A 65869-nucleotide genomic window follows, 5' to 3' on the forward strand; every position below is an offset into this window, starting at 1 on the left:
AGTATGAAATATACAACCACATGTTCAAATTATTCAAATTTCCTATTTTTAATTTTGGGGTGAAATATGAAATATACAACCACGTGTTTAAATTCTTAAAATGTATTTTTTTGTATGTACTTTTTTCCCCTTTAATTTTGATGCAGAGTATTAAATATACAAGCATGGTCAAATTCTTCACATTTCTTACTTTTTTTTATTTATTTTATTTTGGAGTGAGATATGAAATATATAAACACGTTCAGATTCTTCAAATAAATTTTTTTCTATTAATTTTGGGGCAAAATATGAAATATACAAACACGTTCAAATTCTACAAATTTCTGCATTTTTCTTTCATTTTTTTTCTTTGTGCTGCTAAATATGAAATGCATAAGCATGTTCAAATGCTTAATTTTATTTATTTATTTAAAATTTTTGGGTAAAATATACAAGCACATTTTTCCTTTTAATTTTGGGGCAAATTATGAAAGCATCTTTATTTCTTAATTTTTCTTAATATTATTCCTTTCATTTTAAAAAAATGAAATATACAAGGCAAGCACACATTCTTGAAAGGTTTCTTGAGATTGTCCATAAAGTTGTTTGCTAAATTGAACATAAATAGTTGAGCTTTTATCATTTAGATACAAATAGCTTAATGTCGCTGTTTAAATATTTCTCGTAAACAGTTTTTGGCTTCATGTGTTATGTGGGTTGGTCGCAGGATGCTTTGAGCTGTGTGTGTTTCACAGAGAGATGTCGGACGACACGGGAAGCTGCTGAGCTGGTTTCCATTTGGCGCTTCGTCTTCCTCCGTCTGCTCTGATGTACGGCTGGTTCCTCAAATCTACACACACACACAGTCAGAAACCCCCCTGATGAAGATATCTGAAGATATCTTTTGAGCTTTTCAAAAACTTGAAAGAAAGGGAAACATCAGCGGTCTACACGGAGGAACTGAGGGAGGCACTTGCAGGAAGCTGAGTGTTACAGAAGAGCATGAGTAGATGAAGAGCGATACCTTCAGAGACAGAAGAGAGGAAATGAGAGAGTTATAAAGCAGAAGTCCCATCACAGAAACCCGAATCACAGAGCAGACGAGACGAGCGTTTCCCAGAACGAGCCGTAAACGGCACCGCCTGCAGAGCTGAGAACCGTCAGAGGAAAGAAGAAATAAGACAGGCAGACTAAATACACAATATAGAATATAGAATATTAGAATGAAAAAAAGAGTGAATGAAATAACAGACAAAATGATTGAAGAAAGAAACAGAATAGGCAAAGAATCCCAGTTTGCACTAGGAGGAGTGAAGAACACTAGGAGCGTTCGGGCCTAATTAATAATACAACCCCAAACAATGGTAAAATCACATGCTTATTATAAAATTGAAAGTTAGGCATTGGTTTTGTGTCCTGTAAGTCTATCTCAGCCTGACCTGTGATGATGTCCTCGATGGCTCCGTCTTTGCCCTCTCTCACGAGCGGCATCATCTGCCTGCGCTTCAGCTCTGCAATCAGATCCACCTGAGGGAAGCGTGGCATCGCCGGCATCTGAACACATCAACAAACCCGTGAGACCTTGATACTTCACTTCCTGTTCTCCGGTATTTCTGTCTCTGTCTGTCGCACATTACCCTATTAGTCACTGCAGTGCTCACGGGAGAGACAGAGATGTGTAAATCTGTGCCGAAATCAGTCTCAGAGATGTTCTTCTTGTGCTGTTTGTTCTCCTGTTCGGCCAGCTACAGAGAAAGAGACACTCATCCATCAGTCAACATGCTGGAGGAACGACTGGAAAACAATATCTGTACAAAGCAGCATGCCAAGTTCTATAAACTAGATCAGGAGAAAAGGATTGGCGTTAAAAATAGTATGCTAGAGGTACCTTTATGTGGATTGTTGAAGTAACTTCTATAAGATACTTTAGTATGTTTATATATGAAGAGTTAATTTGCAAAAACAGATAACTCTTTTTAACCATTTTCAAAAATCATGTTTTTTTTTTCAGTTTGTATTCCAGTTAATCTCAAACAAACTGCAGTTGGGTAATTTGATTAGGTAAAAAATAACTACAAAATACTAGCTAACAGAATAAAACAATAAAAGCATGATAACATAATAAAAACATGATTTTTGAAAATAAATAAAAAAATGGAGTTATCTGTTTTTGCAAATAAACTTCATATTCTTATAGTATTTATTAAGATTTTGAATAAATTTTATAATTCTTTTAATTTTTTTCATTTTAAATTTCGAAGTTGCCGTTTTATCTGTTTTTTTGTCATTTTTCTTATTTTATAATTTATTTGTAATTTAAAAAAAAAAATCAGTTTATTGTAGTTTTAGTAACTTTAATTAAAACTTATTTACTGTATTTCAGTTAGTTACCAAAAGCAGCATTTGTAATTCTCTAATTTTGTTCATTTAATATTTATATTTTATTTTGATGTTTTAGCCATTTTCTTATGCATTCTTTATTTTTAGTATTTAAATGTATAATTTGTTTTGATTTTTTACTTTAGTTTAGTCATTTTAGTACTTTATTTCAGTTAGTTGCCAAGGCAAAATTTCTAATTTTCAAGTTTTTAAATCTAATATTTATAATTTTTTCATTTCAGCTTTATTGTGATTACTGGAAACTATTTTAATAGGTTTTGTTTTAGTGAACAATAACAACCATAACTTATGTTGGGCTAAATATACACAGATTATTACATATACAGATTTTAAAATTAAGACTATTATTTTGTATATTGTTAAAACCAGTAATTTTAAACCAGAACCAGTATAATTAAAATAAAACTCAATCTGAATGCATTAGCTATATGGTGTCATATGGAGGTTTTGAAATTTATCAGATCATTTCATGTAGGGTTAATGCACTGTAAAAATAAATAAATAAATTGTAAATAAAACCATAATTATGGAGTAAATTTTATAATATCATTTCCACTTAAAATTTTAATTCAGTGTGCTACTTTCCATTTCTTTGTAATAATTTGTGTGAAACTGAAAAGTGAAAAATAATTCCTACACCAATTTTTTTTCTGTGTGTGATTTTAAGCTCTAATTACCAGTATGATATATGCTGATGTGATATGAGCACTAGGTAATAATTTCATCACCTTATATGCTTTAATAAACCTGGCAAAAACAGGGAAGAACACAGAAGGAGGTGTGGATTTGGGATCCTCCCCGAAATACTCCACCACTGAGTGATAGACCTCCTGCAAAGACACACAGACCAGTCATGTAGAAGCTATTATTCACTGCTGTTCAGAAATAACTTCATGCAGAACTGAACTCATCTCCACCTCTGCAGTTTTGCTGTCTTTGACCACAGAGTCCAGCAGACCGCCGTTATTGGACATGAAGTTTGTGAGGACGGCGCTGTCTTTCTGCTGGAGATATTCCTTACGAACCACCTCCATTCCCTTCTCCAGAGATCGAACATCTGCAAGGATGCTGTCCAGATAGACTGAGAGAAACATGCAGGTCGGTGTATAAATATGCATCTTTCGTTCAGCAGATGCTTTCAGCAATTTGGGATTTGAACTTACAACCTTTAGGTTACCAGCCCGGATTTTTTAGCTTCAAAGTTGGCTTAAAATATTTTATAAATCATTAAAAAACATAAATATTAAAAACAAATGAAATTGAATTAAATATTTTATATTAAAATATATTTAAAAATATATTTGCATTTCTAAGAGCCCAGCTACAATATTTTATTTTATTTTAATTAAAATAAGTTACAATGAAAATATATTACACTATAAAAAATATATTAGATTCAAATATTTTATAAATAATTAAAAAATATACAAACTTAGATTTGTGGTAGTGGTGAGTTGATGTGAATGTGTTCATGTGTAACGCTCACCCAGTGCAGCTTTATCCAGACAGTGTAGTTCAGTGTGAAAGTTGTGCAGTTGAGGATATTTTTCTAGTATGATGCTGACGATGAAATGCAGGAGTGTCAGTTTTCGATCTGTGGATTTCAAGTCCAGAAGCTGAGTGCGAAAATGTGAGAGATGCACGATAAATTGACAAAGTTTCTGCCAGTGCATAAATGAAAATATTTCATGTGCATTTCATGTGTAAGTCAAAAATGCTATTTAATTTAATTGAATAAGCTTACAGGACATATATGTCCAAAAAATACAATTAAACAAAAGCAAATGAGACATGCATTTATTTTACCCTACATATATATATATATATATATAAAAAATACTATTTCAGTGTCACAGTGTTTTTTTCTGAGGGTTTTCTGAGTGAAAACTGTTTTATAGCAAATCCCACTACATTTTATTTTCAGTGTATAAACACAATGTGAATCATCTATTGAAAAGATAGATATTGGAAGTGACACTGATCAACTAAAACTGTAAATCTGCTTTATATGCCAAAATCTCATTTTTGTAAAGATGTTTTGTCTCACCAGGTCCAGACTTTGGAGTCGAAATCCATATGCGGATCCTCTCTTGCCACTGTTCATGTAATTCCCAAACGCAAGAATGATCTAGAAAAAGAAAATCAGCTTTCACTGCAGAAGTCATTTTATGCAGATAGAAATAGATTCTCTTTACCTCTAAAATCTTCTTGAGTTTGCTGGAGGATTTGATTGACATGGATGCAGCGATGATGGCATTTAATTGCTGTAAAATAAGACCAGGATTTTTTTGTAAAATGTGGATTTTATGTTAAATTCAAGTATGCATCCTCCTAATATCACAGTCCCTTTCAAGGAAAGTCTGTTCACCAAGTCCTATCTAAATGAATGCTGAAATCTCACAATTAAATGATATATTTCAAATCAGCAACAAAATCCGAAATGAACTGTCCCATGAATGTTGTTCCTTATGCTTAAATAGCATTAAAAAAAGCTTATTTTTTCAGGCTAGACCGCTGATTGGTAAAGTGACGCAATGACTTTACCAATCAGCGATTGGCTGTTTTATTCGGAAGGTGTGAGTTGCAGTTTCTCCCATTCATAAGTAATAGGAGTGAACTTTGCTGATATATTTACTGACAGGCTTTAACAGCAGGATGCTCTCGCTGAAGTTGCCCATGAAGGTCAGTGTGCTGATTCTCTGCGACAGACGTGGGATTTTGCTGAAGGCCACCATGAATCGGTCCTCCTCCGACAGCTCCAGCAGGGTGCGTCCTTCACGCTCGTACTTCTCAATCAACCTCAGCTCATAATCAGTCGGGATGAAACGCTCCAGCAGCTCCAGAAAATCTGAGTTTAGCAAATCAAGATTATACCTGCACACAGAGAGTTTTGGGATTATTTTTATACATGCAAATTTTGGTTGTATCAAAATTGTGTCTGTTGTACACACGATTGGATCGCAGTGCAGATCTGCGCGGTGCTCATGCCTCCTTTGCGCAGCGTGATGGCGAGGTTTTTGGCCCTGTTGGGCTCCAGTAGTGTGATTTTACTGGATGCTTTATGAGCCACTTTCACCTTCAGAGTGCCGACATCAACAGCAACAGACTGAGCTTTAGTTTTAAACAACTCTTCAAAGACGTCCATATTCAACTCCTTCAGACAGAGCAAAGACAGCTTTAGTTTCTCAAATAAACTCTGATGATAAATGTTGAGCTAATTCTTACCACTTAAGACTATTCCTAAAACATTTAGCATTTGTTTTACATTAAATTTGCATGTATAAATATTTAAAACAAGAATTATGTATTTTTTAAATACTGTATATATAAATATTTTATAAATTATTAACAAATATATTTAAAGAAAAAAAGGCAAAAAATACATGAATATTAAAAACAAAATTAAATTTCATTTGAAAATGTTTATAACAACTGTATTTTCAGGAGACCCTATTTCATGCATTTCCAAAAACTACCCCTAGGTAGGTTAGCTTTTTTATTATTATTATTAAAGTACAATTTATAAATATTAAAACATGCGTTTCATGCATTTAAATCAAAATAAAAAAGTATAAATATTAAAATTAATAATAATTAAATAAAAATAAATAATATTAAACAATTTATATAAAAAATATTTTATAAATAATTAAACAATATATTTCAAGAAGAAAACTCTTCAGGTGCCTCTATTGCATACATTTCAATAAGTCGATTTAAAACACACACAGAACTGACCCCAAGCACACGTTCATCATCCAGCTCTCTGAAGACGGTGCCAGCCACCTGTTCCTCCATTAGAGCCTGCCAGTTAAGCAGTGGCATGCGATACTTGGTCTTGATTGGCTTCTTACATTTTACACCTTATACACACACACACACAGGGAAGAAACACAAGCAAATCTTAATGTGCACAGCTTCACTTTTCATTCAAAATCATTCCAACATCTTATAGTTTTGTTGTACAGTACATGACTGTCATCATTTCTCTCACCTGTCTTTACAGTTCCTGTCCTTCCAGGCACGGGTGAAGGGGGTGGAGCTACACACATAGGGGGCGGAGGAGGAGGTGGTGGAGGGGCGGGCACAGGAGGAGGGGGCGGAGACTGCATCACAGGTGAGGCCTTTATTTCTGTTGTACTATTATCTTAGGGTTAAAAGGCAAGATAGTTTTTTTTTTAATTAGAAAGATAGTATTCATGGAAATAAAATATTCGTATTAGCATATTGTCACGAGTTTGTTCCGTTTTGCCCTTTTTTGGTCATGTTTCCTGTTCCCTGATTAGATTATTCTGTTCCATCTGTGTTTATTAATTATCTCATTAGTTCCCTTTGTTTCCGTTCCTTTATAAGTCGTGTGTCCTGTGTTTTGGTCTGCTGTTAATTGTCTTCTATGTTGGAAATGAAAGATTTGTGTTTTGAAGAATTCCTCGTTTCCCTCGCTCCTTCATTCCCCGCGGAAACCTGACACATATATTACATTGCTAGAAGTTTTCAAAATAAATAAGATTTTATAATAATCTATACAATTGTACAAAGAAGTGGTTGTTCACTTGTTTTGCTTCAGGACCCATATTATATTATATTATAACTTTATAAAAATTAATTAGGTTAACTTTTGTCTAATTGTAGTTTAGTATAACTGAACAACTATTATAGTTTTTGTTAATATTTTGAATTAGCTTTTATTTTTACATTTTCTCTTTTCATTTTTATTTTAGTTTAAAAATGTTTTTAGTAAAAAAAAGTTTTTAGTTAGCTTTATATAGCTTAGCTATATAATTAGAATTATATAGAAATTGATATAAGTGGTGATGTAACTGTAACACTGGTTATATGTATTTTTGTATCTTCACCTGTTGTGTTAGCGGCTGGCATAATGTGTAATTCCAGAGAGCCGGATTCGGATCTGTCCATGCGGATCAGACCTCGATCCACCAGAACCTGGACCATCTTCTCCAGCTCGGTCAGAGCTTTAGCGGAGCGCTGTCTGTCTCTCTCTCGCTCCTGCTCCTTCTCAATGTGTGTCTCTCTCTCTTTCTCCTTCTGCTGCAGCTGAGAGAGCTGAGTCTGTGTCTCCTTCACACTGTCCTGAAAACACACACATCAAAGCTTCACAGCCTGGAAACAGGAGTAAAAGTAAGTGTGTGCTAGTGTGTAGGTGTGTTTTAGCAAAGCGTGTTACCTTCAGAAGTTCCACCTCTTTCTTACTCTGAATGAGTTGTCTCTCGAGTTCAGACGTCTTCTCCATAGCTTCACTCTCACACTGCTGCAGTCTAGTGTTTAACTGATATACACAACATGCACTGAGTGCTTTAATATGATTTAGTGTGTATATTTATTTATTTACTTACATAAATATGATGTGCATTATGTGGCATTAAACCAAAATAGAATTACACAATGGTAATTCAAAGTGCTTTACATGAAATAAAGTAAAATAGTCATAAATAATAATATTGATCACAACAATAAAAATAAGGAATTAAAAAAATTGAATAATAATAATAATAAAAACAAGAAATTTAAAAACAAATATTCTCAAGCTTTGTTCAAACTCTTCCGCACTAAGTGAAAGAAAATACCTTCCAAGACACCTAACTATTCCACTACTTCACCCCCTACTTACTTTGACCATCATATCTGACCTATTCGCTCAAACTCAGGCCGTGCCCCGGTCTGTAATGGTAGCAGTTTAGAGTTGGTCGAGCGATTCACAACTAGAACCTCCCTTCTAGCGTCTCACATTCTCTCGGTATTTCCTATACCTATTTTTTTTACCTCTACGACTCTTAGTGCCTTAGAGAATGCATTTTGCACATTTCTTCTGCTGGTGTCCATCGCTCTCAGCAGATATACATGTCAGAACTATATTAGGGCAGATTTCTACCAGTATAGGTTGCAGTAATTGTGTGTGTGTTTTGGGTATGTGTACCTGTGTGTTTTGTTCTTGTAGCTCCTCTAGATGTTCCATTATTGTGTTTTTGGCCTCGGCATCCTCTAGCATCGCTCCAACATCAAACACATTATCCAGATACGCTTGAATCTGCACCTGAAGCCTCTCACTCTCAGTGACAGTTAACTTCTACACACACACACACAAAACAATACAGACTGCATTTTAGGCTACATTTATTTGATCACAGTAAGATTGTGAAACATTCTTAAAATTGAAATAAACTGTTCTCTATGTGAATATATTACAGAATGTTTTTATTTGTGTGATCAAAGCTGAATTCTCAGCATCATTACGCCAGTCTTCAGAGTCACATGATCCTTCAGAAATAAAAAAAAAGCGCAAAACATTAAACGGTAGTTGCTCACCTCCAGATAGCTGTCTAGTCCCATTTGTGTAAACTCATACTGTAAATACACTCGGAAGTTCATGTTCTCCACTGAGTGCACTACAATGTTGATAAACTGCAAACAAGCCACCTAAAGGTGACAAGGGGGAAATACATTGATCAGTTTTCCTCACACTGATGATCCTTCATTAAAAGATCAATAACAACAGGACAAACCTTAATCTATGTCTGGAATTCCAATGCATTATGTATATTATACACACATGTGGTGTGATTATAAATACATATATACTTTCTGGTTGTCCTAAAGTGGAAAAGTTCTCAAGAATGACTGATAAATTAAGTCAATGTACAAATGGGCCATAAATATAGATGTCTGTCATGCTCCTTTATCCTTTTTGTAGAGCTAAATACTGTAAAATTAGTGTAAGATATGATATAATTAATAGATATGAAGCATTTTATATGTCCTCACCATGAAATCAATGTTGTTGTCATCATTTCTGAAATACTCCATGAGCTTCTCGAATCTGTTTTTCTCTCCACACACCTGTATGAACACACAGAGACATTCACAGGTTCCTCAGAGACCATTGCTTACTGTATTTGAGTTACTGTACGCTGATTTGGATTAAAGTGTCTGTTAGCAAGTACTTGACCATAAAGTAAGAACATTTTACTACATTACGAGACCTTCAGTGATATTTGATGTCACAGGATCATTTATCATCTGAAAATATGTTATTGGATTAATATTCCATCCATTATCTGTATCTAATTATTAGTTCTTGCTACAGGAAGGGCGTGTTACATTTTAATGCAAAGTATGTGGATTCGCAGAAAAAATGGATGGGAAATACCTAAGCAGACAAGGTCTGTATTTGTTTCGGTTTTTGCTCTGGTTTGCATAGTCCTTTCTGCTGTCACTGAAATGCATCTGAATCATCTCCCACACACATGTCTTTGTCACAAACACACAGACGTTTTGAATGCGTGAGGTTGCGAGCTGATCATGTGTCCTGTGTGTGTGTCTTTATAAAGGGAATGATCTAGTTTTGCTCTCAGTGCAGACGGGTGTAACGGCTGATATCAGTATGAGCTTCAGGTTACTTGAGGTTAACAGCAGATCAGACACTTGTATCTCATCAAGTGTCTGTGTTCATTCAGCGTCTGAGAGAATAACTACAGAGTTTGGGTTAGGTCTTTTATCCTTGAAATTAAACTACTAGACATTTTCTGATGAAAGGAAAATATTTTTCACATATTGTATTATAATATATAGAATTACTTATATGTGGTCCTAAAAAGTATTTGGACTGTTAAGTCACACTTGTGTGACAATGTATAATAATAAAATATATATTTTTAAAGAATTAAGAAATATATTTGGATATATTATGTCTGATTATATTTTGTCTTGGTAACATATCTGATTATATTTTACTAAAACAAACTTTTTTTCTTTATAATTTTTTTTTATAATACATATGTATAATAAAAATAATATTTGTATTATGATTAATTGTGATTAATCGCATCCAAAATAAAAGTTTCTATTTACATAGTATATGTGTTTATACTGTGTATTTTTATTATGTATATATAAATACACACACATACAGTATATATTTTGAAAATATTTACATGTATTTACATGTCTATATTTATATTCATATAATTTATATTATAAATACATATATTTAATATATAAACATAACATATTTTTTTCTGAAATATATACATGCATGCGGGTGTATTTATATGTACATAATGAATATTCACAGCACACATACATATATTATGAAAACAAAAATTTTATTTTGGATGCGATTAATCGTGATTAATCGTTTGACAGTATTTATTTGTATTATAATACATATTTTTATTATTGATTGTTATTATTATATTTATTATTATGTGTTTTGGTAGATTACATTTGATAAAATGTTAATAAAATAAACTTTATTATTTAAAAATAATTATTTATAATTTTATTTTATTATACTATCATTTGGTATATTTGATCATATTTTATTAAACAACTTTTTTTACTTTTATTATTTTTATGACATTTAATATTATAATATGTTTGACTTTTTCATATTATATTATGATTTGGTATATTTGATTGTATTTTATTAAGACAAACTTATAGTATTTTATAATAATACATATTTAATATAACAATATTTGTATTTTTATTCTTTTTAGAACATTTTTGATTTCACTATGTTTTGGTATATTTGATTTTTTTTGTTGTTGTTTTTTATTAAGACATATTTCTTGTTGTATTGTGCACAATAAGACCAAGGAGACACATTGAAGGTGGACAGATGATGATAAAAAGAGTGAGATGGATGAACAGAGAAAGAAGGCTAGTCTTTTCGTACCTCTTTGAAATGATTAAAGGCTGCAATAATCATTTCGTGACCTCCTCGAACCAAACAGACAGCAGCAAGGAGCTCCAGAACCAGAGCTTTAGTCCTAAACATGAACACACTGTATGTAAGTAGTGTAGAAAAAAACATTCAAAACACACATGCATTGTCTTCTCACCTGGCATTCTTGTTGTTGAGACTCAGGGTGATTTCATTGACACAGTTGGGATGAGCCATCACCTGATTGAATCCTAACTAACACACACACACACACACAGACACATTAGTCAAGAGAAGGGATGAGACGAGACGAAATGAGAGGAGAAAGAGATGAGAAGTACCTGGTAGTTCATGATGGCACGGAGGCACATGATGCAGAGGTGCAGGTGGTTCTTCTGGCTGAGCAGACGCGAATATCGCAGAGCTTTCCTGAGCAAAAGAAAAAATATGTATAAATATTTGTATTAAAATATTATTATTTTTAAAAATATAATATATATAGTTTTTATTATTAGTTTTTTATTATATTATTTGGGATTATATTTTATAAAAATATTTTAACATCTTTTTAGTATTTTTATTTACTACATATTTAATAGCATAATATTTCTCTTTTAGTATATATTTTTTTCTTTTTATTGTTATATTTGATTATATTATGTAAAGATCGATCATGTGAAACCAGCTCACACATGTTCATTGTGATTAATTGTAATGATTTGGTTTAAATAGGAAAAAAGTAAATATTTCATAGATAAACTAATTACAGTTTTTCTCGATTGCTTAAACACATTTCTTGAAATTATGCCTCTTTTTTTTGCGACACGAATCCATAACTTCTAACTAAATTCCCCAAACTTCCTATATTCAGGTCAAAATGAAGCTCTCCACTCAAAACAACTCAATCTTGCTGAAAAAACAAACTTTGCTCTCAGACATGACACACAAACAGTCAAAAACACACACACTATAACACAGTTTTACACACTGATGAGATAAATTCAAAAAAATACTACAAAAACTGGTAATAAGTGTGGTACTCCCCAAATGTTTTATTCCTCAATTTAATGTAGTGTAGAGTACAGTACAAAACAGCAAACAACAAGGAATATTATTATTCTGCCCCAGTATCCCGTCTTTGCTCTGGGACAGGCCAAAGAACCTCTTCAGCATCATGGGCTATACTGGCCCTGGCCAGACAGCGGGGGTAAAATCCTCTCGCATGCCTGATGTCCTTGTGTCATTGTTCACAAACAAGATACTTGGTAATGTTGTCGATATAACACTGCTCTCTGTTAGTATTGCCTGATGTAAACAGTCTGGATGACAGTTACTGTACTGAAATGCAGAAGGCTGCACTTCTTATGTATGTCATATATCCTTTCAAAAGTACAAATGTACACATTACTGTATGTGGGATATTGATTGAAAAAGACTGGATATGATTCACAGTTACACTTTTACTAGTGGTCTGACCAAAAAAAAAAACACAACACATTACAACATCATTGTGAATAGAATAGAAAAAGAAATATGTGCACAAACACGAAAATAAAAATGAGAAAGTCCACTATCAGAATTTGTAAGTCTTGTGTTGTCCTCTTTCTATATATGCTTTCCAATTGAAGGTTCATGAGCAGCTTTGAGTGAACAATATTGAATGCTAGTGCTTTCTAAATGACGACATGGTGTAAGCACTGAGAACTGTAAGGATTTGTGTGTAGAGTTTTGCAGTAACAGTTCACCAAATCTGACTCATGTGTCAAAGCAGGGGAATAGCGTTTATTGTTCAGCACAATGGGGGTGCTTTTTGAAAAACGGCATTATGGTTTTGAAATTTTAGTTCAAAAGCCTGGTTACACTCTCAGAAATAAAGGTACAATAGCTGTCACTGGGGCGGTACCTTTTCAAAAGGTACATGTCGGTACCTAAATTGTCCATTTTGGTACCTTAAAGGTACATATTAGTGCATAAAGTGTACAAATTAGAACCCAATAGGTACAAGAGTGTAACGTTTGAAAAGGCCCCAGTGACAGCTTTTGTACCTTTATTTCTGAGAGTGTATAGTGTTTTAAAAACTGTAATTAAAAGCAGAACTACATGTAATCTGCAACATCTGGAAATCTCAAAATCATTAATAGTAAAAGTACTGTATGTGACAGAGACACACAAACAAACTCTAGGTAACAGGAATGCAGCTGATCCTGATAGAAGTGATTGGATGGGTGTGTGTGTGTTTTGATCTCAAAATACATTGCAGACATATTTGTGTGTTTTGCATGTGTGCATGTTGTTGTGAGTGATTGTGTCTGTCTATGCATGTTTCTTTTTGTAGATTTTATTGTCTGTGTGTGTGAAGCTGGACATAGTAATGTAGAAGTTATGTTCTATATACAATTATTTGTGAATGAGATGAAAACGTTTTCTTCTTCAGTTCAGGACCAAAGAACTTCACAACAAATGACATACAGATATAAAAATTGCTTAAATAAGAAACAAGATGTATAATTCTGAATTTCAGAGTGGTTTATACTCCATAACTGACCTTGTGGTGATGGAGCGTCCTGAGCGTGGGGAATTGTGGGTAGGGGAGTTTGTCGCACTGGTGGTCAAATCTTCCACAGATTTCTCTTCAAAGCTTCCATTATCAGAGCTGTCCATATCATGTCTGTAAAACACAGTAAGCATCTGTCTTATGATTCCATGATAATTAAACAGCACAACTGTTTTCAACACTGATACAAATAAGAAATGAGCTGTAAATCAGCATATAAGAATGATTTCTGAAGGATCACGTGACACTGAAGATAAGTAATGATGCTGAAAATCACAGGAATAAATGACATTTTAAAATATATTCAAATAGACAACAGGTTTTTTTCAATTGTAATAATATTTCAGAATGTTACTGTTTTATTGTATTTTTAAACAAATAAATACAGCCTTGGAGATCAAATTCTATTAAAATCATGAAAAAGTTGTTTGACTGCCATACAGTGTTGCTTTGTTGTTTCTTTCTTCGTTTTTTTGCTGATGAATATAATATTAGTGTTACTTACTGGCATCAGAGGCCTGGTTTCAGACATGGGATGGTCAGAGCATGTTCTCTTCCCAGACGCCTTGTCACATTAAGAATTTTGGTTCCTCTGTTGTGTCTTGGACAATGTGTGTGTGTGTGTGTGTGTGTATGTGTGTGTGTGTGTACATACGTGACTGCACATTGAGCAAAAGAGAGGTAGTCCACTAGCACGTCTAAACCCTTGTTTTCTTCATTTAGAAACTCCTCAGCCCACCTGAACAGACAGAGAGAACAATACAATGAAGAACAAAAGGAGCACAATTGAGAGAAGTTATGAGTGACAAAGTAATTACAGTCCAGTGTCGACACAGATGTTCCCAGACTTCCAGGTTTCAGAAACCTGCATTTAAAGGAATATTTCACCCAAAAAAGAAATATATCTGAAAATGTACTCACTCTCAGGCCACCCAAGATGTAGATGTGTTTGTTTCTTCATGGGAACAGATTTGGAGAAATTAAATTTACATCACCTGCTCACCAATATATCCTCTGTAGTGAATGGGTGCCGTCAGAATGAGTGTCCATAATCCATAATAATACTTACTGCAGTGAAAAATGCATCCTTTCCCATCAAAATCCACCAACATGTTTGTTTTATACTGTTTTCACTGGTAAATGATGCTCTGTGATTTGTGCATTCGGTAATCTGTGCATATTTCTCTTCTGATTCAGGCAAGGCTGTTTTAGGCAGACAAAATGGATAGAGAAAGCAATATTATGGATAGACGACTCGTATTTTAGCCAGAAACAGTGGTTTGAAGTTAAAAGCTTCTTAATGATAGATTTGAGGCATGTGGATTATTTGGGGAATTTTATCAGCTGTTTGGACTCTCATTCTGACGGCACCCATTCACTGCAGATGATCCATTGGTGAGCAAGTGATGGAGTGCTACATTTCTCCAAATCTGATGAAGAAACAGACTCATATACAACTTGGCTGGCCTGAGGGTAAGTACATTTTCAGCAAATTATGATTTTTGGGAGAACTATTCCTTTAATGTGATAAACTTTAAGTTTAAAAAAAAGTGTCTATTCATTTATTATGTAATCAGGCCAGTAACATGCATTGTCAATAACATTGCATGTCATGTGATGGCTCTTACCCGATGTGATTGGTGCGCAAAGAGATCTCCAACTCTCTCAGAACTTGAGTGGATTCTTGAACTCGTCTTTTAAACTACAAATCACACACATATAATTTTATTAATTAAAATCATTTACATATTTCAGTTTAATAATAACTGGACAAGCTCTGTATCTCAGTCTCAGATTTAAACACACACACATATACAGGCTCAAACATATAAAGTATATGTACCTTTCTGCCTCCTCCCTGTTCTAATACACTCTTAAGTTTCTGAATGTACGCTGAAGGAGGATTCTTCACCTGGAACCGCTCCTGATGAGAGAAAACAGAAGGAATAATGATCTTGGCTTTAAAGAGGATTTATTCTGCAATTTTTACTTTCTTTCCTGAAGTCCACATATACAGTTTGTCACATTTCTTGCATCGTGAGCAGTTTAAATAATTTTTTTCATAAACATTTTCCACCCTCATGATCTTTAATGTTGCTGTACCTTTAAGACTTTGATGTGTAAATGATCCCTGGTATGATTGCTAACCACTTGCTCAATATTTATTTATTTATTTCTGTGGTCATATTGTAATAACATCATTTCAATTAAATAAATGCTCTGGGTGAACTGGAGAGAAAGTTTTAAAAAAGCAAGGACAATTTGGGATTTCATTACTTGACCCATTTAAAGGGGTGTTATGTGGTTTGTGTAGTAAACGGTAACAGCTTTACAAATGAAAAAGTGAATGTTTTATGTGTTTGCTCTGAACTCACCTGGTCACAAACTAACTCCCATTTCTTCTCGTTGTCATACTGACAGAGCAGCTTCACTTTATCAGGTGGAAGATTCATGGAATTCTACAATCACAGAGCAAGAGACAAATCATAAACCTTTCTGTAAGTCTGAATTCATTTATAGTTAATCTTCAGAGCCATTAGTTCTATTCCTCTACTCTTAAAAATTATTTTTACAGCACTTTGGGGTTCAGCAAACATCTTTGTTGCGAACCATTATTCATGGTTGAATTTTTTAGAGAGTAAAAAATGAAACACTGCCTTTCAAATGTTTGGGGTCAGCAATATTTTTTCATGTATATATCAAATATACAATAATATATATCAATGATATATATGAAATATGCAATAAAAACAATAATATTGTGTAATATTATGACTATTAAATATGAACATATATTTAAAATAGCTGTTTTCTATGTGAATATAATGTAAATTATTCCTGTGATCAAAGCTGAATTTTCAGCATAATTATTCCAGTCTTCAGTGACACATGATCCTTCAGGAATTATTCTAATATGCTGATTTGATGCTCAAAAACATTTATCACAGTTGAAAACGATTGTTCTGTTTAATGTTTTTGTTAAAACTGACACATTCTTTGACAAAAATACAGTTCAAAAGTCGAAAATTTGAAATATAAATATTTTGTAAATATGTATCTGCTGTCACTTTTGATCAGTTTAACGTGTCTAAGAAAAGTATGCATTTCTTTTAACACAAAAAAACAACAACGCCCTGCCAACCACTCATAGCACTTAAACATCTCAGTGGCAAGATTTGCACAGGCCACATTTTCTTCTGATCTAGTTATAATATGTTCCCAGACTATTGCAGTGTTTAAATGCAGCGTTATTGTGGCACCAGTCACACGTTACACTTGTTTGCAGATGGTCACATATCAACTGATGAGTAAGCGGCTGCATCTTGTGAGCCGGTTTACGAGCAGTGGACAGATCACATGTATAATGAGGTATGCTGACTGTAAGAATGCCCTTTCTGAACCGGCGGGTTAGTGCTGTGTGAATGTCCTGTTGCTATGACGATCTCCTTAATTATTTATGAACAGCATGAGTGTTTGCATTTGTGTTACACACACACACACACACACACTGTTATGGCCCTACAGAATTACCTCATCAGTGACTCATCTGAGCATCGGATGAAACTGAACACACAGTGTGTGCACGCTGCATGTAAATCCCATAAAACATTATGACAATCATCTTCAAGGTCATCTTCCATTCTCTTATGCTTGCCAAGGCTGCATTCACTTGATCAAAAATACGGTAAACACAGTAATATTGTGAAATAAGCTTTCGATTTAAAAAATATATTTATAGCTTACACTAGTCCTATATCATCGGCTGGAACGCCACTCTCGTGAACATGTACGACAGATAGCGGAAGCTGGAGATTACGTTTATAAAGTTTTAAATAAGGATATTTTTCTTACACAAATACATCGATTCACTTCAGAAGGCCTTTATTAACCCCCCAGAGCTGTGTGGAGTATTTTTTGTGATGGATGGATGCACTTTTTTGGCCTAGCGTTAAGCTCCTGTGAGAAGTGACGAATGCAGAGAGTGCAAAACAAAACACCGGTCACGAATTCAAAGTACAAAATGAGGATTTCAATATAAGCCAAGAGGAGTCTGGTGTTCCTTTGCTGTAAACAAAACTTTTAAATATGGATTTTTTTAGAAGGATTTTATGAACTCCTTTTAAGTGCATTATTATTTTGGGCTTCAAAATCTCAACCCCCTTTCACTGCCATTATAAAGCTTGGAAGAGCCAGGATATTTTTTTAGGGTGAGTAAAAAATATTTTTGAGGGTGAGTAAAAGAAAGGCTTTCCTGTAGCTCAAATAGTAGAGCATGGCGCTAGCAATGCCAAGGTCATGGGTTTGATTCCCAGGGAAAGCAAGAGCTGATAAAATGTAAAAACTGTAACTTGAATGCAATGTAAGTCGCTTTGGATAAAAGCGTCTGCTAAATGCATAAATGTAAATCATGGGGTAATTTTCATTTTTGTGTGAACTTTCCCTTTAAGTTTAATACTTAGGAATAGTGGTTTGTTCAAATCTCTGACTATGAGCAACATAAAGCAGACACCGCTGATTAAATCATTATTTTCGTCCCCTGTGATTATTTTTCCTCATGGTGGATGTCCCTGGGAGGGTTTGATCAGATGTTACTATTCCCTTGGAGGCAGTTTGGTAAATTTCATCCTCATATTTCCAAATACCCTATTGTTTTTGTTTTTCTTGAACTTAAAAAGGGGTTTTCTTTTTACATACAGCTGGTGAGGTCCTTAGACAGAACGAAACAGAATGTTTTGCTGTGAAAGATGACGGGAATTCTGAGTAGTGTTTTGTGTCTGATTCCTTGGCTGTATCTTTCAGCTGATAGTTCAGGAATGTTATCATTTGTTTTGGGAACATTGCAAAAGATCTCAATGAACTCTATACTAATATTTAGCCTTTCTTTGACCAAAGACTCAAGAACTGTATAATAATAAGCCAAAGCGAATACACTTAACAGTCTAAATATCTAAACCTATACACGTCAGACCTATGAAATCATGTTTTCTGTGAAAAGTGAAAGGAAACCGTTTGTACCTCTTGTATGAAAATAATCGGAAGTAGACGAAACATCAGATGCGACAGGCATTTATAATGTTACAAAAGATCTCTATTTCAAATAAAAGCTGTTCTTCTGGACTCTCTATTCATCAAAGAATCTTGAATCCTCAGTTTCCACAAAAATATGAAGCAGCACAACTGTTTTCAACATTGACAATAAATGTTTCTTGAGCAGCAAATCAGCATATTAGAATGATTTCTGAAGGATCATGTGACACTGAAGACTGAAGTAATAATGCTGAAAATTCAGAATAAATGACATTTTAAAATATATTCAAATAGAAAACAGTTAGTAATAATATTTCACAATTGTACTATTTTTACTGCATTTCTGATCAAATAAATGCAGCCTTGATAAGCAGTAAATAAAAAATATTTTTAAAATCTTGTGAGCTGTAGAGTATGCGACATGTAAAAGTTACATGCAGAACACCATGTTTGACTATGCTGTCATTTCATTTTTGCGCATATTGAACAGTTCTTCACTAAGTATGGCACAGTGTCCTAATTTGCAAAACAGGCCAATGGAAGAAAAAACAGCTATCTGCAGAAATATTGCTTTAGGGCAAACAAACACACACACACACACACACACAAACACACACACACACACACATACTCTCTCTCAAACAGTCTTCCTTTATGGAATACCTTGCTTGATTTTTCTCCTGTTTCTGAACACATCATCTGTCCTTTCCTTGTCCTTTCTATATGTTCTATCCCTGAAAACAGTTAAACAGTTTTCAGGACAAGGTCAGCTAACATAACTTCATCATGTTATTTTGAATCCTCAAAATACTCAAAATGTTTTTATGCAAGTATGTACACCAATAATTTATGCGTCAATGATCAATGCAGCAATGCAGCATATACTGCAGTACACGTGCAGAGAGTAATGCACATGTTTATTCAGAGCCATCATATCACTTTACCTTCAGCATAATTATGCTAGAAGATTATACTGTTTTCACCTTATCATATTTGCATTTGTAAGCCGAAGCAGGTGCTTTTATATTCACCTCAAGGATTTTGTAATATATTTATTTAATGAAAATGTTCAAATTATATTTTTAAGACACTTAAAAAAGGGTTATTAACTAAAACTGAAACTAAAATTAAAACCGTTAATTTTTTTTAATTTAATTTATTATTATTTATTTCAGCTAGTTGTCAAAGCAACATTTCTCATATTATTTTAATTTAACCTGATGTACTAGAATGTCTAAACTAAAAATGAAATAAAAACTGAATATAAACTATATATATATATATATATATATATATATATGTATAATATTTTTAATTTGTTATATATATACACATTTTCATATATATTACTTTTAATGAAAATGAAAATATAAAAATGAATGAAATAATAAAAACTATAACAGCATCTTAGTGATTCTAAAATAACTGCTCATCATAATTTAGATGCAGATGATACTGGTAGATTAAATAAAATTAAAAACATGCATAATTCCTTTATTTTACACCTCATAAGAGCTCAGCTTGATGTTTTCTCCTACTGTTGTTGTTTTCAACCATCTAGTTTTTATGACTAATTTCTGCAGTAATAATTATATTGAAATACATTCAGAGCTGACTTTGATTCATTGTATCTCATGATTTTTGTCCTGAGTGTTTCTGGATCAGCTGAAGGTTGGACTACAGCTGAAGATGGATGGACTTTCGGTAAGTGGCCACATGCAAAATATCAATAACTGAATGGGCCATTTGTATAATTACAGGCCTGTCGTTTTTGCAGATGTTTTGCGCTCCTCCCCTTGGCAAGGCGATGTAGAAAGCATCAGAATGAGTGTTTTAAAAGCTATAATACATTATGTGTGAGCAAAGACAAAACTATTGCTTTTAAATTCAGCCTCACAAAGAAAAGAAGACAGATTCCTCTGTAAATGTGTAATTGCATGAGTTTGTGTTTGTATATGCCCACTGTTATGCAAGACTTCAGTTTATTGTTTATCCAGCTTTTAATTGAATACTTGTAACTTTTACTAAACAAGCTCACAGGTAATTGCACTAAAGCTTTGCCATGTAATATTTACATTTTGTACGCGACTAGGTGTTTTTGAGTGATTGCTCTTTTAATTGTGTGTTTTATCACGAACATGCTGCTGGTGCTGCTTGCATTATTTGCATTCTGTTTCCATGTCGCAAACTCTCTCTTTCTCCATAGGCATTGTAGATGGCGACTGGATAAAATGAAACTGTTTGAGTTGGATGGACGGCCTGCATGCGCACTTTAATACTTAAATGGCCTTTCACTGCTGTATGATGGGAAAGTGTGGAGTGCTTATCTGATTTAGGAACAGCATTAAGGATATTGGCAGAGTAAATTAATTAACATGGCTGACTTTACCAACAAGCACTAGAGCCAGACTTATTTAAGTTATATAAAGTGTAAAACACTGGCTAAATATTAATTTTAAACACAGGTACTTGTTTAATGTGGACTGTTGGATTTGGTCTTTTTAGATTGGAAACTGCCATGTAAAATACACTACTGTGAATCTGGTTCACAGTTTTTTTTTTTATTAGATTAACTAGTTGATGATATGTACGTTATTCCAGGCCTTAACTATAAATGGCCAGCAGGGCAACAGGGCTGGATCATTTTTGTGCTGATATATGCATGATATATTTATTGTGGTAAGGTATGTGGAGTTATATAATCATAATACCTTTAACCAACATTTTTATTAAAACCCTTACAACATTATTTTCCCATACAGTAGGACACAAATGAAGATGTTATTGGCTAATATGTGATCCCACAAGGAGCACAACTGTCAAGAAGATTTTCAGGAAATAATGACTTGAAATGAAATTTCAGTCTGCTCCTCACATAAAGCTATAGTATATTTGACATATGGTGCGTATATGGACTACTTAAAGGTATATTTCTCTCAAAAATAAAAAATTTGCTGTAATTGTACTCCCCCTTAGGCTATCCAAGATGTAGATGAGTTTGTTTCTTCATCAGAACAGATTTGGAGAGATTTAACATTACATCACTTGCTCACCAACGGATCCTCTGCAGTGAATGGGTGCCGTCAGAATGACAGTCCAAACAGCTGATAAAAACATCACAATAATCCACAAGTAACCAACACCACTCCAGTCCATCAGGTAACATCTTGCGAAGTGAAAAGCTGCATGTTTGTAACAAATAAACACAACATTTGAACATTTTTAACTTCAAACTGTTACTTTCGGCTAAAATATTTGTCCATAATAACGCTTCCTCCATTGAAAAAGTCCATCCCCTGTTGTCCTCTCCCATGAAAACCCAACAACATATTTGTCTAGATCTTTTTTGGACTGTTTTCCCTTGTTAACAGTGCTTGATCTGTACATATTTCTCTCCTGATTCAGCTTTTCGCTTCACAAGACATTAATTGATGGTCTAGAGTGGTATGATGTTGAACGGTTTGAAGTTAAAACATCATAAAGAGAGAATTTGAGGCATGTGAATTACTTGTGGATTATTATTATGTGTGACGTTTTTATCAGCTGTTTGGACTCTCATTCTGACGGCACCCATTCACTGCAGAGGATCCATTGGTGAACAAGTGATCTGAACAAATCTGTTCTGATGAAGAAACAAACTCATCTACATCTTGAATGGCCTGAGGGTTAATACGTTTTCCAAAAATGTTCATCTTTTGGTGAAAATGTCTTTAAAGATGCTTTAAGCAAGAAGGTCATACCAGTTAAGAATGGTGTAATGGCAAAAAATGACAGAATTGTAATCAATTGGATTAACTAGCCATACTACTTTAAACTACAACAGTATTAAGCAGCCACACACTCACACACTGTACACTCATCATAAATGAGATGCAGATGATACAAGTAGATAAAGCACATGAAAAACACCTAATGACGCATTAAAGCCTCCAAGCTGCACAATTACAGCCTTGCTGATGCATAACACTCATACTCGGGGAGATTTGACAGATTTCACAAACATGCATATGAATGCAATCACCTCAGTACACATTCCATCACATTCTTCAATCTAACGTGGTACAACTAGCTGTATTATGTCATTCAGACGGGCTGTGCTGTTGCAATTTCCAGTCATGTGAAAGTCCTATCTGTGTTCATTTGATAATATCCTTTGCTTTTGCATGCACAGAGATACATATCATGGTGCATATCAAACACATTTATAATTACTGCTGTGTAGCATCTCAGCTTCAACCGCACATACAGTACTATACTTGAACATGCTGTTTTTCTACATTCCAAGTCAGCAAAACACTTAAAAAGTAAATGACATATTAGAGCTGAACCCACTTTTAGTCTACTGCATTATGGGATATTTTGTCATGTACATACCAACACCATGCTGAACCTCTCCTCTAATTCGTCCTCAGGTGGTAGAGGCAGTTTAGGGGCCGGTGGCTGTTTCTGCCAATAGGTGCTGAGGGGCCGTCTGACGTCCCGTCCGGGTGACATCTCCAGACTTCCAGCTGCGTTCCCCATGGCTGTATGCGGAGTTACACGTAGAGGTACACATATACAGTCCAGATAATCCAGATGTTGCTCAGTGAAGTACAACTACAACTTTACACTTACTGACTGATTCTAAACACTTGAGTATGAGTTCTTGTTTAGTCCCAGTGTAGCAGTTTAAGTCCAGTGGTAGGACACTTTGGAAACACAGATACAATCCAGCTTGAATCCTATAGAATTTGGTTCTATTAAATCCATAAAAGGTTGTGGTTTTCACATAGTTGTTGATTTGTTCAGGTTCTTTCAAGTCTTCTGATGGCGTTGTCCATGTGCAGTAGGCAAAATCTACAAGTTGTGTATACAGAAAGAAAAATGACACCAGTAGGCAAGGATGTTGTCTATTCGGATGTGTCTTAGTCGTCTTCTGGTCTCTGTGACATCTCTGTGCTCCATCCTGGAGTGAGTAGTTCAGGTAGGGAGGAGAGGAGTGAATGATGTGGGAGAGCAGGCGGGGGACTGGGAAGCTTCTGGGTCCTAGTGCTGATCTGGAGACTCTCCTCAGTGTGTGTGTGTGTGTGTGTGTGTGTGTTTTATGAACACCTGATACTGACTCAGATGTCCACCTACAACCGGAGTCTTGAGTTACTTGTTGGTGTTTGTTGCTAGGATGCTAAAGACAACCAAATTACAGCACACACTCTTTCTGAATGACTTCAGACTTGTGAAAATAGATGTAACTGAGAATCTATAGTACCACAAATACAAAAAAAAAATATATATATATATATATGTATATATATACACACACACAGTGGTGTGAAAAAGTGTTGGCCCCCTTCCTGATTTTTTTTTTTTTTTGCATGTTTGTCACACTTTAATGTTTCAGATCATCAAACTAATTTAAATATTAATCAAAGATAACAAGTAAACACAACATGCAGTTTTTGAATTAAGTTTTTTTTATTATGAAGGGAAAACAAAATCCAAACCCACATGGCCCTGTGTGAAAAAGTGCTTGCCCCCTAAACCTAATAACTGGTTGGGCCACCCTTAGCAGCAACAACTGCAATCAAGCGTTTGTGATAACTTGCAATGAGTCTGTTACAGCGCTGTGGAGGAATTTTGGCCCGCTCATCTTGGCAGAATTGTTGTAATTCAGCCACATTGGAGGGTTTTCGAGCATGAACCACCTTTTTAAGGTCATGCCACAGCATCTCAATAGGATTTAGGTCAGGACTTTGACTAGGCCACTCCAAAGTCTTCATTTTGTTTTTCTTCAGCCATTCAGAGGTGGATTTGCTGGTGTGTTTTGGATCATTGTCCTGCTACAGAACCCAAGTTCGCTTCAGCTTGAGGTCACAAACAGATGGCCGGACATTGTCCTTCAGGATTTTTTGGTAGACAGTTCATGGTTCATTTATCACAGCAAGTCTTCCAGGTCCTGAAGCAGCAAAACAGCCCCAGACCATCACACTACCACCACCATATTGTACTGTTGGTATGAGGTTCTTTTTCTGAAATGTTGTGTTACTTTTACACCAGATGTAATGGGACACACGCCTTCCAAAAAGTTCAACTTTTGTCTTGTCAGTCCACAGAGTATTTTCCCAAAAGTCTTGGGGATCATCAAGATTTTTTCTGGCAAAACTGAGACGAGTCTTTGTTCTTTTTGCTCAGCAGCGGTTTTCGTCTTGAAACTCTGCCATGCAGGCCATTTTTGCCCAGTCTCTTTCTTATGGTGGAGTCATAAACACATCTTAACTGAGGCAAGTGAGGCCTGCAGTTCTTTAGATGTTGTTGGGGTCTTTTGTGGCCTCTTGGATGAGTCGTCGCTGCACTCTTGGGGTAATTTTGGTCGGCCGGCCACTCCTGGGAAGGTTCACCACTGTTCCGTGTTTTCTCCATTTGTGGATAATGGCTCTCACTGTGGTTCGCTGGAGTCCCAAAGCTTTAGAAATGGCTTTATAACCTTTTCCAGACTGATAGATCTCAATTACTTTTTCTCATTTGTTCCTGAATTTCTTTGGATCTGAACATGCTGTGTAGCTTTTGAGGATCTTTTGGTCTATTTCACTTTGTCAGGCAGGTCCTATTTAAGTGATTTCTTGATTGCGAACAGGTGTGGCACTAATCAGGCCTGGGTGTGGCTAGAGAAACTGAACCCAGGTGTTAATTCTTATTAATATCAATTTTGGAAACAGATGATCTCCTTCATATTTTTGTGGAAGCTGTGATATATTGTGGCAGGATTCTCTGATGAAAAAAAATGTCAGAAAAGCCTAAGAAATTTCAAAAGCACAGCATTTTTTTCCGTCATAATGTCACTTTTGGTCAATTTGATATGTTTGAAGAATAAAGGTATTATTTTTATTAAAATATAATTATATAATTTACACACACACACACACACACACACACACACACTCTCACACACACACACACACACACACACTCATGTTGGTTTTTGTGGTTTATGGGGACTCTCCATAGGCGTAATGGTTTTTATACTGAACAAACTGTGTGTGCTATTGCCCTACACCAACCCTACACCTAAATTTAGCCCTCACAGGAGACTTTGTGCATTTTTAGATTTTCAAAAAAACACCATTTAGTATGTTTTTTAAGCCTTTTGAATTACGGGGACATAGGCAGTGTCCTCATAAACCACCTTCATATTGTAATACCTCTGTCATACCCATGTCATTATACAAATTTGTGTCCTCATAAACCACATAAACATGCACACACACACACACACACACACACACACACACACATATATATATATATATATATATATATATATATATATATGCTTATATTTAGTTTTAAAAAACATCTTTGATGGATTTCCTGGAGAGTGCACTATAATTATGTCCCTGCAGTGTTCATTTGCAATGCAAATGGCAGCCCATAGTAACCATAGTAAATGTAATAGCCTCAGCACACACAGCTGTACCTTTACACTGCATCTGAGTATTCATACTAAATATGTTAATTTAAACATATCCCTTTATTATGCTGTAGGGTGCTTTGAATAGAAGTGTTTGTTATATGACTACATAGGCTTACTTACTATAATGTGTTTCATTATTCAGCTTGTTGTTTAAAGATCAACCTAACATTTTATGAATGCCGAAATGCACATACAAATAGTTATTTCTTTAAAAAAAATGATTAAAAGTTTAAAACAGTAAAAAGGTTACACAGTAGCCCCTGCAAAGTAATGCTCGCTTAAGACATTAAAACAGTACTGAGCAATTGCGCCACCTACTGGTTCTCCAGCAGATGTGAACAATCCATTGACTGCAGATTCACTGGCTGATAATGCGATATGAATTTATAGATTCATGTTTTGTGTGTATGTGGATTGACATCATGCACAAATGTGTTTAGTGAAGTTAAATATTAAGGGGATATTAATATCTCCCTTCTTAAATGTACGAAAGTGTGATCTCTATTTTGGCAAGATGTTTTCTTTTTACCTTTTTAGATTTCAATAATTAAGAACAGAATCTGGTAGTCTACAAATTATGATAGTTTCACAAATAAATAAATTAAAAGGAAGCGACTTTTTAATGCAGCATAAAAATTGCAACAAGGCATGCCAGCTTTGACCAAATGACAGTAATATGTATCAAATACCACTTCAGAGCTGCACTGAAATGCACCGAACTTCTACTTTAACGTTTGTTTTCTTTGGTTGTTGTGCATTAGAATCAACATCTGGTACTGGATTTTAGTTTGTGTGTGTGTGTGTGTGTGTGTGTTATAGAGCTGAGCTAAAGAAAAAGTTTCTTTAGCTCAGAATATATACATGAAGTATCTAGGGTATGAAATGTCTGCAGATGCTGATTCAATAAAATGGACTTACAGGAAGTTCATTACATCAGATGGACAGAAAAAATAACATTCTTTGGTGAATGGTGGCTTGTCTTCTGGGACTTTGGAGGCTGGACTGCAGAAAAGTATAAAACTGCAAAGTTTGAGTCAGTGTTGCACAACTTGGAGCTTGGAGAGAACTTTCTAAGAACTTAGGAACTCTGGAAATTATACTAGCAATATTTGTATATTATAATACACTATATGTATATATAATACACTATATGTGTCCCAGGGAAAATTTCCATGTGAAAAGATTTCAAAGGTCAGTTTATCTTTTGTGTAGTCCTTGATTTGTTTTAAACTTTTTTTCAGCCACAATCAGGCAATTTATTTTCTAATGAAAAAATACACAAAGGTTTTTATTTATCATTCAAAATCTATAAAACTGGTTTATAATGCTTAAATTATTTATTGATATTTAGCGTCTTATTTTCGTCTGTATGTTTTCTCTTGGATTATTCATTTCTGATTGTAAGGGTAATATATATTTAAAAAAAATCTCAATATTTTTTGATGGAAGAATAATATTTAATTATGTACATGCACCAGTATGTATTACTAAAAGATTATAATATATGGAAAAATTAGGTGATTTCTGTTTGATTTTTTTTTAAGGATTCATGTAAACAATTTGGATTATTGTGAATGTGAAATGTAATCATATTTGTACAGTATATTGGCCTTTTTAAGTCCTTTCTGTGGTGCTAAATCTGTAAATATTAATGTTGTGTTTACATTAAATATCGACGATAACTTAATGATAAACTTTTCATTGGATCACAGAAAAGCAGCTACAAAACATCTGCAGAATACCAACACTGAGCTCTTTTGTCTGCAACTATGAGTTCTGTGGGTGTCTTCTCATTGGGAGCCTCTGAGAGCAGTAGTGAAAAATAGTGATAAATGTCGGTGGAGTAAAACATGAGACCCACACGAGCACCCTAATGACCCTTCCGGGTTCCCGTCTTGCCAAGCTGGTGGACACCGAGAAGCCTCCTTCTGAGCTTTTTTTTTTATCGCAACCGAGAAGTCTTCGCCCATGTGCTGCAGTACTACAGAAGCGGGAAGCTGCACTGCCCCAACAACTTGTGTCTATCTATCTATCTATCTGTCTGTCTGTCTGTCTGTCTGTCTGTCTGTCTGTCTATCGTAATGAAAACAATTTTCATTGGTCTTTTACATTACACTAATAACACTGATCAAGGTAACATTCAAACTACTCAGTTGTAGTTTGCTATACCTTAATTAAAATTAATTTCAAATTCTCAATGTAATTCACAACCCTAAAATGAGTCATGCTTGCCATTGCTATTCTCCAGATGGTTGGTTCTTTGCTCATTCTTGATGTTTCTGTTTCTCCAGGTCATTGGTCATTGTATCTCGCTATCCTACTCTCTATCACTGCATTCTCACTGCAGACAGAATCCAATATATATCTTTCTCGGTATCCCCTGTTATGGACAGGCAATTCAACCAAGAATTTTATGGAGACCCTTTCTGTAGAATCTCTAGACGTGGTGGAGGTAGTGTGTTCGATATGGTTCGTGTTTGAGTTTGTGATGCGTGCAGTCAGCTGTCCAAGCAAAGGGCGCTTCTTCATGAACGTTATGAACATCGTCGACCTGTTGGCTGTGTTCCCGTTGTTCCTCCGGTGGTGGTCGAGCATGCACTGTGGGAAGGCAATGGGCTTTCTGCATATAATGCGATGCATACGTTTATTCCACATCTTCAAGCTGATGCAGCATGTGTTCGGCGTGAGAGTGCTCAACCACGCACTTCGTGCCAGTGTGACGACTCTCTGCACGGTTCCTCTTGTAATCTTCATTTGCACGCTCATCTTTGGTACCATGGTTTTTTATGCAGAAGTTGACTAAAGATTCGTACTTCACGGGCATTCCCTCTTGACCACAGTGGGTTATGGAGACTTGGTTCCTATAAAACTTCAAGGCAATTTGGTAGGCTTTGTCTGTGCAATAGTTGGGGTTCTGCTCATCGTCCTGCCTGTGCCCATAATCATCAACAACTTCATCAAGTTCAGCTCCCTGGTCAAGACAAAGTATTCAATGCCCAGAAAGAAGAAGAATAGTGTGGATGCAGCCCACTCGTCTTCTGCTTAAAGTTGCAGAATAGAAACAGCAGGTATGGAGAAAGCATACCAAGTTATATAGTATTAGCAGGCCTATGATATATATGTGTTTGACTGCTTTTTGTATGTGTCTTATATGGATTCGTTCTCTTGCAAAATCTGTGATGGATGACTGGATGAAGAGCCACTGCTCTGAATATTAAACTGGTGGAAAAACACATCATTCATCATTTTGCTGAGCATTAAGTTTATTTTAATCAATCTAACCATAATGCATTTTGTCAAAATACAATCAGAACAACAGAAAATAAAATAAGCAGGCATATGTTTTCAGGGGTTAACGGAAATTTTAGACAATTCTGGCTTGATCTAAAAAACTAAAAACATATTCTGAATTATTAAGAATTCTGGTTATTGAATAGCAGTTTACAAATGCAGAATTCCTTTGCAACCCACTTATTCTATTTCTGTTGTTGGGTCTGCGTGATCACCTACTTGAAAACAAATTTGATTGAGTTATCTAAATTCCAGCCCTATATTTTTAGTGCTGTTGAAATATTTACTGGATAGTGATATGTAACCAATACTTGTCAGGGATTCACAGTCACAGCCACAACAATCACCAGATCACAATCACCTGCCTTCTGATCACCCGCACCTGCAGTCACTCATCAGCACTCATCAGCTCCCCTTTAAACACACGCTTCCCACAGACACTCACTGTCCACTCTACCGTTCACAACCTTGAACAGTCACAAGACCCAGCTATACTTACCGTCAAGATTCTCCAGCATTTCCCCGTCTTCGTTCCTGGTTTGATCCTGATTCCCGCTCTCCGTTGTTCCTGCAAAGAAAGGACTCTGATCAGTTTACAGCTAAGACCCATTTGAACTGTTTGCCTCTCCGGATTCCTTACCTGACAGTCTCTCCACACGATCAACATCGTCTGTTCAATAAATCATCCTGTTGTTTCACTCACCTGTTGTTTCCGCCTCTGTTTGGGACAATACTAAGCCTAAACATATAATTAATACATTCACTGCATTACAGTGAAAATGAACACAAATATAATCACACTGAACATGTTTTAAGAGCTTTGCACAACAATTTCAAAAACCCTCTGGGATTCCAAACAAACAAAAAACAATTCAACTGTATATCAGCCAGAAATCTGTGGGCTCATTTTTCCCTTTGGAATATTGACTGTTCCCAGAAATTTGTGAGATTTTTCCAGATGCAGCTCTTCTTGGTCACCACACTAACAAAAGCCCTTCTCCATCAGTTGGTCAGTTTGGCCAGGAGGCCAGCTCTAGGAAGAGTCCTGGTTGTTTCATACTTCTATTAAGGGTAACTGAGACTACATGCCTCTGTGACCCTTCCAGGAAGCAGAATTTTTTTCTGAACTCTTCCCCAGATGTTTGGCTTGACGCAAACCAGTTTCTGAGCTCTGCAGGCAGTTCTTTTGACCTTTGGGCTTGGTTTCTGCTCTGATGTGCATTATCAGCTATTAGACCTTTTATTAAGATGTGTGTGCCTTTCCAAATCAAACCCATTCAGGGGAATTTTCCACAGGTTACCTTCACTCGAAGTGCAGTAACATCTAAAAGCAATATAAATGCTCCTGAGCTAAATTTCAACTGTCCCAGATAAGGGTATGAGTACTTATGCAATGGAATCATTTAAGTTTTTATTTTGAATAAATTTGCAAAGATGTTAAAAACCTGTTTTTTGCTTTGCCATTATAGTGTATGGAGTGCAGATTGATGAGGGGAAAAAAACGTTATTTCAAGCAGTTTAACATAAGACAGCAACATAAAACGTGAAAAAAATGAAGGGGTATGAATACTTTTGCAAGGCACTGTTGTAGGAGTGGATGGCAGATCTACAATGGCCTTCATAATAATATTAATTATAATATTTCTTGAATAATTATTAATCAAAGTTACATTTATGCATGTTAGAGAATAAGTTGAATATGGCTTTAGTCTGCCTTTTTACTCTACTCTCATTGTGTGTGTGAGACCATGCCCGATAAGGTTGAGGGCTTAGGCAACCTTGAAGTAAGATAAGTGTTTCTCTGCGTATGTGTGTTAGTGTCTGTCTGTACAGGGAGACGCTCAGACAGTCCCAGGACAAACGTTCAACTGTCAATGTCCAGCGTATCAGATATATGTCTTTGGAGAGACGTATTGCATCTGAACTCTCATCACTTGTCACCAAAATAGTCATCAGAAGATATGCTTCAAGCTTGTGTCCATATGTGGAAATTGTTTAAAAGTTTATCTAGGTTTTGGAACCAATCAGAATTGTAATGACTTATGCATTGATGTAATTAGCAACCACTGTCAGGGTATAATTGTGGTGATTTTTGTATTGTAAAGCAGAGCGGCCTATGAACTCCATCACTGTACATATACATACACACACACACACACACACACACACACACACACACATATATATATATATATATATATATATATATATATATATATATGTATATGTATATAGCCTTTACAACGTTCTTAGTCTAACAATGTAATAACGCTGTATATAGGGCTTTTGTGTACATGCAGTTGTGTCTCATCCATAGGAGGTCAAAAATATTGACATAAAACTAAAAAAGAAAAAAAGAAAAATCAAAATCACAACAGTCAAAACTTTGTTGTAATTTCGATTTTTTCGAAGTTTTCGAAATTTCGAATTTCGAAGTGTCATAATCTTTTATGTTAACATTTTGACTTTTATTTTATAATTAACTATAATAATAATAATAATGAGTTTTTTTAAATCTCATAATTGTTTTACCAAAGCATAATTGTTTTTTTTCTTGTGGCATACAGTAAATCGGTTTCTATGCGTATTACATATAAAATGAGACATTATTTATTTCAGATAATCTAATGTGCATTTATCGATGAAACCAAGGTTTATCTGTCCATTTTCCCCTCTGAAATCAGATTTGACCACAGGTTGGCGCCAACATGCAAATAAAGTCCTGTTTTACACACTTCAAAAATAGGCAACTAACAAGAATTAAGTGCTAAAAGAAATTTGTTTCCATAGATTTACTTTCAATTCTACCCATCGTTTTCAAATTATACAACTATATCATTTATACAGAAAAATAATCTTTATTTTGCAGTTTTGTCAGTGGCAGTAATACAGGTAAAATGAGGGTACAGAAATTTAAAAATTAAAATAGCAGAAAATAACACATACATATAGAACAAAAGAATTTTAATTGTAAAAAATGTGTGCATAATAACTGTGTGCATAATTTCTTTACCGCATATGTCATATATATGTATATATATATATATATATATTCGTAGTCTAACAGTGTACTAAAATTATTTAGAAATGAATATTCCTAGAAATCATAGACTATTCTTTATGCTGCTGATTGTATATAAAGCAGTATAGGGCTATTGTGTACATGCCCTTTTGTCTCTTATCGATTAGAAGTCCAAAATATTGATATAAAACAAAAAATTAACACAAAGTCAAAACTTTCTTGTAATTTAGATTTTTTTAATCTCATAATCTTTTATATTAACATCTTGACTTTTATTTCATAATTATGACATTTTTTTATCTCATAATTGTTTTACCAAAAGCATGATTTTTTTTTTTTTTTTTTTTTTTGTGACATACAGTCAATGGGCTTCTAGATTTATTACCTTTAAAATGGGAAATTATTTATTTCAGATCATCTAATGTGCATTTATTGATGACGCCATCTTATAACTGAAGTCATTTTACCAGATATAGGTGTTGGAAAAATGAACGTTTCAGCTGTGTCTGCAGCAGGTGTGTCCAGGGCAGGGGTTTTCTTGGCAGACAGGTAAGTAGATGGGAAGGGTGAAAGTATGGTTGGAGCCGGAGACGATGGTGTGACGGAGCTTCCGTTGTCATGCTGTGGCATTATGTGGGACACACACGCGCAAACACACCCGCCGTCCGTCAACAGCCTGATAATGTCGTTTCTGAATCTGACACCAACGAGTGCGTAGAGCAAAGGGTTCAGGCAGCACCTCACGTAGGCCAGATTGCGTGTTACGTTTTCCTGAAGGTGGAACTTGGTCCAGTCTTCGCAGTGTTTCGGAGTGGGTGTGAATATTTTAATCAGAAGCACCATAGTGTAAGGAAGCTGGAACATGAGGAAAAGAACCACCAGAAGTGGCATTAGATGCAAAGTTCTCTGTCTGCGCCAACATTTGCCACCGGCACGGATCAAGACACGTCCGATCGCGCCGTAACACACCACCATCGCCACGCAAGGGATGCAGAATCCTGCGATCTTTGCAATTTGGGCCCACAGCTTCCATTTACTCACTTCATCGCCCCGTTCATAAACGTTCATATCGCACAAGAGGACCTCTGAACCCATGTCTTTCTTCACGGAGCTGAAGAGCAGGTCTGGCAGGCTCAGGAAGACAGAAGTTGCTGCGACGCCAAGAGCAGACAGCATGCTGTAAAACAGCGTCCCAGAACTCATCTTCCGCACGGCCCTGGTGCGAATCACCACCAAATAGCGATCAACACTAATGCAAGCCAACAACAGCAGGCCGCCGTAGGTGTTGATGGCGTACATACCACGGTTTAGCTTACATAGCCCCTCTCCAAACACCCAGCTGCCAATCAATGTCTCTCCCATCTGTAACGGAAGAGTCAGCAGAAGCAGCATGTCGGACAGAGCCAGGTAGAACAGGAAGACGTCGGTCATGCAGCGCAGACGTAGACGGCGGTACCTCGCAAAGGTGGCAATCACCAGCCCGTTTCCAATTACACCTAAGAAGAAGACGATGAAGAAGACCGTGGTCTGGACAGCAGTAATGGTGAGCTCCTGCTCTTTGCTGGCTACACACAGCTCCTCAACATCAGTCACGTTGGCCTTGGTGACAGAATCAGTGATATCAGTGATATTGAAATCATAATCAAAAGTGGTGCCTAAAAGTGATGTTAAATCTTCTGTAGTTGAATCAAACCTCTCCATACCTGTAAAACATGGCATGGTTTTGTTAAAGCTTTTGGAGTAAGGGTGCTGCCATCTTATAGGCCTATACCACAGAGTGTGCTGTCACAGTGTTGGTATGCTTCATTGGCCAATAAAGTAATATAAGCATTTCTTTACTTTTTGAATGCAAGCTTGTTTTGAAATGGAGGAAGTCAAACTTGAAACCATCCATGTAATGGTAGTACAGCGTTGGGAAGGTTACAAGTTATTTAAAATGTAATAAATAATGTAGCCTACCTATTTCAATTACTTTAAAGTAATGTAACTGATTACATTTGATTACTTTTTGATTTTTGATTTTTATTTTTCTAAATTTCTAATGAATGTTTTCAAGTGTTAATCAGTTTGAAACATTTAACCTTACAGCAGTACTCAACACTGAATACTGTCAGACTTTCAAAACCCTTCCATCATCACTTGAATAAAGAATATAATAGTTTAATTTTAAATAAAGCATTTGCATAAACCCAAATAGGAAATAAAACACTTATTGAATATGCATGTCTCCTGAAACATTGGTGTCTCAAATCTTAAAGCAGTCAATGCAATTTGGGAAAGAAATCAATCATATCTGTAGGTCTATGTGGAAAAATATTCAGATGTAATCCCCTTTTTAATGTTTAATTGCACATTTGTTTCTCAGTAACTGTAACAAATGCATAAACAGTTGGACAATGGGCTCAATGGTCCTTTCATCTTCCTCCATTACAAAGCAAATATGAGTTTTCTTTTAAATGGTCACATTAATCATGTTTATTATATAATTTTTTATCAAATTGGAAATCAGTTTACTAAATAATGTAAACTTGACTGACTGCTTCATTTCCACTTTAACATTCATTAATAACGTTAACTATTACTTAGCTAATTATAATGCTTAAATATTATCAGTTAATGTTCATTCAAATAGTTAGGAATGCCATGAAGACTTTAAGAAATAGCAGACAATTTCAAATGCATTATGCTCGTGTTGTGAGATGTGGGACTGTGCTGAATGAGGCTTAGTTGCCTTAATCTGTAGGCTATATCCAGGTTTGCAAGTATGTTTTTGAAACCGCTTAACAAATGCAGTACACCTGAATATTTTCCATAATAAATCCCAAATTGTCAAACAGATAACATGACTTTAAACTTACTGTGCAAAGTATTCGCCTTGTGAATCTCCACCCTTTTCACTGTAAAACAGCGTTTTACTTTCTATTTAAAGTTCTGCTTTCGGTTTAAAGAAATATCCAGGAAAGCAGCTTAAAACCAAATTCACCGCGTCTACACCTGAACGTGAACGAGGGGTATGGATATATTCATTCATTATACTCATTCAAATTAATCATTTGGGGTTGGTCTAGGGGGCCTATTCTCCCTGTGCCCCTCCAGGATGGCTGTGTATGTATGTATGTGTGTGTATATATATATATACACACACACACAAGTAAGTGCTGTCAAACGATTAAAAACGTTTTTCTTTGGATAATATATGTATGTATTTTCTGTATTTGTATTATGTATATATAAATACACACACATACAGTATATATTTTGAAAATATTTACGTGTATTTACATGTCTATATTTATATTCATATAATTTATATTATAAATAAATATATTTAATATATAAACATAACATATTTTTCTGAAACATATAAATGCATGTATATAGTTCAGAATGAGAAATATACACAGCACACACATATTATGTAAACAAAAACATTTTGGATGCAATTGTGTGTGTAACCATATTTTGGGGACAAATTTGTACACAAAAGTGAGCTAAAACTCAGATAAGAAACTATATATATATATATATATATTAATTCAATAACTAGAGACAGTGCGTTGTATTTTGTAGTGCGCATCCTTGGCTCTCTCTCACAGCCAGAATTTCATGAGACCTGTTAACGCCATTTCTAATTACTAGATTCTGACTTGTGAAGCACTCGCGTCCTTGTACTTTTTATGAGGAATTTTCCAAGGCTTCTGCACATCTCATGTCTTATTGCTTCTCGAGATGGCACTGACAATCACATGAGCTCTCTAATTGTGCTCTAGTCTCTAGCAAACATGCTCAAACCACTAGTAGGGTGATTTGCCCTAAATTGGGACACTGCCTAATGCGGGACACCTAGGCTATATCTCCTGTAAATATTCTTGTATATACCTTCGCCAAATTAAGGGATGTAGGGAGTTTGACGCCATTTTATTTTGCATGCCTTTTGTCACGAGTCCGGGCCCTGCGCTCCTCCCTGTCGCCACCAGAGGTCACCATCTCCCTTCCACCCGGACTCACATCACGTAATCACGTACACCTGCCACATCACATACACCTGCCACACTCATTACACCCGCAGCTGTTCCCCATTACCACGGACTATATAGTCTCCCCTCTCCTACCACTCTGTCTGGTTGCATTATTTGTTATTTGGTGTGTTGCAGTGTTTTGTTTCGAGTGTTTGCTCTGGGCTGGGATACATGCACCTCGTTGCCGTTTTTGTGTCCCAGTCCTTTTCTGTTTTGTTTTTTGTGCCGTGTTGGCCTTTTTGTTGCTCATTAAAGGAACCTTACCTGCAATTGGACCCTGACCTCGTCTTTTCACGGCGTCCCGTGACACCTTTTCACACTAGGTAAGTTAGGTACTTTTTAACTGTATTTTGTTTTCTTTATTTTTATAGAGGTTTAAAAAAAACATTTTGCTTTGTTATTTTGGCCTTGTCTGCCCCTGATGCTAAACCCTCGTCAAAAAGTAAAACCCTTATTATTTGGCATCTCTCTGGTAGTGAGGGGTGAAATCAGGGGGTGTAAACATTTGCCTAGGATGATTGGAGGTAAATTGTTCATATTTTACATGTGGGAAATAAGTAATTGATAACGGGCCATTGAATTATTAGAATATAATGCACGCCTGAGGTGGTGATGCAGCCTCAATGCGAAGCATGCATTATTTGGTGTGCATTATTTTCTAATGATAATCAACAGACTGGAGTCAATTATTCTGCTTATACTATGGTTACCACACCTGAAATATTGTTCTGTTGATGGATCTACAGTTTTCAGCGCATTTCTGTTTTTGTCGTATAACAAACAGTGGACCTGGGTGGGATTTAATGTGTGTAGCAACATGGCGCAGTGAAGTTGTTGAACCCATGCACGCATTTGACTGCACAAAACACCAAGATATTTCATCCGTTTTCCTTTTCTGACATACTCTGTGACAGCGATGACATTACTGATGTTACATTAGACGCCAAAGCTCTCAAATTTGTCCAAAAAAAAAAGCAAAAAAACGCCCACCTGGGGGGCAAAACCAAGCTTTGCTCCACTGACCGCCAGCTATTTTTACGCAGATTAATAATGTAGTAAAACACAGATATTAAAAGGCGAGGTTCAGTGGACACCTTATTGATAATGTATATTTTGTACAGGCAAGAGGATGTGCAAATTTTCACATTAAATGGCTTCCAAAACCATTAGAAGGAAAACACTGAACCGTTCAGCGGACTGCGTTCATGTTTCCGGCCTCATCTGCTTGCCTGTGTAAACTATGCATTAATGTGGTGATTTACTGAATTTGATCTTTTAATATTAATGTTTTAAATATATTTAAGGCACTTTAAGTGTTTTTACAACGTTTTGTCACACTGCGGTTGAAATATTGCCGCGGGTGCTTAATGTATTTCAAATGGCCAAAACTTGCATTTTGTTCAGAAATACCTTGTTTTATTCTTTTGAGAGGTGATCTAAATATTTGCGGCTGGGAAACAGATGAAGATTGACACGCTTGTGCTGCAGTTCTGTGGACGTTTTGCCCTCCAAGTCTTCGAGCCGGTCACGTGACTGAAACATATCAATAGAATCATTTACACTTAGTCAAAGAAAAAAACACAAGAATTTGACTCTGAAAGAGTATACAAACAAAGCCATAACACTTGATCTTACAATAATAATATATAACATACAGCTGCACACAAAATGCACTGAATTGCATTTTTGCTTTATTGAATCCAAAAGCTTATAATGTCACGCTGAAAGTGTTATGTAGGCTTATCTATGGGTGTTTGAGAACTTTCACCCCAACTTGTCGTTTAGCTCAAAGTGTAACGAGTAGCGTTACGTTTCCCACGGAAAACTACTCATTTATAAAATGTCTTTCTTGAATACAGTGTAAGTTGATTTGGATAAAACCATCTACCAAGTGAACAAATACATTTATATCATAGAAACGAACAAATAAGCAGAGAAATAAACATAAAGAAAATCATTTACTTGTCCAGGTTTGAGCTTTCAGGTATTCTTGTAGGAGAGCAAGTTGATGAAGCTGAAAAACTGAGATCTACATGAATTGCTCTGATTCTTATAAGAGTACATTTCAGACAGGTCATTTAAAATTTGCGCTTTTGTTGGTTATTTTTCTCCTAAAAACCCATAGCACTGCTATATCTATCTGAGAGACAATTGCCATTAGACTTGTAGTAGTCTTCTACTACTATATATATATATATATATATATATATATATATATAAGGAAATTTGTACCTTAGCATTGAACATTAAGTGGCATTGAACAATGTATAATCAAGATGTTAACAACGTGAAAATGTATTACTATTTGAAATATATTTATTGAAATATTAGCCTACTATTTGAAAATCTTTAGAACTTCTTCACCTACTTCAAAGTTTTAATCAAAAACTGCACCTTGGTATTTACCATTACCAAGGTACAGATGTTGTAATGCTGTATGATTTATACTCATTGTGTTTCCCCCCCACTGTGCTGACACTGTAGCTCAACTTCAGAGCACTGGCACCCCAATGACAAGTCTCAATCTGTGTGTAGAGAAAGGCAGGGCAAGTACAAACAGGCAGTGAGTGTTCCTTGGGAATTCAGACAGTGTAGTAACACTCAGAATGTGTTTCAGTCATGCTCCATTCCTCGGAGGCAGAAGGCGGTCAAACAAACACTCAGAGGGTGCGGCGTACACTGCTCTAGTCTTGCTAGGTGGAAAATCTACAGCGTGGACTTCATTTGGACTATTCTCAAAGAGAACACGCTACATACGGGTTTAACAAATAACTTTTGAAAGGAAAGTCAGGTGTTTGATGGGCTTCTGTATCCAGCAACTGCATACTAACTAAGGTTAGCTGACTCCGTAAACTAAAGTTAAAGTCTTGAATGATAAAATGAGCTAATGCTGATTCTTCTGCTGATTGTGTCCATTTAATCTTTAAACTACAGTTTACTTCTTATCAAATAATTGTGAGATTTGTTTAATTGGTCTTGTTAGATAAAGAATAGTGAATGATGTATGTAGTAATTTGCCATGCGGAAGTGTACATTTTCAACAAAAGAAAATAAATACATACAAAATGTGGAATATTCTGACAAAACTATTACAAATGTGTCATATTACACCAGTATATTTATTGATAAAACACGGTAATAAAAAAACAGATATATAGGCTAATGAAAAAGATTGGTATTTAGATTGAAAATGTAATGTGACGATTTAAACCAATTTAGGCTTCTCATTGGTCATATTTTTAAAGTCCTTTTAACAGCACAGCATTGTATAAACTTTTCCAAGCTTCTTTACAACTTTATCTTTTTCATAACTCGCCAACAGCAGTTTGGTGACGTAGATAGAATACGGAGAACATTCGAGAACGTGCTGGAATCTCTGGCTCATGAGCTCAAACCAGAACTCTGATCCATAAAAATAAAGGAATAAACCCTGGTGTGTAAACTTCTCCAACCTTCTTTACAAATTTAGTTTTTTTCATAAATTCGCAAAAAACCATTTTGGGTGATGACGCACATAGAATACGGAGAAAATTTGGGCTCATGGGCTTCAACCGCACCTGAATACTTCACACATAAAACACAACAAGAGTTGTTTCTGTTTTTGTCGTATGTAAAATGTTGGTTGTTTGATGTGAAATTTCAGTAGAAGATATAAATTGGAAATGTTACAATTACAGTGTACATTTACTGTATCTATAACAGCAGCATTTTAACTTAAGTTACTCAATAAACTAAAGTTAAATGCTAAAGTTAATGCTGATTCTTTTAGTGTTTTTTATATCATTGTGTGTCTTTGATGCTTAAATTACACAAATTCTGTTCCATGTGTTACTGTGTACACGAATAAAAATTCTTTAAAACTATTACCAGTCTGTGATATTACAATAATATACTGTGTGTGTGTATATATATATATATATATGCCTATTGTAAAATATAGAGGATGCATTATTAAAATACTTGTGTTTGGAAATGTGTTTACATTGGAAATTAAAGACATCTTTTATGGCAAAGAAAGAAGATATTTTATTGTCTTTTCTACAGTAATTTTGCAGTAATGTGTTAATGTGAACACCACACTGTATTTCCAACATCAAACTGGTTGTTTATTTTATTCTGTAAAAGGCTATTTGGTGTCTATGCACCAAGTAATTTTTATGTTTGTTCATAACATCTAAAAAAAAATGTTTTATGATAACAATCATCTATCCAATACAGATAATGTCAGAATGTTTGGGAATATTTACACATAATTGCATACATATCAGTAACAAAACAAACAGAATTTTAGAACAGAATAAAACATGGTTTTAAGCTGTGTCGTCATAAAGACATTGCCCATCATGCCTTTGGTCAGTGCTGTCGAGGAGGAGCGACTGCAGCACCTACAGTACATGGCCACCTCACTTTAGTGGGAGTTTTTTGGCATACGTCAGCATGACATCAGAACAAGTCGGACCACACTCAGACACATTTCTAACAGCATACATCTCACAGAGATCACCGGTGATGGGTTCGGCACAGATGTTGCATATTTTTAAATAAGCCTAAAGAGAGTGTATGATGTGGATTCCCTTTAACATTTGAGACCAGATACATCACCACTTCATTCTGAATCATCAGCAGAGGTTTGATTGTTTAGGACCAGCCTACAAAAAAATGCAGTCTTAAGAATGGAGAAGATGCTAGATATATAATAAAAAAGATTAGTATTTAGAGTGAAAATCTAATGTGATTTCATTTATGGTAAAAAAGTAAACATTTAATTTTTTTTCTCCGGTATCAGTTTTAAAGTAATTTTAACTGCACAACATTGCATAAACTTTTCCAAGTTTTTTTTTTTTTTTACAACTTTAGCATTAAAATAAAGGACTAAACCCCGGTGTATAAACCATGAATTGGCAATAAATCATTTTGGGTGATGCAGATAAAATCTGGAGAAAATTTGGGCTCGTGGGCTTCACCCACATCTGAACTCTTTACATGTAAAACGTATGTGAAATGTTGTTGTTTTTTTCATGTGATATTTCAGTAGAAGTTATGAATTCGAAATGTTGTAATTACAGTGTACATTTACTGTATCTAGTAAAAGCGTATTAAGTTACTCCATAAACTAAAGTTAAAGTATTGAATGTTTCTTTTAGTGCTTTTTACATCATTGTGTGTCTTTGATGCTTAAATTAAACAAATTATGAAGTAATTTGTTCCATGTGTACACGTTACTGTGTACATGAATAAAAATATTTTTTATTGATTATATTTTTCCCTAAAACGATTACCAGTCTGTGATATTACAATAATACATATATAAACCTACTGTAAAACAGAGGATATGTTATTAAAAAAAGTTGTATTTGGAAATGTTTGCACCGAAAATTAAAGACATCTTTCATGGCAAAGACAGGAGATATTTCATTGTCTTTCGTGCAGTGTCAGTTTTGCAGTAATGTGTTAATGTGAACACCACACTGTATAAGTATTTCCAACATCAAACCGGTTGCTTATTTTAAAAGGTTATTTGGTACCTATGTACCAAAAGTAATTATGTTTGCTCAAAACAACTTAAAAAAAAAATCAGTTCCACATGCATGTCTTGTGTTTTCCATCTATTTTTATTTTTATTTTTTTTAAATAATCATCCATACAATACAGAGAATGTCCGAATGTTTGGGAATATTTACACAATTTCATACACATCAATTAAAAAAACAAAAAACAGAACATTTTAGAACAGAATAAAACATGGTTTTAAGCTGTGTCGTCATAAAGACATTGCCCATCATGCCTTTGGTCAGCGCTGTCGAGGAGGAGCGACTGCAGCACCTACAGTACATGATCACCGGTGATGGGTTCGGCACAGATTTTGCATATTTTTAAATAAGCCTAAAGAGAGTGTATGATGTGGATTCCCTTTAACATTTGAGACCAGATACACCACCACTTCATTCTGAATCATCAGCAAAGGTTTGATTGTTTAGGACCGGCCAACAAAAAAATGCAGTCTTAAGAATGGAGAAGATGCTGGAGACATTGTTCAAGCAAGATGGATTTGCTTTTAGTGATGTGTGTTCTAACAGCTGTTTGTAATCTGTTTTGGATGCACATCCTTTATTTGAGTTTGTGATGCCTCTGTATATTCCCACACATTTTTTGGATCTCAAACTGAAAACAGGATTGCCACTGTCACCTGGCTGACCTGCCGTGGACATCAGAAATGCATTTCTTTGGCTTTTCTCATTCATGCCAGAGGAATCAGTGATATCTTTGCATGTATGCATTTGAAGATTCCCCTGGTTATCAAATGTGTAGAAATATAAATCCTCGTTCTTACCGGGTGCACAAATGCGGTCACGTAAACCTTTACCCAAAACATCTGTTTGCCCGAGTAATTTAACAAGGCACTGATCTTTGTCATGAAACATGTGCTGTTCTTTGGGAAGTTCTGCCTCATAAATCAGAACAAAGTCTGTGGTGGGGAAGAAAACATATGCGTCATATAGACGAGCGTACTCAAATGTATGACAGGCGGTCAAGGTGTAATCATTCCCCAGGTAGACTCCACAGCAGGCCTTGATTGTGGATTCTTTTTTGATCCTTTGTTGTGGATCCAGTTTGATCAAGCATACTGGCTCTCTTGTTAACCGGAATTCATTCCAGTTTGTGATCTCAGACTGTCTGATGATCTCTCCATTTCTGAACAACAGTGGACCTGGATGTGACTTTAAAATTTCAATGCAAGCTTCCACATCAGAGGAGCTCATGCAAGGAACGGTGAATCCTTCGTTCGTTATGCTGCAGTTGAGAGACACATCATCCTCTGGGCTTGATGAATTGGATGAGGGACCAGTAGTCTCAACAGCTACAAACACAGTCTAAAACACAGAACACACATATGAACATGTAACACTTATTTGTCGTTCTGAGAGATGGTATTATACTCATAACTGTACGGTTTGTTTTTACCTGTTGCATATTGATGAATGCAGTTTTCGTATGCGTGTCCTTTTGAACCTTCTCAATTTAGTTATTTGATGATCAATGGCCTGAAATAAACAGAAATGTATTTAACACAGCTAAATCAATCAATTAATGTCATGTAATGTAGATGAGAGCTAGTGCTTTAATATTTGATAATTTTATCAACAAACAAATTAAGTTGTGGCTTTACATATCGACCCTTCGCCAATTTAACCATTTTAAACATTTGGCAGACACTTCTATTCAAAGGGACTTACATAGCATTCAAGGTACACATTCTGTCCGTTCTTGCTTTCCCTGGGAATCAAACCTCATGACCCAGACATGCTAGCGCTGTGCTCTGTAGTTTGAGATCCTCTTCCCCACCTTAATAGGGCACTTTATCTAATTTTCAATTTGAGTAAAGGCTAACTTTTACTCCCAGTTTCAAAGACAAGCCTTAAAGGATGCATGTGTCGTGGTACTCTCATGAACGAACGGCGAAGACTGACACGGAAGAGAAGAAATCATTGAATAAAGTTAATTTAGTTTTCTTTCTGCACAAAAAGTATTTTTGTAGCTTCATAAAACCACTGATGTCACATGGACTATTTAACACTACCTTTCTGGGCCTTGAACGTGGAAGTTGCATTGCTGTCTTTGCGTAGTCCGAAAGCTCTCGGATTTCTTCAAAAATATCTTAATTTGTCCTAATTTGGGCTTCATTTGGACTGTTCTCAAAGAGAACAATTTACATACCTGTTTAACAAATAACTTTTCCAGGCTGAGCTATTCAAAAAAACAGTAATAGTCTAATAAATATTAATAATATTTATATAGAATAATATAAAACTTCAAACACCTAATTGGGGGTGGTGATGGCATAATAATTATTGTCGATTTATCTTATTGTGGGTTGATATTTAGGCTACAAGAGAGACATATTGGCAGCCATTTGAAATTGCTGTTTTAAGGTTAAGTCAAGGAGTGATGATGGGAGCGAGAAAGATCCGCAAGCCGGGACTCAAACACAGGACGCACGAAGCGCAACGGTAGGCTATTACAGGTCAGCACTGTGCCCACGAGCCTATCAGCGACTGCACACATCGTCACTGACCAATATACACATGCAGGCCTATCACAGAGCGAAAAATACCAAGCATAGGTCTCTTCAGGAAAGTCATGGGAGCAATCAGATCGGTGGGCGAGGCCAAAACAGAGGGGCGTTTCGACCATGTTACCTCATTGGCTGACGTCATAGTGACGAGTAGGTTTAGGGGTGGGGTGGGGACAGGTAAGGAGGATCATTAGGTGTGTTCGACTTGAAGCGGCGCTGCGCAGACTGATCGCTGTTTGACATCAAAGTACCGCGAGAGCGATAAGAGAGCAGATGGATCCTTATGCATTCCAATCGCTCTCGCGGTACTTTGATGTCAAACAGCGATCAGTCTGCGCAGCGCCGCTTCAAGTCGAACACCCCTATTGTTATACTTTCCGCGTGCGCGAGTCCGCTAGGGTCCGCTGTGGTATTCGTGGCGTAAAGAATCGTCATCATAGGGTGTGCGCGGACGGACCGCGCGCCTCCCATTTTTGTGACCGCGCGGACAAGTAGCCTAAACGCGGTCAGGCTACTAAAGCACCAACTGCGCATGCGTAGGCGGTGTGAAGCCGCTCCTTGCTACCCACACTTCTACAATCCGTCGATAAAAACACTATAAAGACAGCCAGATGTGCATTAACTCTGGACAATTGTTTGTTCACGTGTTTGTTTATTGTTCAAGGCGACCACGGACCACCAGCACACGCTTTTGGTAATATAAATACAAGTAGTCCGCGTTCGCGCTGTCCGTGTACTCGTCTGCGCAGCGCCGCTTCAAGTGAACGCGCCTAATATCATTGCGTGATTTAGAAACACCCACCGGTTTGAAAACACCTACAAATCAGAAACGCCCACTTTTCAATCTCAAAAATACCGGTATCATCTATAACTCTAATTTTGTTTATTATTTACTATAAAGTATTAAAGCACGTAATAATGGTCAAGTAAACAACTTACCTTTTCCGGATTTGCACTTGTATTCCAGTCCAGAAATCCAGAGATCCAGCCCGTCATACTGAGGTGAAACACTTGCAATGGATACTTATAAGCAGACATGATGGCAAATTCTCAGCAATTTGAAGTTGCAGGTAAAATTATGCCGCGAAGTGGGACTCGAATCCGAACTCAGGATGTCGGAAGAGCACATACCGACGAAGCGCACCTATGCCCGCGAGGATGCCGTCGACTCGATGTTGTACACCGCTGTTTATTCATGTTGAACCACGGATGTCTGTAGCGAATTTCCGAAGTGCACAATGTCGACGAAGCGCACTTACAGTACAGTCGATCCGATCCGAATATTTCTAAAACGCACTTACAGTACAGTACAGCCGTCCGCGGATACTATCGATCCGAAGTGCACAATGTCGACCAAGCGCACTTACAGTACAGTCGTCCGCGGATACTATCGATCCGAAGTGCACAATGCGCACTTACAGTACAGTCGTCCGCGGATACTATCGATCCGAAGTGCACAATGTCGACGAAGCGCACTTACAGTACAGTACAGTAATTGTCATCCGTCCGCGGACTATCAATCCGATGTTGAATCACCGTAGCTCATATGAATACCTCGGAACCGATGTGTTCGAGCTGGGTTTCGAACTCCAGATGCCCGAAGAGTATCGGCATTCTATGTCTGCGCGCTGTCCACTAGGCTATCGACCGCTTGATTATGTTTTCCTTGAAAGTGTTTATTAAGTACAGTATTATCATTACTATTTTACATTACAGTATTATTATTACAGTACAGTATTATTTCCAGTCTATTATTATATGTGTAATAATAAAAGACTGAAATGAGTTTATCCCAAGGTTAATCTGTCCATTTTTTAAAATCAGATTTGACCACAAGGTGGCGCCAACATGCTAATAAACACCTGCTTCAGTGATTTACACACTTCAAAAATAGGGAACCAACAAGAATTAAGTGCTGAAAGAAATTTATTTCCATAGATTTCCATTCAGTTCTTCCCATCGTTTTCAAATTATAAAATTATATCATTTATACAGAAAAATAATCTTTATTTTGCAGTTTTGTCAGTAGTAGTAATACAGGTAAAATGTACAGAAGGCTACAGAAATGAAAAAATTTAAATAGCAGAGAATAACACATACATATAGAACAAAATAATTTTAATGGTAAAAAAATGTGTGCATAATTTATTTATAGCATATGTCTAATATATATATATATATATATTCTTAGCCTAATAGTGTACTAAAATGTTTTAGAAATGAATATTCCTAGAAATCATAGACTATTCTTTATGCTGCTGATTGTATATAAAGCAGTATAGGGCTTTTGTGTACATGCACTTTTGTCTCTTATCCATTAGAAGTCCAAAATGTAAAACTTAAAAAGTAAAAATTTTCTTGTAATTGTAATCTCGTCATCTTTAATATTAACATTTTGACTTTTATTTTGTAATTATGACAATTTTAATCTCATAATTGTTTTAGCAAAGCATGATTTTTTTTTTCATACAGTAGCATACAGTAAATGGGCTTCTAGATTTATTACCTTTAAAATGGGAAATTATTTGTTTCAGATCATCTAATGTGCATTTATTGATGACACCAGCTTATAACTGAAGTCATTTTACCAGATATAGGTGTTGGAAAAATGAACGTTTCAGCTGTGTCTGCAGCAGGTGTGTCCAGGGCAGGGGTTTTCTTGGCAGACAGGTAAGTAGATGGGAAGGGTGAAAGTATGGTTGGAGCCGGAGACGATGGTGTGACGGAGCTTCCGTTGTCATGCTGTGGCATTATGTGGGACACACACGCGCAAACACACCCGCCGTCCGTCAACAGCCTGATAATGTCGTTTCTGAATCTGACACCAACGAGTGCGTAGAGCAAAGGGTTCAGGCAGCACCTCACGTAGGCCAGATTGCGTGTTACGTTTTCCTGAAGGTGGAACTTGGTCCAGTCTTCGCAGTGTTTCGGAGTGGGTGTGAATATTTTAATCAGAAGCACCATAGTGTAAGGAAGCTGGAACATGAGGAAAAGAACCACCAGAAGTGCCATCAGACGCAAAGTTCTCTGTCTGCGCCAACATTTGCCACCAGCACGGATCAAGACACGTCCGATCGCGCCGTAACACACCACCATCGCCACGCAAGGGATGCAGAATCCTGCGATCTTTGCAATCTGGGCCCACAGCTTCCATTTACTCACTTCATCGCCCCAAACTTTCATATCGCACAAGAGGCCCTCTGAACCCATGTCGATCTCCACGGAGCTGAAGAGCAGGTCTGGCAGGCTCAGGAAGACAGAAATTGCTGCGACGCCAAGAGCAGACAGCATGCTGTAAAACAGCATCCCAGAACTCATCTTCCGCACGGCCCTGGTGCGAACCACCACCAAATAGCGATCAACACTAATGCAAGCCAACAACAGCAGGCCAGCATAGGTGTTGATGGCGTACATACCACGGTTTAGCTTACATAGCCCCTCTCCAAACACCCAGCTGCCAATCAATGTCTCTCCCATCTGTAACGGAAGAGTCAGCAGAAGCAGCATGTCGGACAGAGCCAGGTAGAACAGGAAGACGTCGGTCATGCAGCGCAGACGTAGGCGGCGGTACCTCGCAAAGGTGGCAATGACCAGCCCGTTTCCAATTACACCTAAGAAGAAGACGATGAGGAAGGCCGTGGGTTGGACAGCAGTAATGGTCAGCTCCTGCTCTTTGCTGGCTACACACAGCTCCTCAACATCAGTCATGTTTGCCTCGGTGACAGAATCGATATCAGTGTAATTGAAATCATAATCAAAAGTGGAGCCTAAAAGTAATGTTAAATCTTCTGTAGTTGAATCAAACCTCTCCATACCTGTAAAACATGGCATGGTTTTGTTAAAGTTTTTGGAGTAAGGGTGCTGCCATCTTATAGGCCTATACCACAGAGTGTGCTGTCACAGTGTTGGTATGCTTCATTGGCCAATAAAGTAATATAAGCATTTCTTTACTTATTGAATGCACGCTTCTTTTGAAATGGAGGAAGTCAAACTTGAAAGCATCCATGTAATGGTAGTACAGTGTTGGGAAGGTTACAAGTTATTTAAAATGTAATAAATAATGTACCTATTTCAATTACTTTAAAGTAATGTAACTGATTACATTTGATTACTTTTTGATTTTTTGATTCCCTTCTTCTCACATTACACAGACTGTTCATCATCCATTGCACTGATTACACACACACACAGCTGAATGCACTGATCACACACACACAGCTGAATCCATCAGACATGCTGTATAAGCCTTGGACTTCCTTTTTCAGATCGCTGAGTACTGTTTAGCGTATATCACTCTTCTAGCGATAGCTACATTACAGAGCCATTCCAAGTTTCCAGTCCTAGTTCCAGTTCTGGTCTAAGTCTAGTCATTTCATGTTGCCTTGTTGTCTGTTTCCTGATCTTCTGCTTATGTATCTTGGATTACGCCTTTGTCTGCTGTTTTCGGACTCTGTTTGCTCCTCGCCTGGACTATTGCTCATGTTATTGGATTACCCCTCATGTCAAGCCCTCTGGATATTGTTCGTCGATCGTAGACCCACGCTAGCCCTAGGAATATTCTTTTGCCTTGTCTGTGATTTACCTGTTATCTGACCCTTGCCTGTTTCTTGTCCTTTCCTTTGTAAATAAAGCCTTGCATCTGGATCCGCACGTCTCACGTCTCGTTCGCCTCGTAACATCCATAACCAAGAGAATTACTAATTTAAGTAATTCGTGCCTCGTCGATGCATCCTCGGGGGGTAAATGGACAGGGCCAAAGTGGGCCAACGCAGGCTTAAGGAGTGGTTATGAACAAAGTTGTCTTGACGTGATAGGCCTATTTGTTTCAAATTTAACCTTAAAAATAAATCGAATCTTAACAATAGGTCAATAATGTCAAAGAAACTGGCTTACAGTGTAGAAGAGAACATTTAATCCGCCTCAATGTTTTGTAACTCGTAGATGGTTTCTTTTTTTTTTTATGAGTTTACGGTCTCGCAACATAGGGTCCGACTACATTTGACAAAATGAAAAGGAAAAACCTTTAATTTTTTTAGTTCCTCTTGCCACCTGAATGAGTACAGAAACTGTGAATATTGTTGACACACCGTCGATGGCAGAGTTATTGTCAACTGATTAACTGCTGCAGCAAAATTCACTGATATCTTTTCAGCCTTAATAAACATTGTAGTGCAAAAATGCTAAAAAAAAAAAGTATTTAAGTATAGTACAATCTAATGATCTATTATTTTCAGTCTATTATTATATATGTTGTCATTAAATGAGTTTATCCCAAGGTTTATCTGTCCATTTTTTTAAACTCTGAAATCAGATTTGACCACAAGGTGGCGCCAACATGCTAATAAACACCTGCTTCAGTGATTTACTTCAACAACTCTGCAGGTGATGAGCAGTGCCTGGTTTCCTCCACACATGATGCTTAGAATTGAGGTTAATCAGAACAGAGAATCTTGTTTCTCACAGTCTGAGTGTGCTTTAGGTGCATTTTTGCAAATGCCAAGTGTGTTTTCATGAGTCTTAACTGAAGAAAGGATTGAGTGTTGCCACACAGCCATGAAGCCCAGATCGGTGGAGTGTTGCAGTGATGTTTGTCCTTCTGTGGGTTTCTCCTATCCCCACATATGATCATGGAGCTCAACTAAAGTGACCAGATTCTTGGTCACCACATTAACCAAAGCCCTTCTCCATCAATTGGTCAGTTTGGCCAGGAGGCCAGCTCTAGGAAGAGTCCTGGTTGTTTCATACTTCTTCCATTAAGGGTAACGGAGACTGAATGCTTCTGTGACCCTTTAATGAAGCAGATTTTTTTTTTCCTCTTCCCCAGATGTTTGGCTTGACGCAAACTTGTTTCTGAGCTCTGCAGGCAGTTCTTTTGACCCCAGGGGTTGGTTTTTGCTCTGATCAGCATTGTCAGCTGTTAGACCTTTTATTAAGATGTGTGCTTTTCCAGATCATACCCATTCAAGGGAATTTGCAACAGTTTACCTTCACTTAAAGTGCAGTAACATCTACAAGCAATATAAATGCTCCTGAGCTAAATTTAAACTGTGCCAGAAAAGGGTATGAATACCTATGCAATGGAATCATTCAGTTTTTTATTAGTTTTTTTTTTTCATAAATTTGCAAATATGTTAAAAACCTGTTTTTTGCTTTACCATTATGGTGTATGGAGTGCAGACTGATGTGGAAAAAAAAAGTGGTTTAAAGCAGTTTTTTCTTGTGGCATACAGTACATCGACTTCTATATTTATTACCAATAAAATTAGAAAATTTTCATTTCAGATAATCTAATGTGAATTTATCGATGACACCGAGGTTTATCTGTCCATTTTTATAATGTTGAAATCAGATTTGACCACAAGGTGGTGCCAACATGCAAATAAAGACATTCAGTGTTTTCCATACTTCAAAAATCGGCAACTAACAAGAATTAAATGCTGAAAGAAATTTATTTCCATAGATTTACATTCAATTCTACACATCGTTTTCAAATTATAAAACTGTATCTTTTATACAGAAAATAATCTTTATTTTGCAGTTTTGTCAGTAGGCTAATACAGGTAAAATGAGGGTACGGAAATTGAAAAATTAAAATAGCAGAGTATAACATACATATAGAACAAAATAATCTTAATTGTAAAAAAATGTGTGCATAATAAATGTTTGCATAATTTATTTACAGCATATGTCTAATATATATATATGTATATATATTCTTAGCCTAACAGTGTACTAAAATTGTTTAGAAATTAATATTCCTAGAAATATTCTTTATGCTATGATTGTATATAAAGCAGTATAGGGCTTTTGTGTACATGCAGTTTTGTCTCTTATCCATTAGAAGTCCAAAATATAAAACTTAAGAACTTAAAAACTTTCTTGTAATTTTTATATTTTTTAATCTCGTCATCTTTAATATTAACATTTTGACTTTTATTTTATAATTATGACATTTTTAATCTCATAATTGTTTTAGCAAAGCATGTTTTTTTTTTTCTTGTGGCATACAGTAAATGGGCTTCTAGATTTATTACCTTTAAAATGGGAAATTATTTATTTCAGATCATCTAATGTGCATTTATTGATGACACCAGCTTATAACTGAAGTCATTTTACCAGACATAGGTGTTGGAAAAATGAACGTTTCAGCTGTGTCTGCAGCAGGTGTGTCCAGGGCAGGGGGTTTCTTGGCAGACAGGTAAGTAGATGGGAAGGGTGAAAGTATGGATGGAGCCGGAGACGATGGTGTGACGGAGCTTCCGTTGTCATGCTGTGGCATTATGTGGGACACACACGCGCAAACACACCCGCAGTCCGTCAACAGCCTGATAATGTCGTTTCTGAATCTGACACCAACGAGTGCGTAGAGCAAAGGGTTCAGGCAGCACCTCACGTAGGCCAGATTGCGTGTTATGTTTTCCTGAAGGTGGAACTTGGTCCAGTCTTCGCAGTGTTTCGGAGTGGGTGTGAATATTTTAATCAGAAGCACCATAGTGTAAGGAAGCTGGAACATGAGGAAAAGAACCACCAGAAGTGCCATCAGACGCAAAGTTCTCTGTCTTCGCCAACATTTGCCACCGGCACGGCTCAAGACACGTCCGATCGCGCCGTAACACACCACCATCGCCACGCAAGGGATGCAGAATCCTGCGATCTTTGCAATCTGGGCCCACAGCTTCCATTTACTCACTTCATCGCCCCAAACTTTCATATCACACAAGAGGACCTCTGAACCCATGTCGATCTCCACGGAGCTGAAGAGCAGGTCTGGCAGGCTCAGGAAGACAGAAATTGCTGCGACGCCAAGAGCAGACAGCATGCTGTAAAACAGCATCCCAGAACTCATCTTCCGCACGGCCCTGGTGCGAACCACCACCAAATAGCGATCAACACTAATGCAAGCCAACAACAGCAGGCCGCCGTAGGTGTTGATGGCGTACATACCACGGTTTAGCTTACACAGCCCCTCTCCAAACACCCAGCTGCCAATCAATGTCTCTCCCATCTGTAACGGAAGAGTCAGCAGAAGCAGCATGTCGGACAGAGCCAGGTAAAACAGGAAGACGTCGGTCATGCAGCGCAGACGTAGACGGCGGTATCGTGCAAAGGTGGCAATGACCAGCCCGTTTCCAATTACACCTAATAAGAAGACGATGAAGAAGACCGTGGTCTGGACAGCAGTAATGGTCAGCTCCTGCTCTTTGCTGGCTACACACAGCTCCTCAACATCAGTCACGTTGGCATCGGTGACAGAATCGATATCAGTGATATTGAAATCATAATCAAAAGTGGTGCTTAAAAGTGATGTTAAATCTTCTGTAGTTGTATTAAAGCTCTCCATACCTGTAAAATATGGCAGAAACATTTAATCAGTTTATCATATTTGATACATGAATTTCTAAAGCATCTAAATGATCAACATAATCAAAACCTTCCCAAAAACCCTGCTGTACACAATCGACTTCATGCCTTCTTTATTTTAGTTGATATTTCATCATCTTTAGCAAGTAAAAGGATAGTATAGTTGATCTTAATTCATCTTACACTCTAAAAAAAATCTGTAAAAATATGGCACAATAATATGAAGGAATTTTTCTTTTATTTTTTTTTTACAGGTGTTTTACCAGTATTTAGAAGTTTACACTTCATTGCATTGTGTTTTAGAGTTAACAGAAATGTCTGTAAAATCAATGGATAATGTCATGTGTAATGAGCTGCCAGTACTTTTGCGGTTATTTTACGGATTTATTTTTTACAGTGTAGGCCCATATAAATAGCAACTGAACCAAAATGCAGCCAAATATGATACAAAACATAAAAACAGATGTATTTTTAATGTTTATATCTTGTATAAAGGTTAAATTTTCCTTCTTTTTTGTGTAAAAATCTAATTTTCTTTTCATCAGTGCTGTTGTGTTGTTGCAGTTTTCCACCACTAAGGGCTCTATTGAGAGTCTGGCTTCATGCGAATACTCATCTCTAAACTGAGAGTGTTTATAAGGTGTTGAAGATGCTAAACACAAAAGTGCAATCTACATTATCTGATCAAACAGTTACACATTTTTCGTAATTTTTTTTAATACACCAGTTTGGCTTAGTAGAATAAATGATTCATGCCATTCATAATTTCGCATGTGTGTGATTCAGAATCTGAGCAGTTTACTTGTGTAGTGATTGAAGCAGGGGAAAAATCCTATTAATCGCTTGCTAAGGGTTGCAACTTAAATTCGTAGGTTAAAGAAATAATGCTGAAAAACAACAAAAGATTTTGATTTACTAAACACACATCTCAGCAGCTTTTCTGTTAGCATTTTTTTAAATTAACCAGCATTTATGTCAATTTTTTTAATACAAAGCTTACACATTAAAAAATTGTTTTGGGATTCATTGGAGTTAGCATTGTTTTGTTTGTTTTTTATGTTCTTTTAGCTTGTTTATTTCATTGTCACGTAGGCTACAGCTTAATGTCTTATGGTCGGGATGAGTTTCTTTTTCTTAAAATTATGCCTTAGTTGATTTTTTTTTGGTTTCTCTTAAGAAAGTTCTGGCTTTGTTTGTGACGCAGTTTATAGTCTAGTTTAATGCAGTCAGCAGTCACGAATAACTTTACTATTAACAGGCTAGCAATTTATCATATAATTTAGGCTACTATATAGTTATATAGGCTTACTTACATACTTATAATTATGCCTAAAATAGTTTCAGGTGGCCTATATTTATTTGAACTTATTCCGATTTTTTTTTTTTAAATATATAATTTAGTGTTTGTTATTTTGCATATGTTGTGGCACGCAGTGATGCGTATTTGTGACGCTCAGCGTCAGGTGCTGTTTTCACATGATTTTTGCAAGATTAATTAACCTGTCAAGCAGATAAATTAAACTGGATTTAATTTAAATCCAATAGTGGCCGAGTAGCATATACATTAGGTAACATTTCATACTAAAGACTTAACCTAAAATGCATAATCCTGCTAGAAAAAAAAGAAAAAAAAAACATAAGATGGAAAGTCTCGCGTGTCACAATAACAAACATTAACTATAGCAGCTCGCGCCACTGCCAGATGCGTCTCTGAAGAAATGTCACCTTTAGTTTCAGGTGTGTTCTGTGTTTAATGAGAGCACGCAATATTTCTGTTTAAAATCTTTAAATAACGTCTAGGATGAAATTGTACTCATTCTAATACTCATCGCGTGCCACAGCCAGACAGTCGTTGGCGTCGATCTGACATCTCATTCCTGCTTTCAGTCAGCATCGCGTGCCAACGCGCTTTAAAACGTTTTCATGAGGAACGGGGTCTTTATTTGAGCAGAAGTGAAGCTAGAAGCGCAGACTGAAGGGAGATCTCTTTTTATATTGTTTTTGTGGATAAACAGGCTTCTGTGCGGCTCTCAGGTGATGAGAAGGACGAGGATAATGACACTGGCGAGCCTGCTTCAGAAACAACCGTAAGATATCAAACTTTTATCAAGTTAAAAATATTCTAGACATGATGCATAAAAAAAAAGTGTTTTAATAAACAATGCTTTAAATAATCCTAATTGTTCACTTTATCGTGTTAATATATTTTTAACTCTTTATGGTGAGTTTGCTTTTGAAGTTGTTGATTTGATAGAGGCAATGCTTTGGCATTGTTTTAATAAATTATGCATGCAGATAAACATATTTAATATGAACTAAAACACGATACATTTTATCATCTGCAACAGTGGCGGAAAAAAAACAGACAGAAAAATGACATTTTAATAGCGCCTATTTCAGAAAAAGCACATTCGATACAAAGTTTTTGTTTGTTTGTGTAATAATTGACCAGTTTATCTATTTTTTATATGTCATATTTTTTTTTTTCTTTATATTTTGTTATATTAACCCTTTAATAAGCACTGTAAAGAGTGGTGACAATTCTTAAGGAGGTATTTCTACCCGATTGAACCCGTAAAATTAGTTTTGTTTTGTGGTATAAATCAATTTAGATTGGTTCAGTAATGTTAAATTATATTTTTGACATGAATAAAACCAGTTAATTTAGATGTTATAATTTTTTAACGTTTATACACCAGGTAAAATATGTTTATTTGCAGTTTGGTTCCTTGGGACAATGTTTGTTTATTTATTTATATTTATTAATGATAATAAATGGTCTTATCAAACTGTCTGCATTGATATCTCGTAACTTATATTAAATATAATTTATATGAAATAAAAGCTTTTTCAGCAAAGAAAAAAATATATATAAATACTACTTTTGATGAAAGATTGGTGAGGTGTTAAGCCTGAAATTGTGGAATAAATCATATTTACTCACCTGCTTTATAAATATAAAAATAAATTTTTATATAAAAACAACACAATGCTATTTCAAAGCTGTTTCATTAAAATATCGCAGACATGATTGTAGAAATATATTACATTAATATCCACTGTTATCAAAATGTATTTGTTTGCAGTGAAAATACTATGAAAATTTTATATTATGTCTGCAAAAATAAAGCATTTTATTTTTAGCGTAATTCACAGATATTAATGCAGAATTGAAAGCATATTTTTATTACAATCTCAATTACAATCTATCTATCTATCTATCTATCTATCTATCTATCTATCTATCTATCTATCTATCTATCTATCTATCTATCTATCTATCTATCTATCTATCTATCTATCTAGCATTAAACTTACTGTGTATGTGTGTGGGCATCTGTAATATGTGCGTTGACTCACCTCTTGAGTGTAGGTCTTCAGGATCTCTGCTGTTATGAGTCTTGTCTGTAATTCAGACCTCAGTGGTTTCTCTGAACTGTTCTTCTGTTTGAGGGCCAGTGTCACTCTGAGAGAAACTCTGCCTGGCACCCTATTTGGGCTTGTACTTCTATGTTTGGCTGACTTTGCATTGCCCCACATTTCACACCAAAACATATAAAGCACACAGAACCTGATAAACATCTCAGGAGAAGGCGTGTTTAAGTGTGGTTGCTGTTTTCTTGAGAGAGTTCCTTAAGATGGTTTTGCATCAAAAGCCAAAATAATATTTGTGAGTCGCAAGCATGTGAAATATATTTAATATATAAACAACATATTTTTCTGAAATATATACAAGCATGTGTGTGTATTTATATATATATATATATAATAAATATACACAGCACACATACATATATTATGTAAACAAAAACTTGTATTTTGGATGTGATTAATCCTTTGACTGCACTACATATAATATAATATATTTATATTATATATTTATTAATTTATTTATTAAAAACACATTTTTTAAAGGCAAAAAGGCTACCATATATATATAGATATATATATTTATTTATCTATTTTAAAAAATTTACTATTAAAAAAGGGCTACAAGGGCTCCTAGTTAATATTGAAATTATTTTATTATTTACATTTAGTATACATTTTTATATTATACATCAAAAAAAAAAAAAAAAAAAAAAAAAAATATATATATATATATATATAATTTCTACATATATATTGTTATTTGCTATAAAATGCAATTACAACTGAACATGTTTGGCTTGAAAGATGTTTGTTTAAATGGTTTGGATCTCATGGGTTGGTTTTGAGTTCAGCAGAAAGTCATACTGGTTCCCCAATGTGCAGAGACCAGGTAGGTTATATTGTGGTTATATTGTAGGTTTTAATCAGTGGAATCTGAGGTCAACTCTGCCTGGGTGTATGAGTGTTGCACCTAAACACCGCAAACTTTTAAACTCGCAAACGAGAAGCAGTATCTTTGCAGAACATTGTTAGATAAAGCATACAATTGCATTTCAATATTCAAGTCCATTTATTCAGTAAGTAACCACATAATAAGCAGGATCATGTTCAGTATCAATGGTCCTGATCACTTAATTTGCATTAGTGATTTATAATAATAATAGTTAACTGAACACAATCAGTTATGTAGGCTATTCATATCTTTGTTTTGGGTATATGCTATGTGTGTAATTCAGTCTGGGTGTTGAAGAGGATTGTGAAATTCAAGTGATTCTCAGAGGGCACATCTTCTCTTTTTTTCTCACACAATGCCCTCCACCCTTTCTCTTTCCCTCCCATTTCTCTGTTTTGTTTTGAGTAGTCTGTGGTTTGCAGAACGTTGATGGGTACAATGTTTACTTGAAGCATGCGTTCACAGTTCATTCGAAACACACACACATCACATTTGACCCTGTTTTGCCTGTGGAAGGTAATTGTAAGGCATTAGAGGCTCTCAGTGCAAAGACTGTTCCAAGAAGTTTAATTTGCACCCAAAACATGTCAATGTTAAACTTTATTAAGAGGCGAGTCTCCTGCACTTAACTCTATTGAAAATAACTGCTGATGTTGGCAGTAACCAAAGGCCGCTAACTAGGTTTTAAAGTTTCAATAACAACAAAATGAGAGTTTAATCACTTCAACATTACACTAAAAACTACTTGCATATGCATATATGGACACTTTGATTTCAACACAATTCTTAATGAAGCACTTGTACATTTATGTATTACGTTTGTGTTTTTATGCATTTTTAAAATGCAAAATTCATTTTTTCTTGTTTCCTGCATTCTGCAATTCTTATATATTGCTTTATGTGGTTTTGAAATAAGTTGTGTGTGTGCGCTTGCAATCAAGTCGATAGCAGTATTGGTGAAATTAAATGCTTATGAGCTGGTACAACACTTCAATTTTGTCTCGGTACGAGATGCTTTATTGAGTGTCACAGGAAGTATGCTCACTTGGTGCAACTGGACAATTTCCGATCTGAATGATCATGCAGAGACAATGTTGTTAACATCTGTAGACTAGCTTAGAATGAGAAATTCAGTGTTACAGTGACCCAAATTTGTATTTATTTATTTATTTATTTTATTTTTTTTGGGGGGGGGGGGGGGGTAGGCAGCCATTTTTATTAATTTTTTTTTTTTCAAAATGTGAATTCTTGTGAAATATGTTTCTAGATTGTGTCAATTATGCTAAAAAATTTATTTTATGTTGTTGGTTTCGATTAACTTACTATTTCAGGAACACATATAATGCATCTTAATGGAGCTTTTGTATCATAATGTTTGTATTATTTATCATTAAGTGTATTAGTATTTTTTTTTTTACAATTTAAATCAACAAGCATAGCAGGTTGGATTAATGTACATGAAAAAAACAAACAAAAAAACCCAAAGCAAAACAAAAAACATGATTTTGTGGTTCAGTCCCATTTATCCTCCTCCCATAAATACTTAAAGGGATAGTTCACCCCAAAAAATGAAAATTCTGTCATCATTTGCATCACCCTCATGTTGTTTCATACCTGTATGAGTTTCTTTTTTCTGCAGAACATTTTTCTTTCCACACTATGGAAGTCAATGGCTACTGTTTGGTTGTCAACACTGATCAAAATATCTTTTATTTTCAAAAGAAGAACAAAGTTTGGAATAACTTGTGGGCAAGTAAATGATGAAATTAATGTTTTTTGGGGTGAACTGTCCCTTTAACATAGTCGTGTGTACACTGTTGTTGCTGATTTTATAAAATGTGTTCATGTTTAGTAAGTTGATGTCAGGTTGGGTTTGTTCCTCTGTCAGAATTGCTGGTTAGATGAACTCTTCATGCTTCTCGTACCAAGTGTTGTGGACTGAATGTGGCTTTTAAATACATTTTAAGAGTGATTTATTTCATGTGACTGTTAATGTGATCAACGTATAATACATTTCAATTCAGTTGAGTTCAGTTCACTTTATTGTCACTTACTGGAAACAAGCATACAAGGAGTGAAAATACATACAAGTCATTGCAATACAATAAAAATGCAATAATCTCAACATGCACACTAATACATTACAGTAAAAAAGAGAAAATAATCTGTTTAAGATGACAGGCTCATGCTCAAAACCACGTAACTAAAGAACACTTTCTGAAAAAGTTCATCATAGATCAATGATGGCATCATTGTTCACTCAAGATATTTATTTAGCAAATGAATTCAACTCTAAAAACACATGCAAACATTTGTCTTTGAGGTTTAACAAACACCTTATTTTGTAAGTTTAAGACGTCTTACAGGTCACCAGGCAAAATACTCCAATAAGCAAAATTACCAGCAGCGTGCTTACATTTGACTGGTATTGGGTGTTAATTTCACACCCTGCTGTAGAAAGATGCCATGTTATCAGATCAGCACTTTATCTCATGCTGTGTTTTGCTTTGTTTGTTCATTTTATGCTGTTTCTCTTCAGTTTTTTTTTTTTCTATTTTTATCTTGTATCTGGCAGCGGATAGAGTATTTCCTCACATGGGGCCGCTGATGCAGACATGCACACATGGGACCGTTTACTCAGAGTAGGCTACTGGGTGCCAAATGTGCTCAAAATAAAGATATTGATATGTAGGGCAGCTTTTTGGGTAGTATGTGACAGGATGTGACAGATGTTTGGTGGCAGCACTGCCAAACCAGCTATAGACGATTTCCCGTGAGTTATTTGCAGAAACGAGTCCTGTTTTTTTCATTTGACACTGTGCCTGAGTGTTGTTAGCTTCATGCCAGAAATCAGTGTTTACAGCAGTGAGAGAATCTCCACAGCTGTCCATCTTAACAAGTGACTGAGAAATAATGAAAACAGACATGCATGTTAAAGATCGCATGTTTAATCCTTTGTGATTATTTGTGAAATCTACTTTCAATTTCTAAATGTAAATTGTTTCTCCACTGATTTTATTTTTGAAGTAGTAAAATAAAGTTTATTGGAGTAATAATTCGTTTAATTCATTGTCATTTCTTTGTAATTATTTATGAAATTCACTGGCAATTTCTGAGCGAAAATATTTCAGTGTTTTTCAGTGATTCTTCTATTTTGCAAAAAAAAAAATTAAAACAAATGTTTTTAAATGTCAATTATCAACATTACAATAGATTTAAGTAAATTGCTAAAATGTCCATGAATTTATTTGGTTTCTATTTTATAGCTTAATTTTGTTTATGTTTACGGTTTAAATACAAAAAAGAAAAATTCATTGTAATCTCAGAGTTTTAAACCCACCAGTACTTTTTTTTTACTGTAAAAAAAAAACACATTTTTTTGACAATCGAAAAAACGATCAGCAGTCACGCTAATTTATGTAAAGTAATCTTTATTCTGAAGTATTCTTTAAATAGATTAATTACAAGAGTACTTTCAGTTATTTGGTTTTATATGAACAAAAAGTAGGCTGTAAATTAAATCTGTTCTGTTGATTTGTTGACAGTAAATGACCTTTTAGACAAAGTGTGTCAGGTCTCGTTGCATGTCTACCTCTCGCATGTTTTTCGCAGAAAGCACGCAAATCAGCCGCAAGTTGTATGTTTAAATATTGATGTCTGGGTTTGGAGATCCCCTTATGGCATGCATTTGAGCTGATGCAGAAAAAAAGCATTAACACTAAAAATACAATGTTTTGCTGCTGAGTTGGCGATGAAAATTCTGAAATATTCTTGCGTTTCTTGCATTACATCACGTATAAACAGAGCTGTCCTCTATACTGCTTAAAGCATAAAAGCTGTAATTGGTCAGCAGAAATGTTTATATTTTTGCAGTTATCGTGCAATTCAGCATGCCAAAAAATTACTTTATCCTGCTGTTTGTACTGGTGACATCATGGAGTTTCAGCTGTTGTGTTTTATTATCTAATATTATCTGAGTTTGAGACATAGTTCAACAGAAGTGATTATGGCAAAGCTTTCATTTGCACTCATACTGCATGTCTTCATTATAAATCTGCTATAAAGGAAGACATAAAAAAGGAACATAGCCAACAAATGTATAAGAATATACATTCCACATTCATAGTCTTTTGTCTTCTGCAACATTTTGCTCATAAATGCACTCCATTTGCATTTCATTATGAGGGTTAGACATCTTTAGCTGTTCACATGTACAAAACCATGCAGTGTGCATTATTTGAAATTGAGTGTCTGTGAAGGTTTTTGTGTTGCATAAATCACTTGATGATAATGTTAGATTTCCCTGATCTTTGTAAATATTCATGTCACTATAATGTTGATTGCACTAAGACAGAAAGCTTTATTTATCTCAGAATACTGTATGGATTACAGCACATAATTGTGAACAGGGTTGAACATAAGAGAGCAACTGTAAAAAAAAAAAAAAACAATTACTGTAGATTATATAACTTTTTTTACACGCTGCATGCAGTCTTTAGCAAGCGCTCTGTATAAAGATAGAATCTATGAAAGCGGCAAAACTCTACAGTTTGAGTCACACAAACCACAAGAAGCCGCAGAAGAATGAATTTGTGGTAAAATTACATTTTAGTGAAATAAATTATTTATGACTCAAAGTGGCCATAAAGAGATTTTTATTTATTTTTCAATACAACATTCTTAAATATAAAGGTTCATTTTTGGAATTATTGGTTCACTCCAAAAACCCCTTTTGAAACCTTCAGTTTAAAGAGTGAAATGAAGATGTATTTTACAGTCAAACGATTGACTTAGGATTTACTGAAAGTAAAATAGGAACAGTAAATAATAAGTTTGTTTGTTGTCATTTCTCTTAACACAGTCGGAGCGGAAATGAATACAGAATTAAAACACAGGTTAGCCAGCATGTGGGCAATTCTAGATCGGAAATAGAGCGCATTTACCACGTCAACAGTTTTACAAATGTAGCCAATCTCACAACAATCATACAGGATGCATGTGTTCGTACTTTATGCAAAATTACGCACGCTCCTGTTGTGTTGGGGACATCACATTTAATTTTTTATTTTTTTATGTGCTTGAAAATGGTTAAACTATCTATTTATTCTTAAAATTTTTTGATCTTTTTTTCATTTAGGGTAAAGGTTGTGCATGCAATGTTTCAACACACAGATGTGTTTTGGAGGCTGTACAAAAAATTGGTTACAACCCTTATTGGTTTTCCTTCAATTTGCCAACAAACTTTGAAAAACACTAAAGAGTGAGGAAAAAAACCTGAAAAACGTTATTGTAGCTTGTCAGAGACTAAAATATGAAATGCATGGAAACTTATGAAGTTCAAGACTCGAAATTGCAGACTCGTCTTCTGAATCATTCGCGGTTTCTTCATAAATTTGAGTTTCACAGTCAAAAATCTGTGAAATAATATTAAAATTTAAAATTTCAATTACTAGACCATTGTTAATGAAATGTATGTTAATGAAAACATCTGATACTTAAGCACACTTACTGGATGTTGAAAAGCCATTTGGAAGTTAGCAGTAGGAATCATGTAAGTTGTATAATTCCCAGTGTCCACTGAGAAAACTCCCTTCGCAGACACTTTTCGGGGCAGGAAGCCAATAGCTCTGGCTCCAGTATACAAACACTGCACTCCTATTTCCAATAACTGGAGCTCCAAAGAAATGCCTCATCCCAAACTATCTGCGTACTCACAGTGGATGGGAATGGGTGGGGTGTTTTCTTTAGCCACACACACACACACACACACAATATCACAGTCTCCCTGTGTTCCTCCCCTCTTTTGTTTCTTCCCTTAAATGCTCCAGCCACAGCTAACCCACATCCATTTATTCACCTAATAGCTCCCTCACTCCATGTAGCTGACATCCATAATTTGTCTTGGACAATGTTTTATCTCTCTGGATTACTTTTGCTTTTGCTGGATCCGTCTATGATCTGTGGTAGGAGAACTTTAGATCTAAGATATAGCAGTAGCTGCATGAACATCATCAATGCCATTATTATTGTTTATGGATATTATCTAGGATACTTGAAATCACATCACAAGCTTCCAACTTGTTTACAATAGAATAGATTTATTATAAGAAGCTGTAGTGTTAATGAATGTCTGGTAGCAACATGGATGCTCATTAAAAAGTTTGTTTCTATTCTCAGGACAAACTAAATCATCTAATCATCTCTCAAACAAAACAAAAAAAAACTCTTTAAAATATAGTCTCCTAGACATCAACAGAGAGAAAATTGAGATTGGCCAAAATCACCTGCTTGTCACATATTCTTCTGAGAAAACTATAGCAATATCGATGGAAGCCTGTTTTCACCACAAAATTAAAAAAAGGTAATTGCGACTTTTTTATTTGAGTTTACATCTCATAATTTGCAAAAAGTCTGAATTGTGAGGGAAAAAGTCCAAATTATGAGATATTAAAGGGATAGTTCACACAAAAATTAATGTTGGTAATGGTAACCAAACAATTTCTGGCAACCATTGACTTCCATGGTATTTTAATTTTTTTCTTAGTATGGAAGTCAATGGCCAGCAACTGTTTGGTTTCCAACATTCTTCAAAACATTTTCATTTTTGGGTGAACAATCCCTTGTCATAATTGTAAGATAAAAAGTTGCAATTATCATTTTTTCCATGGAGTAAATGGTTTTCCAACGATGTTTGCACCGTGCTCTTCTGTCACTTGATCTTTTTATCTGTTAAGTTACTTAGTATAGGAGGTTATGATCCACACTCACGAAAACAGTTTTCTTTTTATGTTTTATTTTACATCATAACCTCCTATACTAAGTAAATGGTTTTCCACAAATCTCAGTCGCTATGTCAGATTGTTTCAAATTTTGCTCAGATTTGCCAAGATACCAAATTCTGCGATCAAATATATCAATATGAACTCAAATATTTCTCAACTACGATGTCCATGTTCATTTTATAACTCTATACTCTTGCTGCTTGTCAGCATGGTCTCATTTGTGCCTTTTTTTTAGTTAAGAAAGTTTGGGATGAGTCAAAGATTATACTTCAATGAAGTCTCATGAGTAATGAAAGAGAAACGTCTGAGCAATAACATTTTCTGGGTATTTATATGATTGTAATTTGAATGAAAGAAAATTCATAAGATATCAATTTTACTCTCTAGACACTAAAAATCATCTCAAACCATTTTAATATTAATGTATTTGTTGTAATACACAGTTTATATCACAATTCTGGAGGTTAATACAGTTAAAGAGGGACACTACTGTATTTTTAATGTAATATTTATTTATTTTTCTTCTATATATTTAAAAAATATATTTTTTTAAATGCCAATGACAAATTTTCATAAAGTGTCCATTCACCCTATATTGAATTGCATTGATAATAGGGATGCTAAAACGTCATGTACTCGTTTCACAATGGTGTTTTTTCTCCAGATGAGAGTATCAGAGTCAAAAATGAAAGTGTACAGCAAGAACTGGACACATTGTTCAGCACAGGTACATAATGTCTGCATTATTTATGCTTGCATCATCTCATCGCACGCACTGCTGACATTCATAATGACATTTTCACTCTTTCAGAGAGACCCAACGTCACTCATGACAGTGGTAAGAGATTTCTATGATGCTGTATGTTTGAGCTATTAGACTTCACTAGATCACTTATCAGAATCAATTATTAAACAAATCTCTTGTGGCTCAGAGACTCAAGATTTTCAAACACACTACGGTCACTGTCATGAGGAGATCTTGAAGGATTTTGGTGGAGAGTGCTGGGAGATGTTCAATCACAACATGAGTGAACTGGGAAAGGAGAACTGGTGTAATATGGAGATGGTGATAAGGTAAGCCAGAGCTTCTTCTTCACATGTGACTTCACTTAAAAGGAGAAGTATCATGTTGTACAGGTCTATGTTAGTCACATGTTTAAACAATGACAGGCCCAAACAATGCTCTGTTCATATGCCTTGTGGATGAATTTTTAATAAATAAATGCTTACGTGAAAAAAAAATTCATACACATTTTTGCATGTGCATCACACTCTAAAACTAACAGGTTCTATATCTTTTCATATGCACAAAGTTCTACTGAGAAATGACAAATGTGTGTTGCCTACATGCATAAAGAAAGGAAATGGTCATAGAACAATTGAAGGATGTGTGGGAAAGAAGTGAGGTATTTCTTGAAGCCTGATTGCTGGCAACTTAAGGGACTCCTGGTCCATTAAACAATGAGAGACATTTCCGTTTTCTACATAAGAAATTGTGTTGATGTGAACCAGAGTGATTAGGGTTTTTTTGCTACTATTGTCTGTCACACAACTCACTTTAGGACAGTATCATTATGAAAGAGTAGCACTACCTGTATTTCAAAAGAGGTCAGTAGATTTTTATTGTTTTTGAAAGAAGTCTCTTATATGCTCTCCAAATTTGTATTCATTTGATCAGAAATACAGTAAATACATCAATATTGAAAAAAATATAATGAAATATTACTGAAATATATTAAATATTACTGCAATTTAAAGCTGTTTTCTATTTCAATATATTTTAGAATGTAATTTATAGCTGCTGAATTTTCAGCATAATTACTCCAGTCTCCAGTGTCCTTCAGAAAGCATTCTAATATGATGATTTGCTGCTCATTTAAACATTCCTTTTTGTGGAAACTGTGA

The 65869-nt window shown here is 35.5% G+C and overlaps 5 protein-coding genes and 1 pseudogene across 7 annotated transcripts in view; 2 read left to right on the forward strand and 4 right to left on the reverse strand.

The window, feature by feature from the left end:
• Positions 1-351: 351 nt before the first annotated feature.
• LOC306864911 (formin-like protein 1) lies at positions 352-23600 on the reverse strand. The gene is made up of 26 exons (XM_079409200.1): positions 23019-23600; positions 15992-16075; positions 15460-15540; positions 15245-15318; positions 14272-14355; positions 13608-13730; positions 11404-11491; positions 11241-11317; positions 11075-11168; positions 9160-9234; positions 8704-8814; positions 8315-8464; positions 7565-7666; positions 7236-7470; positions 6374-6526; positions 6118-6242; positions 5331-5533; positions 5019-5253; positions 4575-4643; positions 4427-4507; positions 3866-3995; positions 3297-3460; positions 3108-3209; positions 1617-1724; positions 1419-1533; positions 352-829 (listed from the first exon to the last, which is right to left on the reverse strand). Exons 1-26 carry the CDS (start codon positions 23163-23165, stop codon positions 729-731), a joined length of 3111 nt encoding a protein of 1036 aa, XP_079265326.1. The 5' UTR covers positions 23166-23600; the 3' UTR covers positions 352-728.
• A 4260-nt stretch (positions 23601-27860) lies between these two features.
• On the forward strand, positions 27861-29137 carry LOC306865322 (voltage-gated potassium channel KCNC1-like; annotated as a pseudogene). The gene is made up of 2 exons: positions 27861-28110; positions 28485-29137. The product of its transcript is annotated as a voltage-gated potassium channel KCNC1-like (transcript).
• A 3617-nt stretch (positions 29138-32754) lies between these two features.
• Positions 32755-35315, reverse strand: LOC306864974 (C-C chemokine receptor type 7-like). The gene is made up of 2 exons (XM_079409300.1): positions 35263-35315; positions 32755-34107 (listed from the first exon to the last, which is right to left on the reverse strand). Exon 2 carries the CDS (start codon positions 34103-34105, stop codon positions 32834-32836), a length of 1272 nt encoding a protein of 423 aa, XP_079265426.1. The 5' UTR covers positions 34106-34107; positions 35263-35315; the 3' UTR covers positions 32755-32833.
• Positions 35316-47047: 11732 nt separating this feature from the next.
• LOC306865323 (C-C chemokine receptor type 7-like) lies at positions 47048-48205 on the reverse strand (the record flags this gene model as incomplete). The annotated part of the gene is made up of 1 exon (XM_079409869.1): positions 47048-48205. The coding sequence occupies one exon, from the start codon at positions 48203-48205 to the stop codon at positions 47048-47050; it is 1158 nt and encodes a 385-aa protein (XP_079265995.1).
• A 2724-nt stretch (positions 48206-50929) lies between these two features.
• On the reverse strand, positions 50930-56389 carry LOC306864976 (C-C chemokine receptor type 7-like). Its single transcript, XM_079409302.1, has 2 exons — positions 56219-56389; positions 50930-52840 (listed from the first exon to the last, which is right to left on the reverse strand). Exon 2 carries the CDS (start codon positions 52836-52838, stop codon positions 51576-51578), a length of 1263 nt encoding a protein of 420 aa, XP_079265428.1. The 5' UTR covers positions 52839-52840; positions 56219-56389; the 3' UTR covers positions 50930-51575.
• Positions 56390-62723: 6334 nt separating this feature from the next.
• LOC306864977 (receptor activity-modifying protein 1-like) overlaps positions 62724-65869 on the forward strand; it is a 4926-nt gene continuing 1780 nt past the window's right edge. For both annotated transcript variants that reach the window (XR_013783828.1, XM_079409303.1), the window contains exons 1-4: positions 62724-63145; positions 64629-64691; positions 64776-64802; positions 64897-65038. Coding sequence is in view for 1 of the 2 variants with exons in the window: in XM_079409303.1 (XP_079265429.1) it covers positions 63091-63145; positions 64629-64691; positions 64776-64802; positions 64897-65038 (287 nt within the window). In the remaining variant the exon portion in view is untranslated. The remainder of the gene's footprint in view (positions 63146-64628; positions 64692-64775; positions 64803-64896; positions 65039-65869) is intronic.

The sequence above is a fragment of the Barbus barbus genome, assembly GCF_936440315.1.
Source record: "Barbus barbus genome assembly, chromosome: 46".
Lineage (NCBI taxonomy): Eukaryota > Metazoa > Chordata > Actinopteri > Cypriniformes > Cyprinidae > Barbus > Barbus barbus.

Coding starts and splice junctions, on each gene's coding strand:
- LOC306864911 (XM_079409200.1), bottom strand. CDS start 23,165: ATGGGGAACGCAGCTGGAAGTCTGGAGATGTCACCCGGACGGGACGTC. Junction 5,534..6,117: donor ATGATGAACGTGTGCTTGGG/GTCAGTTCTGTG, acceptor CTCTGTCTGAAG/GAGTTGAATATGGACGTCTT. Junction 3,996..4,426: donor GACTCCAAAGTCTGGACCTG/GTGAGACAAAAC, acceptor TTTCGCACTCAG/CTTCTGGACTTGAAATCCAC.
- LOC306864974 (XM_079409300.1), bottom strand. CDS start 34,105: ATGGAGAGGTTTGATTCAACTACAGAAGATTTAACATCACTTTTAGGC.
- LOC306864976 (XM_079409302.1), bottom strand. CDS start 52,838: ATGGAGAGCTTTAATACAACTACAGAAGATTTAACATCACTTTTAAGC.